The sequence below is a fragment of the Sphaerodactylus townsendi genome, linkage group LG08, assembly GCF_021028975.2.
Source record: "Sphaerodactylus townsendi isolate TG3544 linkage group LG08, MPM_Stown_v2.3, whole genome shotgun sequence".
NCBI classification, from domain to species: domain Eukaryota; kingdom Metazoa; phylum Chordata; class Lepidosauria; order Squamata; family Sphaerodactylidae; genus Sphaerodactylus; species Sphaerodactylus townsendi.
The window spans coordinates 18,601,641-18,673,566 of NC_059432.1; the positions used below are offsets into that span (position 1 = coordinate 18,601,641).

The 71,926-nt window shown below is 45.8% G+C and overlaps 2 protein-coding genes across 2 annotated transcripts; both read left to right on the top strand.

Moving 5' to 3' along the window:
• Positions 1–22,332: 22,332 nt before the first annotated feature.
• Positions 22,333–26,383, top strand: LOC125438419 (fish-egg lectin-like). The gene is made up of 4 exons (XM_048506864.1): positions 22,333–22,393; positions 22,827–23,054; positions 24,089–24,425; positions 26,239–26,383. Exons 1-4 carry the CDS (start codon positions 22,333–22,335, stop codon positions 26,381–26,383), a joined length of 771 nt encoding a protein of 256 aa, XP_048362821.1.
• A 2,253-nt stretch (positions 26,384–28,636) lies between these two features.
• On the top strand, positions 28,637–36,423 carry LOC125438420 (fish-egg lectin-like). Its single transcript, XM_048506865.1, has 4 exons — positions 28,637–28,661; positions 29,178–29,405; positions 32,106–32,445; positions 36,279–36,423. Exons 1-4 carry the CDS (start codon positions 28,637–28,639, stop codon positions 36,421–36,423), a joined length of 738 nt encoding a protein of 245 aa, XP_048362822.1.
• The last annotated feature ends 35,503 nt before the right edge of the window (positions 36,424–71,926 follow it).

Here is a 71,926-nt window from a genome sequence, read left to right on the forward strand (position 1 = left end):
GTTATTTTCCCCTCATCCATTTTAACCTCACAATAACCCTGTGAAGTAGTGTTGAAGGCTTTCATGGCCAGATTCAACTGGTTGACGTGGGTTTTCTGGGCTTTGTGGCCGTGGTCTGGTAGATCTTGTTCCTAACGTTTCGCCTGCATCTGTGGCTGGCATCTTCAGAGGTGTATCGCAGAGAGAAGTCTGTTATGCAGTGTGTAAAGAATATTAGGCTGAGACAGTGTGACTGACTCAAGGTCACTCAGCAAGCTTCCATGACATGAGTAGCGATTTGGACCCAGGTTTCCCAGGTACTAGTCTGAAACTCTTACCAACTGCACCACATTGGCTCTCAGTAAGGAATGATATTAAGATACCAAGGCAGAGAAATAAACTTTGGGTATCACTGTCAAATATTCACAAGCTTGCACATTTCTGCTCTTTGCCTACACATCGGAATTCTCCTTGATATTTGGAACACAAAGAGAATGAATATTCCTGGGTATTATACTTCTGAATAGGAATTACAAGCATGCAGTGGTGAAGCTACTAGGGGACAGGGGTTGCGCCATGCACTGGACGCACAGATTTGGGTCACATGGGGGCGCAAAATTCCCCCGCGGTGCCCCCTCCCCATGACGCCCCACCACACTTACTTTAGGAAACCAAGCTGGCTGGAGAACAGGCCTGCCTGTTCGGTGGGAACTACATTTCCTAGGAGACCCTGGGAAATATAGTTCCCACCAGAACAGGAAGTCCTGTTCTCCAGCCGGCTTGGTTTCCTAAAGTAAATAGGGGGCGCTGCGGGGGGTGATGTGGGGGGGAACGGGTGTGATTTCTACAGAAATGAAGTTCCCACCAGAACAGGCCTCCGGCCTGCTTGGTTTCCTAGAGTAAGTGGTGGGTGGTGGGGGGGCATGGGGGGAAAGCCAGAGTGTGCACCGGGCGCACTCTGGCCCAGCTACGCCTCTGTAAGCATGTCTCGTACTGCATCACATCGAAGATTCCACAAGCTGAAAAGAAGAGCCAGACAACATTTCGCAAATTGTGACAACCTATCTGTTGGCATTCTGATAATGGACTAAATAGTTCTGCTCAGCAGGGCCTTCTTTGTACCTAATCTCAGTTCTGGCATCATTTCTCCATGCTGATCCTGGAACACATGAGTAGAAATAAGAATCAAAAAGATGACTAGGTGTCAGTGTCCTATAATGGTTAGTGTGTCAGACTAGCTAGGATATAGGAGACATGGGTTTCAGTCTCCTTTCTGCTATGGAGCTCATTTTGTGACCTTTGTCATTCTATCTCAGCCTGACCTACCTCACAGGGTCACTCTGAAGATGAAACAGAGAAAGGAAAACTTTGCCATCTTGAGCCCCTTGGAGGAAGGTTGATTAATAATGCACTCTATTGGTCCAATTGGTTACGAACAGTTCCGTAGACATATCAAAAGCACAGCTCCTTTTGCTTGGGGACAACTGAGGAGGAAGGGACCAATCATCTCATTTGCATTAATAACGTCTGTACAGTTATTACAAGTGATTTTTAACAGTAACAAGAGCAAAAGCCCTTAAAACACAATGTATTCTTCTTTTGTGATTTCATGGTGGATGTATATAAGAACATAAGAACAAGCCAGCTGGATCAGAGCAGAGTCCATCTAGTCCAGCTCTCTGCTACTCGCAGTGGCTCACCAGGTGCCTTTGGGAGCTCACGTGCAGGATGTGAAAGCAATGGCCTTCTGCTGCTGCTGCTCCCGAGCACCTGGTCTGCTAAGGCATTTGCAATCTCAGATCAAAGAGGATCAGGATTGGTAGCCATAGATCGACTTATCCTCCATAAATCTGTCCAAGCCCTTTTTAACGCTATTCAGGTTAGTGGCCATCCCCACCTCCTGTGGCAGCATATTCCAAACACCAATCACACGGGCTTTTTAAAATCTTGACAAGAATCACATCCTCCATTCTGAAATCTCTCCCTCTCAGCATCAAGACTTTGCTTCTAATAATAAAAAGATGAAATTCACACTCTGTCGCTCAGTCATCGCTAGCTTGCATGGCTTCAACAAGTAAAGGGAATTATGAATGCAGCTTTTCTTGGAACAGAGTTTGTTAACTGAATTTGACCTTTTTGCAGAATTTTCACTTCATTTTCTTATTTGTCACAAAGAAGAAGAAGAGTTTTGATTTATACCCTGCCTTTCTCCCCTGTATGGAGTCTCAAAGTGGTTTATAATCATCTTCCATTCCCCTCCCCGACAGGCACCTTGTGAGGTAGGTGGGGTTGAGAGAGTTCAAAGAGAACTTTGACTAGCCCAAGGTCACCCAGAAGGCAACCAGAAGGTTTCTTATGTAGGAGCAGAGAAACAAATCCAGTTCCTCAGATTAGAGTCTGCAACTCACGTGGAGGAGTAGGGAATCAAACCCAGTTCATTAGTCTGCCACTCTTAACCACTAAACCACACATCATTGGCTTGGTTTTGATGGAACACATTTTTGGGTCTCATGGAACCTTTAGGGCATAGAGATGTGATGGAGTTTATGGCTACCTGGATATTATGTCCCCTCAACTCCCCGGCTTTCTTTAGTACTTATTTTGTATTGCAAATTGAGCTTTATTCCTCTTGTCCTTTAATCCTAATCCCATACTAGGGAGAAGGAGTGCTTAGTCACTGTAGTAACATATTCTGCACATGCCCAGAAGCATCCAATCTTTCACACTGGCAGATATCTTCAAAGTGGTTTGCAATTAATGGTTAAAACCAAATACCAGATTGAGTCAAACCTGGCTTCATTTTTATGTTTCTGCCTCCCTGCCCATAGCCCCCATATACTCCAGAGGAAAATCCTCCACTACAAAAATGACCCGAAATAGTATTAATCACATTTCAGTTTTTATGCCCTAAGTCAGTGATGGCGAACCTATGGCATGGGTGCCAGAGGTGGCACTCGGAGCCCTCTCTGTGGGCACGTGCACACAGAGTTCGTCATGTGGGGAGCGGAAAATCACCCCCCACACACACACACACACATCTAGGCTGGCCTGGGTCACTGAGCACGATGTGCGCACACTGTGGTGAGCAGGAAGGACTCAGCTGGCGGGTCTGTGCTCCAGGTGGCTGCTGCCCGAGGGGGGGCGCTGAGGAGACAGAGATGCTAGAGAGGCACAGAGCGGTGCGCGCGGGACTTGCTGGAGGCTAGAGCAGGCTGGCCCCTGCTCAAGCGAGTGGGGCGGAGGAAGAGGGAGCCAACCGTTTTTTCTAAACTACAACCTCAGCATTCAGGTTAAATTGCCAGGTTGGCACTTTGCAATAAATAAGTGGCGTTTGGGTTGTAATTTGGGCACTCGGTCTCAAAAAGGTTTGCCATCACTGCCCTAAGTTCTCACATCATGGTGGGGATTAAAAAGCACAGAAACAAGAAAGAAGCAAAAGGCCAGAGAGGAAATTTTGACAGGACAGAGGAGAAATTGGTCAGGAAGGAATGACCTAATTATAGCCTTTTTACACACACACACACACACACACACACACACACACACATATTCTCTCTCTCTCTCTTTCTCAGGACACTGAGGTGAATTCTGCATGTTTGCCCTCTTGAGCCCCTTGGAGGAAGGTTGTGAAAATGGTGCAAAATGGTTTAAAATGGTGTAAAGGGATTTATACCATTTTCGCACCCTTTTCACACCGCTGTTTTTGGCCCATGCGGAATCCGCCTGAGACTAAACTGGTTTCACATTTCCCCCTTTATCTCCACAACAAAAAAAAGTTAGAAACTTATTTTTCAAAAAAAGCTGTGCGTTCACCACTGGCGTAGTGCCCATTGGGCAGGGTGGGCAGCTGCCCAGGGCATCACCTTGTAGGGGGCATCAAAATGCTGGGTTCGTTTTGGGGTATTTTTAGTGGTTTTCAATTTGTAGCCTGCAGGGGGCGTAGTTTTTAGGCTAGCGGCACCAAAATTTCAGCGTATCATCAGGAGACTGTCCTTATGATACCCCCCAAGTTTGGTGAGGTTTGGTTCAGGGAGTCCAAAGTTATGGACTCCCAAAGGGGGTGCCCCTATCCCCCATTGTTTCCAATGGGAGTTAATAGGAGATGGGGGCTACAGTTTTGAGGGTCCATAACTTTGCCCCCCCCCTGAACCAAACTGCACCAAACCTGGGGGGTATCATTAGGGAAGTCTCCTGATGAGACCCTGAAAGTTTTGAGACTGTGCCTTCAGAAATGTGCCCCCCAGCCTGCAACCCCCCATTGACAGCAATGCAGAAAACTCAATGCAGAACAAAGATTCTTGGGCAAATTTCGGGATGTTCTTGCAGGGAGGGCATTCTTGGATGTATCAGCACCAAAATTTCAGGGTATCATCTGGAGACTGTCATGATGGCACCCCCAAGGTTTGGTGCAGTTTGGTTCAGGGGGTCCAAAGTTATGGACCCTCAAAAGGGTAGTCCCCATCTCCTTAGCAAAGAATGGGGGATGGGACACCCCTTTTGAGGGTACACAGCTGGACTAAACTAAACTATTATTACCAAACTTTGAGGGGTACCATATAGGAACAGTTCCAGATAATACTGGTACTAATTGAATATATCTCAAAATGCCCCTGCAGGCACCAATGTCCTGGTGCAAAAAAAAATTTGGTCGTGGTGGAGTGGCCGCCCATGGGGGCGGGGCATCCAACTCAGGTTTTGCCCAGGGCTACAGTTTGCCCAGGGCTGCCTCGTTACGCCCCTGGCGTTCACAGATAGGTAATGATTTATCTGGACGAGAGAATTGCCACTGAAAGCCTACCAGAGCTACAAACATGTCTTGAATATATTACCTTCTCTCAACGTAATTTGCCTCAGAGGCTAGCTAGGAAAAGAACTAATTTTTTTTACAGATTGAAGGGTGCTTTAAAGAATGCAAAAAAACACCTCACTGTCTTCCAGCACACTACCCAGTATGCTGATTTGCACAGTCCTTTCAGAATCAATTGCTTTTAATTTTAGCCCATGACAGTGATGAAACGTTCCAATGTCTTTCCTGATGTTAAAATTGAATTTTCTCTGAAACTCTCCCGTTCAGCTTGGGTAATGAAAATAACAGCTGGCTTTTATCTTCCTGATTTTTTTTTTAAAAAATATATCATGTCTTTTAGGGTATAATCAAGTTCTATATCTTTGACGCAAACTCCAGTTTCTCAGCGGCAATGACTGCTTCCCCTTCAGGAAGTCCAAGCGCACGAACAAAATCTGGATCCACGCTAACTATTTAGTCTGGAATTGACATAGTGCGTTCACTCCATGTTAATGGAGAATCCCAAGCAACGCTGTTGGCGAACATATTTGGTCACTGACGGTAAATGAAGTCGTTTTCTTCTGTTGGCAAGCCTTTGCATTCAGCTGTTTTCCCCATGGTTCTCCCATCATTCTTAGACCTGATTTGTGGTTGTTATTGTAACATAAATTGCAACTGCAGCTCCATTCTGGTTAGTGTGAACAGCTCTTCCAGCAAGCCTGGTACAAAAGGCAGTGTGGGTGTTAGACTATTATTCAGCCCCAGCTGATGTTGGACGCAAGCTGGTATGAAAGTGACCAGAGAACAAAACGGTCTGGTGGGGAATCGCCTCTTTTCCCTTCTGATGCCTTTGCTGTCTGAAAAGCACACCGGAAGCCACCTCTTTGAAGACGTCCCTCAGGTGCCGTCATTTGGGTGTGAGGAGTGAAAAGAACATCTTACAAACATCTATTTTGTGCTGTGTGGAATGGAAGAAGAAGAAGAGTTGGATGCATTTTCAAACCACTTTCACAACTGTTTGCAAGTGGATTTTGCTATTCCGCACAGCTTCAAAGAGCACTGAAAGCAGTTTGAAAGTGCATTATTCTGCATGTGCGGAATGAGCCTCTGTGAGTATGTCAGGCTGAGCAATAGGGACTGAACTAAGGCCGCCCAGTGAGCATAAGGGATTTGATCTTATGTCTTCCAGACACTAGTTCAATACTCAGATTGTTACACCATACTGCATCTCAACACCACCACCATCATCATCATCATCATCACCACCACCTTTTATTGGCATAAATAAGTACAAAAGTTAGAAAAATAAGATAAAATAAATAATAAAATATGTTTGGTCATTGTATCAAGATTGTTGATTAAAAGATAGTTGGACAGAGCCTGGATCGAATCTGCTGGACCTGCGCCAAAATTTTTGCTATGTCCAAAGACCTCTGTGGATGTTGGTCACAGAGCAAATAGAAGGTCTTTGCCTTGGCCGAGAGTAGGACACAGTTCTGGATATGGGGATCGACTTTGCTGGCCTTTGGCCGTATTAAACTATCTATCTATCTATATGGGGATCGACATACTGACTTCTGATAGAGGTATAAAGATTACAGAAGGACATGATCGACTGATTCGATGGCCTTCTGAGGGCAGGGACAGGTTCTTTTATGATACGGAATCCTTTGATACCTGCTGCTCAGAACAGCCGAAGGGAGCACATTCAGTCGAGCCAACATTAAAATACGTCTCAGATAAGAAGAAGAAGAAGAGTTTGGATTTGTTTTCCCCCTTTCTCTCCTGCAGGAGACTCAAAGGGGCTTCCAATCTCCTTGCCCTTCCCCCCTCACAACAAACACCCTGTGAGGTGGGTGGGGCTGAGAGAGCTCCGAGAAGCTGTGACAAGCCCAAGGTCACCCAGCTGGCATGTGTGGGAGTGCACAGGCTAATTTGAATTCCCCAGATAAGCCTCCACAGCTCAGGCAGCAGAGCAGGGAATCAAACCCGGTTCCTCCAGATTAGAGTACACCTGCTCTTATCCACGACGCCACTGCTGCTCCCTATAGACTCTATAGCCCCCAGGAAACAGGTGTAACCCCCATGCTCAGAATGGGTTGACCCAGTAAGGGGTGGAGACTCAAAGCAGCAAGAGGCTGCAGAGCTCATGTAGTTTGGAGGAGCCAAGGCTACCGGACTCGGACCTTGATTTGTATAAGCCCTTGTTAAGGTAACTGCAATGTTGTTGGGAACTACTGGGAAGGTAGTTGTTTGTTTTTGCTATGTTGTAAACGTTGGAGTTTATTGTTTCAGGGTTTCTTTTTGTGGTTGTAATGGGTGAGAGTTCTCCTGGAAACCTTCATCATGTTGAATCCTGTTCACCAAGCCCTTGGAGTCTTCAGGAGCCAACCCACTTGCAAGAAGAAATGGACTTGGCATTACCAGACTGTAACTAGAAGAACTTGAAATGAAACCTGAACAGGACCTTGAAGTGTGATGTTAAATGTTGATGTTTGATGTTATATGTTAAGAAAGTAAACCATTTTGGGTTTTTTTAAATTTGTTGTTGCAAACTCATTCCAAGTTCTGCCCCACAGAACCCACAGTTAGAGGTTACACAGGCATCCCTAGGCCCAAATTACTTTGTCCCATCAATCCTTTCACTATTGATCTTTGTATTTCCCACAAACCATAGTACTATACAAGAGGAACTACTGCTACAAAGATCCCAAAACAGCCTCCTATGATGCTCCAGGTGAGAAATCCAGAAATGACCATTGTTATTTACCACTGGGTGGCAAAATCCAACGAGGTTACATAGATACATAATGTGCCCTGTGGCAAGCAGCTTGGCATCAACTATATGATTCATTTTAATCTTTCCAGTATATAATCCTGTTTTCTATAATATTTGCCGTCCTTAGCAGTAGTCGAACATGATCTACCTAAGGGCATTTTCAGTAAGTTCTTTCCCTTGAAAAAAATTATGGTTGTGCATTCCCACCCCCATGCTCCCCTGAAATTTTCAAATTAAGCAGACTTGAGGTCGTGTCATTGCATAATAAGCTGGCATGCATTTCATTCCTTTAACCCACCAGCTGAGAAGCATGGAAGAGATGCCTGGCAGATGTACTTAACCGCCGAACAAAGGCATCGCTTGTTCACAATTCCTCCTCATTTGTGGCTTGTAGCAACTTCCCAACTGTTGGGTGCCACCAGGTTCAAGGAAACTGCGAACCATCTGTCACCGGTAAGGGCAGCCCTTAATGCATTAATAAGAAAACACACTTCAGCTAGCTGGGGGGACTTTCTAATGGATGTGCTTATAGGATAATTGATTAAAAGCTTTTGACAACCCGGCCTGCTTCCCTTCTCGCTCATAATGTAAAAGAAGTCCATTAGAAGTCGAGTCAATAGATTAGAATGACACTCCTTGTTCTTGAAGAACGCAAAAGGAAGATCCATTAAGTTTGGGTGCTGCTGTTGACTCATGTTGAGAATTATGGAGTTGTTGCAATATTTAGTGTGTGTGCGTGTGTGCGTGTGTGCGTGTGTGATGTACCATCAGCAAGTGCTTATGAACAAAGAAATATAGAGGCAAAGGCATCATTTTGTTTATATGTTCTGATTCTTCAAACTAATCCAATGCAGGACCAGATTAGTTGATACATTTGACATGCATTGAGCTTGGGTTCCCTCAGAGGCGTAGCTGGGCCAAACTGCGCCCAGTGTGCATTCCACATTTTCCGCCCCCCATGACCCCCTGCGGCACCCCCATGCCCCCCGCAGTGTCCCCCCCCGTGGCGCCCCCCTTTCCCCCTTTTCCCCCCTTCCCACACTTACCTTAGTTCCTTTTTCAGAACTTTTTCAGGCTGCAAAAGGCCTGTCCTCAGTAAAAAAAAAAAAGGCCTGAGGGGAACTATACTTCCCAGGAGACCTTGTGAGCCCCAAGGTCTCCTGGGAACTGTAGTTCCTCAGGCCATTTTTACTGAGAACAAGGCCTTTTGAAGCCTGAAAAAGTTCTGAAAAAGGAACTAAGGTAAATGTGGGAATGGGAATGGGGGGTGCCGTGGGGGGGGCGGGGGGCACCGTGGGGGGAGGGGGAGGGGCCTGGGGTGATTTTTGTGCCTCCCAGGTGTTCACCCGGTGCACGACGCACCCCCCTGTCCCATTGTGGCTTCACCACTGGGTTCCCTTGACCAGTCTTGCAGACACGTATGCCATCAGGGAACTAACATTGCCAAGGTTGCTGGGGCGTTATGTAGCTCAGGAGCATAGGTGTAAGAAGAGAAGCTTCCACCTTCCCTCCCTCACCCTTTCCCCATGCTGAAATAGCCACTGCAAGCGGTTTGGAACAGACAGGTCTCACTGTGGTTGCTTCAGTTCAGGAAAATGATGCGGGAGGGAAGGTTGAAGTGCCTGCTCCCCCACCCCATGCTCCTGAGCCAAATCATTCCTCAGTGATCTTGCAAATGTTAATTCCATGGCAGCACATATGACTGCAAGCCAGGTTGAGAAACTCCAAATCTGATTGATGTTACACATATTGTCAGGCTTGGCCCTTAAAATGCAAGTAGCAGTCGACAGAAGAAAACACTGGGTCATAGAGTTGCCAGCTCTGAGTTGGGAAATACCTGGAAGTTTTGGGGGTGGAGCCTGAGGATATTGTTTGGGGAGGGGAGGAACTTCAGTGGGGTATGAAACCATAGAGTCCACCCTCCCAAGCAGCCATTTCTCCAAGTGAACTGATCTCTGCTGGCTGAATATCAGTTGCAGTAGCAGATTTCCAGCCACCACTCGGAGGTTCAAAAGGAGGGTAAGCATGGTGCCACTTAGGCCCCTTGCGTTTTCAAACCACTTTCACAACTGTTTGCAAGTGGATTTTGCCATTCCGCACAGCTTCAAAGAGCACTGAAAGCAGTTTGAAAGGGCATTATGCTGCCTGTGCGGAATGAGCCTTAAACAAGAAGAAAAATGCAAAATGTTTTATTACATTAAATTTTAGAGGTATTAGAAGGTTAGCTCCAAGACATTATTCAGTACGGTCTTGTGCAAAGTCCATAAAAATTGGTGCGCAACAGTTTTCAAAACTTTTTGATAGCTGATCTATCTTTCAGGCAACATGTGTGTCCATGTTTTCCAGACATTCATGATGCGCTCATGTTGACAGGGTTCCCAGATAAGACCTGCTTCAGTGTCTTCCTCGGAGGATCCATTGCAACGTTTTCTTGCTGTACATAGAAATGGTTATAAAAGTAAGTACTTTATTTGTTACAGAAAAAAAACACATTCTTACATAAACCAACCTTCAAACTCACCAAATTAGATGCTTTAAAAGGCCTTGATTCATGAAACAACATTCTCTCTCATGCCCCCAAACGCTCTAGCGCTTACAAAGTGAAACCACCTGCATTTACCTCTAGTAACTTTGTGAAATTAACTACCGCTGTCTTTTGTGGAGACTGCACTTTATTCAAGCAATTTAAAGTTGTATTTACAAAAAATATAACAGATAGATGTTCTTACAACAGACATTTGAAGCCTTAGTCTGTGAGTCCTCATGCGTTTTTTCAAAATATTTAAAGTTGTGTTAGCAAGGACTACAATACAATACAACATCCTTTATTAAGCATGTTAAAATAGGCTCCAGAGCGTTACAGACATTTCTGAAGTACAAATCAAAAGTACATTCAAAACACAGACAGATAAACTGTATCTAGCATTGGACATTACTTAGAAAGTTCTGTCACTTGTAAAAGAAATTTTGCTACTTTTTCCAAGAGCATGGCCTCTGTATTATTTAACAAAAGCTCCTCAACAGAGTTGTCAGAGTCTCCTTCAGGTTTGTCTAAGACTCGCCCAGGAGAGAAACTCCTAATACCCACATATCTCGGACAGTCAAGTATAATGTGAGCAAGAGTCTCCACTTGGTTTTTACAGTGTGGACAGACCCGATCCTGGAGAGGGATAGATAGGTAGCGACCCTTTGTAATGGCCGATGGGAAAGTATTGCATCTGGCCCTTGTAATAATCCATCTCTGTTGGGGTTCAATTAATAGTTCAAGATATTTGGCTATGTGCCCCTGTTCTGGTACTATTCCAACAGAAAGAGGTGAGCATGATTTATTTGCTTGCCCCAACAAGATATGGTATTCCTGTTCTAAAAGTCTGCTTTTTAAGGTTTTCAGAATCTCTCTGGGTGACAGCATACAGAGATCTTCAATTATTAAACCTAGAGAGTAGATTTAAGAAATTGATACCATTCAGAGGCAAATAGGTCTGGGCGCACAATATATGTTAAACTGCACTCATCAGAGTTAAAACAGAGTTTGATCCAATACTTGAATGTATTCAGCCATGCTCTTGTTTCAAGTAGGTTCTGACCAGTTTCTAAGCATAGTACAGCAAGGACTATAATAGATATGTTTTCCTATAATAAACGTTTTAAAGCCTTGACTTGTGACATTTGCTGTAATAAAACACTTCATATTTTTCTTCTTCTTTTGAAAAAGTCTATTATTAGTTGTCATTCCCACTGCATAGCATTATGGTTTTGTTTTCTGGTTGCATAACCACCTGGAGGTTGGCAACCGTGCTGGGTAAGGAGAAGACTTTGATCCAGAACCTGGGAAAAGAGTCTGGAACAGGGGTAGGCATCCACTGGCATGCATGCCAAACTATGGAATGCCAGGTGATTTTACTCAGCTTGGCAGCTCTCTTGCTACAAAAGAAAGAACAACATAGAGATGGGATGGGCTCAAGTCAGTATATTTAACAGAGCCAGCAGTCTTGTGACTGTGTGCCTTTAAGAGTGAGTTGATGAGCAGGGTTAAAGAACCAGGAAAAGCCAGCAGCAGGCAGTGCAATGCCTCCTTGCACATAAACAGAAATGTGAGGAGACCCCATTACCACACAGCAAAGAGCCCCAGGGCAGTTTTGTAGCCCCAAGGAGCACGGGGTGCAATGCACCGGGTGAGAGCCAGTGTGGGGGCATGGCGGGGGCATTCCAGGGGCATTCCATGGTGGGGTGGGGGCATTCTCGGCAGGGAGGGGGAGTGGCAGGAACACAGGGCACATGAGTGCCCAGGGCACAGTTCCCCCTCGCTCTGGCCCTGCCCCGGGGTAAGCATTTCATGCATAATAGGCAACAGTTCTCTCAGAGGTCTCTTGGTCCATATGGAGTAGGCAATAGCAAACCACCTCTGAACATCCCCTGCCCTATGGGATTGCCATACGCCAGTTGTGTCTTGATGGCACTTTTCACTGTGCAACAATGGCCAGGTGACAAAATACAGTTCTCAAATAGTGGCTGGTTGACAACTACAACCTCCATAGACTGTATCTAATCATCCTTAACCATAGGAAAGAGGTTACTTCTGAAATACAAACATGGTGTTAATAATATGTCTGTCAGTCTCTGTTCAAAATCTTGGCCAGGCCTCCCATTCTCTTGTTGGAGCAGCAATTATCTCGGTGTCTTTCCCCTCCCCTCTACACACACACAGCTACTTCCCCTCTTATGACATTATAAAAGATACCGGGTCCCTTAATTAGTGCCACCAAAACCATGCAAATTAGCTGAAAGCAGCTTTTCTGTCACCAGTGGCTGCATCAATACCAATTATTAGGCGTGATATTTCTTTCCCGACTCTGCTCCTTTGATTAATGCATCTGCTTGGGTTTTTTTTTTTTAAAAAAAAGAAAACCCTTCATATAATACTCTTCCACGACAGGAATTGATTTTTAAATATGAGATGATGATGAGGAGAAGAGATATTCTGACAACAAAGGGGAAACTTAATGATAAGGTTTGAGGGGGCACTTGGAAAGAGCTCTCAGACTGGTGAGATAATAGACTGAATCAGTCAGCCTGGGATTACGGTTAATCATTATGATCCTTTTCAAAGAAAGAAGGGTTTTTCACACTATATCAGAGTTTCCCTAACAGCACCCTTGTTCCTATCTCACTGGTCATTAATCCCTCACAGCTCCCTAGAGAGTTGACAGTTGGGCTTGGCTGTGGGCCGAGATTCCCACCTACCTCAGCGCATTCCAAATTTTCTGCCAGTGGAGTGTTGTGAGCAGTGCCATTGGAAGGGAAAATGGTGTCCAGGGCAAAATGGCACCCCATGTCCCCCTGGGGCAAAATGGCACCCGTGTCGTCCCCCCACGTGCCCCCCCCGTACCCAAACACTTTCCTTTTACAGTTAGAAGAGCAGCCTGCTTTGGTCTGTGGAGGCTGCTCCAGACCACAGAGGCGGCCTGAGGGGAGGGGTGGGGGGAGCAATTCTCTGTCTGCCCCCCCTCACGCGGGCCTGCACCCAGGACATTTGTCCCCCCAGCACTGTGGTAGCTCCATGTATGGTTGTGAGTGGGGTTGGTGTCACTTGGCAAATGAAGCCAACATGTTGAATGAATCCTCCACACTATGTCTCTCTGAGTAAAGATACTCAGCATTTCATTTTTCCCTTCACACTATGGGCTGATATAATCTAAATGGAATGGGGTTTTCTAATGTAACTGATTCTTTGCCTAGCAGTAGCAGGCACAGATAGAAGGCCATTTTATTTACTAGCACAAGATTGATTGCCATAAACACATGAGCAATGCTTAATATACCTCTCCCCAAATGTAGCAACCCACAGCAATAAGCTGCGTAGCAACTCTCATCAGTATTTATAATGGACTTGCTAATGCATCCTCAGTTACTTACCGTACCTAGGGTTGCCAGCACAAAGCTGGAAATGAGCCACAGACTCGCATGGGTGCCCTTACCAGCAATACAGTAACACCACTATAGTTGAGCTTATGTCATTTTTTTATGCAATCAAATATGATGTTGGTGTGTTTCTGGAGACACTGTAGCATATGGGCAAAAGTGTGGTTTACCCACAGAGTTTTGCCAAAATACAGTCACATAGAAAATGATGTAAGTCTTTCAAGGCAATGGCATCAGTCCCCAATTTTTGCCTTTTATTTTTTTCTTCTGCCTCCTGTGGGAATCTGGGAAGCACAACTTTAGTTTGGAAAATTCCTGGATGACCTCACGCAGCAGCTTCTTGTAGATGCTGAAAAGCATAGGAGACAGCATGAAAGTAGTTGATTAGGTTTCCTGCCGAAGAAACCTAGGCCCCTTCCGCACATGCAGAAAAATGTGTTTTCAAACCACTTTCACAACTGTTTGCAAGTGGTTTTTGCTATTCCACACAGCTTCAAAGAGCATTGAAAGCAGTTTGAAAGTGCATTGTTCTGCATGTGTGGAAGGAGCCCTAGATGTGGAAGATGGCATAATACCACTGAATGAATTTAGGGACATTTCTCACTCACAAAACATATCACATGGCCTTGCAAAAGATGAAGGGACAGCTACCCAACCCCCTTAAATCAGCTGTTCATTACAAGGTAAGATAGTTCCAAGTTTCCCCTGAGTTCCCTACTGCCGGTAAAAGAAAATAGATGTCCAAACTGGTACACAAAAGCCATCAGCTGATTTAGTGGGAGACAGCAAGTGATACATTAAAATAGTCATCATATTAAAAAGTCGCCTGTTCAACATGCTTAGGGAAATTTAGAATAATAAAAAGTTATTATGGTAATAAAAAGTCATTATTATAATACCAAGAGAATAAAATAAATGCTTGTGTTGTTTGCTATATATGAAGCTGCACTTAAAAATCAGTTTCTCCTCTGATAATCCACATCCATTTGCTCACTTACATGATCAACATATAATCATTATCACCTAGAAGCGCCAGAAATAAATTACACCTGAACATTTTAGGTTTCGTAACAGCATTTCAAAAGAACCAAACAGGATCCAGAAAGAATAAAAAAAGAAAGTAGTGGAGATAACCACAAATGAAGCCCAAGGTACACAACTGCAGATGAAGAATCATAAGTCAATGGGAACAAACTGCAAAATAAGAAGTCCAAACTGCAGTATGAGGAAAGGGAAAGTCAGCACCCAGATGTTAAAAGAAGGAGTCTGTAAAGATGGACAGGCTTCAGTCTTGCAAATCAGCAATCAGTGGCAGAGTTGAAGCTCGCAGGTAGACCAATCTCAACCAGCTTCTGCTTTGCCAACCACTGGAACAAGGGAGGATGGAAAAGAGAGGTCGGGACTGAACTGGATTGGACGAATTAGGACTAATAAAAGGAAACACTTCTTCACACAACGTGTGAGTGGTGTTTGGAATATGCTGCCACAGGAGGTGGTGATGGCCACTCACCTGGATAGCTTTAAAAGGGGCTTGGACAGATTTATGGAGGAGAAGTCGATCTATGGCTACCAATCTTGATCCTCTTTGATCTGAGATTGGAAATGCCTTAGCAGACCAGGTGCTCAGGAGCAGCAGCAGCAGAAGGCCATTGCTTTCACATCCTGCACATGAGCTCCCAATGGCACCTGGTGGGCCACTGCGAGCAGCAGAGAGCTGGACTAGATGGACTCTGGTCTGATCCAGCTGGACAAAAAAAAGGATTCATCCACCTGCACTGAACTGACATGGTGGTGCCTCACAAATCTCCCATGTCATCGATATGCATGCCTGTGGTGGCCACCCACAACATGGATGCATGAGAAGATGAATGAATGAGTGTGCTTCTGGGTGACTGTTAAATTTTCATTTTTAATGAATGCTACATGAATACTGGATGAACCATAACTCACAAGTTTCCTTCTTGATTCTCACCTAAAAGATCCCGAATTTGCGACGCTGGTTTCGTTTAAAACCCACTTTTAGCACGGAACCTCACGGAGAATTATACTATTAAAAACAACACAATAAGAATAGTACAGTCGGCAGTGCAGTAACATTGAGTTACAATGTTAGAGAACAATGCAAACACATGACATTTTCTGCCCTCCTCATGGCCATCCAGGAGGCTAACAAATTTAAATATACCCAGAAGAGAGAGAGAGAGTTCCAGTTTTGTTGCTATGACTGAGAAGGTCTTTTTTCAGGGTCTATCTCAGATCTTTCAGCATCACTTTTGACTGGATCTTAAAACCATTAAACCCACCACCACCACCACCACCAAAAAACACCCCACATCCTTAAAACAATTAAAACCAGAGCTAAAGTGCATACAAAAACATAAGAACAGCAATTAAAACATTGGGCTGAAAGAAAGAATCATGGAAGGAAAACCAAATTAAAAAGAGTTTTGTTGCCATGACCGAGAAGGCCTTTTTTCAGGATCTATCTCACTTTTGGCTGGATCTTAAATCTGTAGCTCAAACCACTTTTCTGGGTCATCAGCTGAGATATGATCATCTCGTAGGGTTTTCAAGGCAAGAGATGTTCAGAGGTGGTTTGCCATTGCTTGCCTCCATGTCATGCTCCTGTATTTCTTGAAGGTCTTCCACTAACCTAATCTCAGAAGACGGGGGCACCTGAAGCAGGTTATCCAAAGAGGATCATAGTGGTTGGACTGTCTGGGCCCTGCAGGATCTTGGAGAGTTCCACAGGGCCTGTAAGACCAAGTTGTTCTACCAGGCCTTTGGAGAGACCAGCCGCTGACAGTGCCTCTGCCCCCACCCCTCTGCTTACAGGGGTCCCTATCATCATCGGGACCCATTATTCCTTTCTAGGGAGGGTTGTATATGGGTTCCGTGGGACATTATTTTAGAACGTAACTGTTTTAAATTGTATGTATGTTTTTATATATAATATTTTATATTGTTCACCGGCCTGAGCCCTTCGGGGATAGGGTGGTATATTAAATCCAAATAACAACAACAACAACAACAACAACAACAACAACAACAACAACAACAACAACAATAATAATAATAATAATAATAATAATAATAATAATAATAATAATAATAAACAACGATGATGATGATGATGATGATGATGATGATGATGATGATGATGATGATGATGATGATGATGATGATGATGATGATGATGATGATGATGATATACTCATAAGGAAGCAGGCAATCCTTTAGGTATGGTGAATCCCAAACCATTTAAAGCTTTAGTCAGTTCCTGTACCTTGAATTGTGCCAGGAAGCATATTGGAAGTCAATGTAGATGCACCAAGTCTGGAATGATATGGTCCCTGTGATCCACTCCAGTTGATACACTGGCTGTAGCATTCTGCACCAATTGAAATTTCAGAACAGTTTTCAAGGGCCATCCCATGTACAGCATGTTCAATAAGCCATATCATATAAATGTCAAAAATACAACAAAACTGGATTACAAAATTAGAGAAACAAGCAAACATGACCTTAAATTGGCAGAAATTTCCACTGTCTCCAGTTAAAAGCAGAACTTTGATAGAAATCTGGCAATCCCCGTACTACAGGGCTTTAATCCGTGGATGCAAGAGTTTTGCAAAGCTGCCTCGGATAATCTGACAGTTACCTATTAACCGAAAGGCAAGATTTAACAAACATCCTTGTTTGTTTTCTTTCATACAAGCCAACCTATCCCAAATCCAAATGTGAAAATGTGGTTAGTTGTGGGTCAGGAGAGAGCCGCATGTTCAGGAAGAGGACATAAATAGCCTTGTCTTCAACTGCACATTGCAGACAGAAACTCTACACAGTGGCCTGGTCTTTCAGGAGACTAAGGTAAGGCAAATTATTCTCAAAATCAGTGTGGTTGATTGCTGCTATTTTAAAAGAGTACTCTGACACAACACAGAAGAAGAAGAGTTTGGATTTATATCCCCCCCTTTCTCTCCTATAGGAGACTCAAAGGGGCTTACAATCTCCTTGCCCTTCCCTCCTCACAACAAACACGCTGTGAGGTGAGTGGGGTTGAGAGAGTTCAGTAGAACTGTGACTAGCCCAAGGTCACCCAGCTGGCGTGTGTGGGAGTACACAGGCTAATCTGAATTCCCCAGATAAGCCTGCACAACTCAAGCGGCAGAGCTGGGAATCAAACCCGGTTCCTCCAGATCAGAGTGCACCTGCTCTTAACCACTACGCCACTGGTGTCCTCAAGAAGTCAAGGGAGCTATCAGTGCACATTCCTCATGCAAGGAGAAGCTTAAAAATGGACGTTCTGCTGCTGCCATTTAAAGCTATGTTTGAGAAGGCACCATGACACCCCTGTTGCGTCTGGCAAGCCTTATTGCATCTGCCAGCTGGAGGGTGATCAAGAGGGTGATCCTGTCTGGACCCAATATCAAGCAGGTATGGGGATTCTCTGGTCTACTCAGCCCATTCTGCTAGTAGACGAAGAAGAAGAAGAGTTTGGATTTATATTCCCCCTTTCTCTCCTGCAGGAGACTCAAAGGGGCTTACAATCTCCTTGCCCTTCCCCCCTCACAACAAACACCCTGTGAGGTAGGTGGGACTGAGAGAGCTCCGAGAAGCTGTGACTAGCCTAAGGTCACCCAGCTGGCGTGTGTGGGAGTGTACAGGCTAATCTGAATTCCCCAGATAAGCCTCCACAGCTCAGGCGGCAGAGCGGGGAATCAAACCCAGTTCCTCCAGATTAGATACATGAGCTCTTAACCTCCTACACCGCTGCTGCTCCTTAACCTCCTACGCCACTGCTGCATAGTAGGGCTAAGCATCACCCCAGATTCTGCCCCATGAATAGAAAAATGTTTGGAGGTGCTGCAGAATGTTACCCTGGTGTTCCCTGTTACCATATCATGTGCCCATACAGGCCTGCCAGTTTGGGGGCACAATGTTAAACAAAGCCCAGTGTTGGTGGGTTCCACACAGCATACGTATAATGGGTTGCGATTGTCATAAAGCTGCTCCTGGTGCTGTGTGAACAGCTGCTGGTCCACGTGCAGCAGAACATTCTGTTGTGCCAGCAGCACCACCAGCAAATGGAGGAACGCCTGTGGAGCAGCTGAGCTGGACCACCCCCTCCAAGGCTGCCCGGTTCCATCCAGCTGCCAGGAACAGCACCCACCCCCACCACAGAGCTACACAAGGTTGGTTCACCCTGGGAAGCCCCCCAAGCTGTACCCCGGTACTGGGTGTACCCCAGGAGCTGGGACTGGTGGAACAACTGTGTCCTGGCTTTCTGAGGAAACAAGCAACTCCTGGATGGCCAACTTTCAGATGATCAGGAGGACACATTTGTGTGGCTTGCAGAAACCCTAAGACCCTGTCTGCAGCACCAGGACACCAACATGTGCTGCCAGTTGAGAAGTGGGTGGGCATTGCCCTGTGGCACCTGGCAAGCGTGAACAGTTGCCACAAGGTAAAGGTGCAATTTAGGGCCAGCCTGGTCACAGTGGCAGCATGTGTGCTTCAGTTTTGTCTGGTGGTGGTGATCGTGCCGTTTAAGAGGGTGATCCTGTCTGGAACCAATATCAAGCAGGTAGGTGGATTCTCTGGTCTGCTCAGCCCATTCTGCTGGTAGGGCTAAGCATCACCCCAGTTTCTGCCCCATCAATAGAAAAATGGTTGGAGGTGCTGCAGAATGTTACCCCGGTGTTCCCTGTTACCATATCATGTGCTGCAGAATGTTACCCCGGTGTTCCCTGTTACCATATCATGTGCCCATACAGGCCTACCAGTATGGGGGCACAATGCCAGAGCAGTGCATGGGGCATTACCCCTTCCCTGGCCATGCTGTGCTAACTGTTGTTGTTTCCTGTGAAGAGGGAAGAAGGGTTGGGTAGAGGAAGCAACCCTGAGAACTCTTGGGGGGCCCAAGTCATCCCCTGCCCATGGCACATCTCAAACATTCACAGGACCATGAAGTACATGTCACCCTGTGCCCAGGTACAAAGAGCTGGTTCCCCCAGAACACAGACAAGGTGCCCAGAAGCCCCATGATGGGGCCAGTGGCCAGTGGCCAGTCTGTGAACACCACAGGACTCTACCTGCAATACCACCTGACAGAGCACACTGGCCCCTGGCAATCTGGAGCACGTATTGAGAGGTGCCACCTGAACACCCTGCATACTAACCACATCTGTGTTTCCCTCCCACAGGTCATTACCAGATTTGCACAGCTGGGTTTCCCCCACTATGTAGGACACCCACCCAACACCCAAGACAGGTACAACACCAGAGATGACACCAACCTCAGGGAGGGCAGGACTATCAGGGACACCCTGTCAAGGTTTCTAAACAAAAGCTGAACAAGAAAACATACGGTTCATGCAAATCCACTCTGAAGAGGTACAATGTGGGGGTTGGGACATGTGCAAGGTCTGGGAGGCACCTGGTGTGGCCCTGGCATGCAGCTAACAGTCAAAATGTGCCAATATCTGTCTGCCTTGGCTCCCATGGGTCATGTGCCTATGATCTGCCTCTGACATAGTCCAAGTGGCCACTGCAGGTGGACGGCATCATGTTGTTCACGGCAACAGTGAAATAAAGTATATTTTTGCAGGCAGGTGGTGGTGCTTACTGTTTCCTGAGGCGGGCCATTGGGGATGGGATGAAGTGGGGCTGGTGCAGCGATCAGTAGTCTGCAGACTACTGACAAAGTGCTTCGCCAGACCACAGGTGTTTTCAGGCACACATCACTCTGCTGTCTGTGCTATCTATATACAATAGTGGTACCAATCAGGTGCCCTTACCTTATCAGGTTTTGCACACGATACAAGCTGTGCACTCAGTCCTAATCTGCACATGGCACCTGCTAAAAGGAGGGTCCAGCTGTCATTTAGATTTTGCTCATCTAAACACATGTTCTGACACCATTCCAGATACATAAGCATGCCCCTGGGGTCTTGGGGAGGGTTGGGGGATGTATGATCAATGAATGACCAGAAGGAAGTCATGGGAATGGGAACAGTTCACTCTGGGGCCCCTGCCCCATGGCTGCTAAACCCCACCCTGGGGTAGTCCAGGTGTTAGAGGCAGCCCATCTGGACTGGTGCAGTGACCAGCATCTAGTATTTCCTCAAGTGGGTGGAAAGGAGAACCAGGGTCCAGGGGAGAGGGTGGGTTTTTCAGCAGTAGGTCTGGCACCAGGCCTGCGCAGGAGTCCCAGTCCCACGACAGCCAACTCCAGGAAAACAGAAGGCCAGGAGGAGGGGGTGTCCTGATGATCCTGGGGATATTGGCCACAGGAACCTGTGAGTAGAGCCCGATGGCCAATAGCAGGGCAGCTGAGGATGCCCTGGAACCCTTCAAAGACCCATAGTGCAGGTCCCTTGCTGTAGTAACCAGGGATCTCCACATGGGAACCTGGTGTTTCCTGCACAACTGCACAGCTGATCAGGCATGTGTCTGTCCAGGAGTGTTTTTTCCAAAGGCCAATTACTGTCTTCTGCCAGGATTCCCAGCCTGCCATCCCCTGGGCATTTATTGCCTCTATGCCAATAGGACAGAAGGGGGTGTTCTGGCAGACAGAGGAGGTCAACCACCTGCTGGAGGCAGTCCAAAAGAACAACTTTGCCAGGTTGCTCATGGGGAGGACCTACAGGGTCATCATGTCAGTTTCGTTTCTGCTGAGCTGCTGACCAGCGTGGCAGCCCACCATTTCAGAAATTTCCCCCAAGCACATTTTCTCCCCTTGGCAGTGAATGTGCTTGTACACATTTCAGCCAAATGTGTATAGCAATGGTCCCATTGTGAACAATGGCCCCATTTCCTTTCCTTTTTATTTTTTAGGTGCTCAAAGCACGTAGCTAGGGAGATGCACACCTTTGGATGTGGATGGGACCTATTGCTTTGCTGCTTTTTTGGACAGATTTTATTATTTTGTATATCACAATGTTAAGGGGGGGGAGAGGGTGTTGCATGCTTCATGTTTACATGTGTTGTGGTTTCAAAGCCCAAAACTTATTTTTTTTTCCCACACTGGAGAAATGGGAGGGTTAGATACTACTTAGGCTCCTGGGGTTGCTGTAAATTCTCCACCAATTGGAAACGTTCCCTTAGAAAGGGCGGAAGGGGGGCTGTGGTGGTGGAACAGCCAATCAGAACACAGGGAAAATGGGAAGTTTGTGCCTGCGCTTTGCATTGTAAAAAAAAAGTGGGTTTGTGCAAAGGGACAGAAAGAAAATGGACGATTTCCTTCACCGAAAACGGGCATCTGGGTGAAGGACAAAAAACTGAATAAAATAATCCCGGATTCTAAAATACCGAATGTAACCCATTATTATTATTATGCCGTGCAGAATCGTCCATACTCTCACACTGGAATTTATCCTTATTTTCAAATCAAGCAAGTTCCTAAGAAATTTCTTAAACTAGCAACTTAAAATGGAGTGTCTTGCTCTTAGTATCACTAACACGTTACTTCCCAAAGTGTATGGCGTTTTGCATCTTATTATTTAAACGGGAATTTTGCTCATGCTTCAATTACTTTCTACCTTTCCCTTTTCTTCGTTGTCACATCTCAATTGTGCAGTATTGCCTCAGAACCTTGTTTATTTGCCTGTTCTAAGCTTCCAAGATTTATCATCTCGTAGTCTAAGATTCCATCTGGCAGCTACAACCTTTCACTAAAGCCAACTGTATCTGCACTGACTTTTGAGCAAAGGGTGAAATGTTAGGAAAAGGACTTTTTTTTTTTTTGCAGAGTTTAGCTGATGGAGGCAATCTGCTTCGGCCAACGTTTCTGAGGGAAGAGATGTTCTGTGCTGTTATCTAAATTGGTTTCTCTCCTAGCCAGGAGCCACGGCTTCTCTTGAACATGATGAGGGCGCTTTGTGAGAGCCTGCTCCTTCTGTTGCCCATGTGTGGAATCACCTCAGGTAAGCACAAATTTGAACAGATCTCTGTAGGCCATCTCTAGAAGGCCTTGAAGGGCAAAAGCACAAGGCAGAATTGCAACCATTTGCAGAGGGATTAATTGTCACAGCACACTACATGCAGGTGGAAGGTACTGATGGCAGGCATTCGGTTCAGTCTTGAGAGGGGAGAATGGTCAAACGTTGGTTTTGTTTGTTTTTAATTTAACAGCTTCTCAGTATTGAGGAATTGCTAAACTGGGAACCACTTTGACAGACTGTGAAGAAAAATGCAAGGAGTAGGAAGCACAGGGTAGAGGGTATGCTCATAGATAGCTGTGGTGTCCCACTAGCATGGTGGCCTCCAGATTCTGGTGTCCACTCAGTCCCTTCCCACATTCCCCCATTTGTTCATAAATCCATGCTCGTGACATTTTTCCTTCCATTTCTTCCCTAGCTCTGAGTTGTAATGTGGCACCAGAAATGCTGACACAGATCGATGCTAGCAACGGACAGGTCTTTGGTGTAAACGTTACAGGCAACATTTATACCTTGTATGGAACCACGTGGGTACAGTTGCCAGGGGCATTGGCCCATGTCACAGTCGGTCTTGGTGGCGTCTGGGGCGTGGATTCAAAACACAACATCTTTAAACTGGTGGGTGGCAACTGGAGACTTGTTCCAGGTATTTTAAGACAACTCGCTTTGTGTTAAGTTTGTCCATGTCTCTGTGTGTGTTTGGGTGTAAAGGAGGAAAAATATAGAGATGGATGTATAAAATGAATTAGTTTTAAACCCAAACTATGTTTTACAAAGTAAGCACAACTATCCACATAAGTCATGCACTTATCTCTGCTTCTGTGACAGTGAAGTTAGCTCAAAAGAATCACAACCCCATATTTCCCCTGCAAGCAAACCAAAAAAAATGTGCATATGGAGAGAACTGGCAAGCTGATGGAGAAGTATAAGCCTTTTCCTGTTTATACTCTGTTGAAAATGCTCTTCCATTATTTCTGCCAGATGGACTCTTGACCAGGAAATATTCCTGTCTACGGAAAAAAACAAGAACATTTTCTGGTTGTACAATTTGCCAGTATATTAGATTCTTCCACCCTTCCCCAAGGTTGGTGAAATTGGTTTATATGATTGGCTGCTCAAGGCATGCTTATACACCAGGTTTAAACTACATGGGGTGAAACTACTTAGAGTGTGCCAATCTAAATGCACTCATTACCCCAATTTCTACTTGATTTCTTTTACATATTATGGCATTTTGTTGTGTCTTTGTGGGAGAAATGAACAAACAAGCATTCAGTGTGCTAGAATTCGCAGTGTCAGACTGAAAAATTCAAATCATGGTGCATCTTGAATTCCAAAATGAAACCGATTTAAATTCAGTAAACAAATACATTTGCACACATGAACTAACAAATACTGTTATATACTGAAAACAAATATGATTAAATGTCAAACAGATAACTTCAATATTTAACAAATGTTCAAGTAGTCAGAGGCTTATCTGGAGAATATTCATCATTTATTTATTTATTTATTTATTGTTTGGACTTTTATACCGCCCCATCCCCGAAGGGCTCTGGGTGGTGTCATCAAACTACATGTGGTGGAGAAACATACGTTGGGAACAAAATGAATTCTGCTCTATTTGGTTGGCTTCTAGTCTCATCTCCTGTAGATTTAGACCTTCCTATTATGTTGCAGGTTTACTCAAACAGATAGATGCAGGTGGAAGCCAGTTGGTTGTTGGAGTCAACATGTATGATGACATCTACTGCATACCCAAGTCTTCAGCATTCTCTGCTCATCGCTCAGACCTACGCTGGGTCCATATTGCAGGAAAACTCAAATACTACTCCTGTGGGCTCTTGGGTTGTTGGGGAGTAAACTCAGCAGATGAGATCTATTACCGGCACAGCGTCACTCCAGATTCCTGTGCTGGATCCCGATGGGAGCATGTGCCTGGCTCACTTTCCATGATTGAGGTCGGGACTGAAGGAAATGTGTATGGAGTGAACAGAGATGGAAACATTTTTTGCAGGTACAGAATGAAACATTCAGAGATTGGGAAAGGTTTTCCTCTCCATATAGCTGACCATCTTACACATGAATCTATTATTCTGATACTAATTTAGCTACATGTGACAGAAGTGGACCCATCACTTTAAATGTGGTCTTCCCCATATACAATGCAGGGGGTGGGGAGGCTAAGAGCTAAAAGGATGGTTGCAAGATGGTGAACTTTGGCCGTTCCTGATTAGTGAAGGTGTTGTTCTCCTGGCCAAGTTCACTTCCGTATCGGAAACCAGCTGAGAGAAGAAGAAGAAGAAGAACAGAAGAGTTTGTATTTATATCCCCCCTTTCTCTCCTTGTAGGAGACTCAAAGGGGCTTACAATCTCCTTGCCCTTCCCCCCTCACAACAAACACCCTGTGAGGTAGGTGGGGCTGAGAGAGCTCCGAAGAGCTGTGACTAGCCCAAGGTCACCCAGCTGGCATGTGTGGGAGTGTACAGGCTAATCTGAATTCCCCAGATAAGCCTCCACAGCTCAGGCTGCAGAGCTGGGAATCAAACCTAGTTCCTCCAGATTAGATATACGACCTCTTAACCTCCTACGCCACTGCTGAGAGAAAAGTGACAGTAGAGGACAGGCAAGTTGCAGGGAAATAAACACCTGGTGGTGAAACAGTTCAGTGTTTCCCACCCACCAGCACATTTTGCTCTTCAAATGAGATTCCGCGCTCCCTCTCCTTCTCTTTCACATATGATAGGTGTAGCCTCTTATTTAAAGAGCCTCGTCTGCCACACTCTCATCAAGATTTTTTTCCTCTAAACATTTAAGGGACAGACTACACAAGTCTCGGGAAATCTGAGGTGACTGGGGAGATGATAGGTGAACATACCTTTCTTAAGTGCCATAGCTCTATTCTGATTTAAGGGCCTTTTATTTCCTCTTAAAATAATGAATGTTACAGCATCTGATCTATTGTTAACCACCTAATTAGTGAGAGGGCCCCTTCTAGTCTGAGCTCATCACATCCCAGAAACTTGGATAAGAGACCACTGAGGAAGTCCAAAGGTAGGCAGTGACAAACAACCTCTGTTAGGCCCCTTCCGCACACACAAAATAATGCGTTTTCAAACCAATTTCACAACTGTTAGCAAGTGGATTTTGCTATTCCACACAGCTTTAAAGAGCACTGAAAGCAGTTTGAAAGTGCATTATTCTGCGTGTGCGGAATGAGCCTTAGTTTGTTTCTTGCCTTGGAAACCCTACAGGGTTGCCATAAATCATCTGTGATGATAGCACTTCCCCCCACCGATGACTGAGAACATAAAGAGTTAATTCAATGGAGAATGTTGGGACTGATGCTCACCTTCATGGGTCTTTTGTACAGAGGACAAAAAAAGGATGATAATAGAGAAGGAAGGAGGAAGACCAAGTAGTAGGACTGGGTGGGTAGCATTTAGAGCAACTACCTCAAAAAGGGAGTGCAGAAGAAGCCCAGGCAATGTAATATTTTTGTTGGCATTCCAATTTACTCTTTATAGCCAGCTTATGAATTAGCCACAGCTGCCCATCTCCTTAATACTTGAATTTCCAATGAATATTCTAATACCATTTTTTCCAGACATCCTTAAAGTCCAAGCTATAAAAGCAATGAATGTATGATCTAGCAAGGTCTTCGCGTCCTAGATGACTGTAGCATCTCAGAATTCATGTCTATCAGTTTTTGTGTAACTCCATGGTCAATAATGCTTATACATATTTAAGGCACATTTCAAAAATTTCATCCCACAGCTACAAAGCAGAGATGCTAACCCTTAGAATATTCTTAATAAATCTTTTTGTAGGGGTGGAATCACCGCCGCCAATCCCATTGGAACCATGTGGGCACCTTTGAGCAATGACCTCAGAGAGATCAAACACGTATCCTATGACCTGGGCCAGCTATGGATTTTGACTAAAGAAGGAAAGACTTTGAACTGCAAAGGTTGAATCAGTCATTAATAATTTATTTGCTCACAATGCTTGCTTTGTTTATTATCGCCAGTGATGTCAGGACAGTAAACATGACCTCGTGGTCCAGGCAAATGCCTTCACTGTGTTATCCTGTCTCTTTCACTTTCTGCGTTTTCTGCAACACAATCCCCTTCCCTGCAATGAGACTTCTCCTTTAAAGGAAGTAAAACATCTGAGCCAGTTTGATATTACTTGCCAGCCTTCATCCCTTTTAGAAACTAGACCCAAAATAGCTGATTCTTAATATATATTTAATTTGAATTATTTGTGTAAATTTGTGTAAATTTGAATAGCCCTCTGGCAAATGTTTTCCACCATTGCCAGCACGGCCTGCTTGTAACTAATTTGAAAATGGCTAAATAAATATGGTAAGAGGCATTCAGAAGAACACCATGACATAACATGTTAGCTTGCAAATCTGGCCCCAAATTTGAATTTGCAGTGCAGATTCACCTGCTGAATTCCAGCTTCCTACTCCCTGTCATATTGCTTCACAGAACCCACCTCTTTCCTCCTTGTTGCCAGTTAAGGGATTGAATTGCCCTGACCTTGATTCACAACAATGACAATCGCTGGCGTGAGCACAGAAACTTTGTTCATGATGAGGAGTTATGGGACAGGTTCTGAGCTATGCTGAAATGGCAGGCCTGGAAGTTGCTGAAAACCCAAAGAAGACCCCAATGTGAAGGATATGAAAGGTGCAGACTAAATAAAAGTCAAGAGATACCTTTGTGTGATTAAAGGGTTTTCCCCCATAATAATAAAATACCTTGCAATTATATAGAGCTAATCTCAAGGCAAATATTTGTACCAAACTCAAGGCAAATATTTTACGCAATATTTGCACATGAACCCAGCTTTGGTGTATGTGGGGGAATGGTTCCTACCTTTCCTTCCTACCTCTAGATATTTAATGTTGGGTATGGCCAGAGGTGGGTCCTTTGGTGTGAGCCAAAGAGCAAGGTTTTTCTCTCTTGGCCCATAGCCCACCATTCAAAGCAGTGGTGTACCGGGTCCAAATGGCACCCGAGGGCATGACCACCTCCCTGAGACCGCCCTCCCTGCCCCCTGCCCCCCCTACACAGTATAGAAGCATGATATTTGGCAAGATAGGGACCACAGTAGGTAGAATATGGGGGCAGATACCAGGACTTCTGGGGCAAGCCAAGCTGTAGAACTAAGAACATAAGAACAAGCCAGCTGGATCAGACCAAAGTCCATCTAGTCCAGCTCTCTGCTACTCGCAGTGACCCACCAGGTGCCTTTGGGAGCTCACATGCAGGATGTGAAAGCAATGGCCTTCTGCGGCTGTTGCTCCCGAGCACCTGGTCTGCTAAGGCATATGCAATCTCAGATCAAAGAAGATCAAGATTGGTAGCCATGCATCGACTTCTCCTCCATAAATCTGTCCAAGCCCCTTTTAAAGCTATCCAGGTTAGTGGCCATCACCACCTCCTGTGGCAGCATATTCCAAACACCAATTACACGTTGCATGAGGAAGTGTTTCCTTTTATTAGTCCTAATTCTCCCCCCCAGCATTTTCAATGAATGCCCCCTGGTTCTAGTATTGTGAGAAAGAGAGAAAAATTTCTCTCTGTCAACATTTTCTACTCCATGCCTAATTTTATAGACTTCAATCATATCCCCCCTCAGACGTCTCCTCTCCAAACTAAAGAGTCCCAAACGCTGCAGCCTCTCCTCATAGGGAAGGTGCTCCAGTCCCTCAATCATCCTTGTTGCCCTTCTCTGCACTTTTTCTATCTCCTCAATATCCTTTTTGAGATGAGGAATAAGCAAGTTCTATTATGAATAAGCAAGTTCTATTATGCAACCAATACAAGAGGGATTGTAAGAGCAGAAGTCAAGACTGTGGCTGTTGCAAGTAAAGAAAGCCAAGAGCGACAACCAAAGAGAGTCAAGGAATGAGAAGGAAGGAATCAAGGAAACACAAGCAGAGGCCACTAAGCATAATCTTGAACCCAAGGCCAGGGGGGCTTTTGCTCAGGACATATTTTTAGCCAGGCCAGATCAGGAGGAACACACCAGTGAAATGCTGGAGGTTTGCAGCCACATTGATGCCTAGAAAAGTAATAGTGCTTCATTCGGTGCCCATTCCATCCAACAAGCAGGAGACCACTAGCAGATGTCTAATCGAGCAGTGCCTTTATCAAGCTTCAAGGCCATTCATACCTGGCTGAGCAGGTGAAAATGTTCATGTTCAAGACGGGCATGAGTATTGGTTCCTCAGTAAGTGGTGAGGTCTGTGTTATTCTACCCACCTCAGGCCAATCTTTGTTCTCCTTGTGATATATCTAGATTTATAACTGCTGGAAATGTCTGAACCTACTTATTTTAACTTGATTCTCCTCAACCTCTCTGTTATATTTTAAACTCATGCCAATAAAAGGTTGATGATGATGATACCTAGATTTACTGATGAGTGTATAAACATGACACTGGGCATTTCCCCACTCACCCTGATCCCCCCTATGCCACGCTGCTGTTTCCCAGCGTGCGGTGGCATCCCTGGTGCGCATCCGAAGTTCTTCAATGACCCCACGCTTCTGCGCTGGTCATCAGGCACCCTTTGCAAGAGCACCTGGGATGCCGTGCGCTGAGGGGGCGTGACAGCGGCAGCATCGGGGCGGCTGCGCTGTCGACGCCCCTGTCGTGGGGAGTGCCGGGGGACCCCGCGCTACTCTCCTTAAGTAGCACGGGGCTTAAGGTAAGTGGGGAAAGGCCCACTATTTATTTATTTATTTTGCTCTAGTTCCAGATTGTGACCAGGTGCCTGGAGCACTGACACAGATTGATGCTAGCAACGGACAAGTCTTTGGTGTGAACAGTGCTGGCAATGTTTATACCTCATATGGAAGCCCATGGACCCAGTTACCAGGAATACTGACCCACGTCACAACTGGTCTTTCTGGCGTCTGGGGCGTGGACTCAAACTACAGCGTCTACAAGCTCGTGGGGGGCAGCTTGAGGCTGGTTACAGGTATTCTAAGGCAACTGCTCCAGGGTTGCATGGACATGTAAGAAACAGAAACACAAGGAGAAAGGCACGCACAAAAAGGAAAGCTTATTAGCATTTTTCAGTCCATTAACCAGACAGAAGATCAGTAGAACCTTTTATCTTTTATTGAGAAAAAAAGGCCTCTTTTTATTAAGCAGGACAGAAAAAAAATTACAGGCATGAAAAACTAACCATACAATTACTGTGAAGATAAATGCCAACATTATCAAAGTCCGTAGCATTCTTACTCATAATATAGCAAGTAATAGCTTTTAAAAGCAACTCAGTTTTTAGCTTTTGTCTTACTGCTTTTAGGGATTATTAAAAAAAAAAGAACCAAATTATCACACCTAGTATTCTTGTGAGACTTCCAGAGAAATCAGATTTGCTCATCACAGGAGTGCATATTTATAACAAAATATCCATCTTATCATTTGCCAAATCTGATCTTTTATAAGTGGAAATAAGTGGAAATAAGTGGAAATAAGCCAATCGGCATGTACATGTGAGTAATATCTGATGGGCAGCCCCATCACGATGGTGCGTCAAGACTTTTTCTGCAAAAAAGCTCGCAAAAGCCTCACGCCGAATGGTTGAATTGCTGATATTTTTGATTCCATAAGAATTAAGTTAAGGACTTAAGGACTTAAACAATTGTGCCAGGTGAGATGCAATAAGAACATAAGAACATAAGAACAAGCCAGCTGGATCAGACCAGAGTCCATCTAGTCCAGCTCTCTGCTACTCGCAGTGGCCCACCAGGTACCTTTGGGATCTCACATGCAGGATGTGAAAGCAATGGCCTTCTGCTGCTGCTGCTGCTGAGCACCTGGTCTGTTAAGGCATTTGCAATCTCAGATCAAGGAGGATCAAGATTGGTAGCCATAAATCAACTTCTCCTCCATAAATCTGTCCAAGCCCCTTTTAAAGCTATCCAGGTTAGTGGCCATCACCACCTCCTGTGGCAGCATATTCCAAACTATTCCAATGGAGGCTGTGTGGAATTGTTTCCTATAAGGTGTTTTTGTAGCTTCATCACAAGTATGCTGCCAAACTTGCTCCAGAAGTCTCTGTTCCTGTTTTGTCACCCAGGGGGCTACGGTGGCCGGGGAATGGAAATGACTTCAGGGAGCAATAATCTCAATGGCTTTGGAGATCAGGGCATTCCAGTCCTCCACCAGCTCATCAAGGGAACCATCAGCGGGTCTAGGGTCTTGCAGAACATTCTGGAAGCCAAGTGAATCTATAAATCTCCGTAGGTGGACATAAATAAGTCTGTCACCTAAGCAGGACGGGCAGCAGGATCCACCCGGGCTTTCAGGACAAAGTTGTCAGACCACGGCACCTCCTCAGAGGAAATTAAGTCCCACAATCAGGAGGGTGCCAATGAGCCATAGGGATGTGACTGATTGCCAGCCATCAGTGCCACAGGAGGTGGCCCACGTCAAAGATCAGCTCCAGTGTTTGTTCTACTTGGTGTGTGGGATGTGTATTAACCAGGGAGAGTCCCAGTGTTGCCGCTGCTTGAGTAGATGAGGCTGCGTTAACTTGAATTTTGAAATCCCCCAAGACAATAAACTTGGAGAACCCCAAGGCCCACTCTGCCACAATCTCTCGTGGTTTTGGCAGGACATCTGTCAGTGCACTTTGCAGCCAGGACACCAGTAAAATGCCCAAACTCTCCACTGCATCCCACACCAGCCAGCACAATCAATACCAGAGATTGTTGGGATGGGGGCTGACCCAAAGGAGAAAGCCTCCTGAATATTACAGTTATACTTATTGCAGTGTTCTGTGAAATGTGTGCACCCACGAAACTCAATGCATGAAAGATTTTGCTTTGCTTATTCTCTTACATTAGGACAGCGATAGCGAATCTTTTCGAAACCGAGTGCCCAAATTGCAACCCAAAACACACTTACTTATCGCAAAGTGCCAACACGGCAATTTAACCAGAATACTGAGGCTTTAGTTTAGAAAAAATGGCTGGCTCCGAGGCGTGCATTACTCGGGAGTAAGCTGGGTGGTAGTCAGTGGCTTTGCTTTGAAGCAACCGTGCAACTCTTCCAATGGGTGAATCACGACCCTAGGAGAGCTTACTCAGAAGCAAGCCCCATTGCCAGCAACCAAGCTTACTCCCAGGTAAAGGATCGCGCTTTAGTTCTTCGCATGAAAATCAGTGGCATTTAACAGTACTTAACAGGGTTACCTACACTGCTTCCCCAACACTAGGTCTTAGGTTTAATGCTAATAATCGAGCCCAGCGGCCCAGCCAGCCTAGATGTGTGGGGGGGGGGGCGACTATGTTTGCACGTGCCCACAGAAAGGGCTCTGAGTGCCACCTCTGGCACCCATGCTATAGGTTCGCCACCACTGCATTAGGAGGTTTCCAAAATGTGCAACAGATGGCAATTCCAACCACTGTGTGATAGAAAGTATATGCCCCAGTACTTACTATATACGCTCCAGCATTCCTGACCGTTCAGTGAAGCTGAATCCCAGTTGGAGTTTGTGTCTCTAATGTATGGTTGCCTGGGCATATAACAAACCCACTCAGGGCTTTCTTTACATCAGCTGAAACCAAATCTCTTTGTGTGTATTGTGCTAAATGTGATTTAATCCTTAATTCATGCATTTTGATATAAGACTCCCTAAGACCTAGATCGTTTTGCTACTTTTCAGGTTTGTTCAAACAGATAGATGCAGGTGGAAACCAGTTTGTTGTCGGAGTCAACGTGAATGATGACATCTATTGCCTGCCCAAGCCATCAGCCGTCACTGCTGATGGTAGCTCACCACTGCCCTGGATCCACATTGAAGGAAAACTCAATTACTACTCTTGTGGGCCTCTGGGATGTTGGGGGGTTAACTCCACAGACGCCATCTATTTCCGGCATGGTGTCACCCCAGATTCCTGCGCTGGAACCAGGTGGCAGAGTGTGCCTGGCTCACTTTCCATGATCGAGGTTGGCACAGAAGGAGATGTGTTCGGAGTAAACAGTGCTGGAAACATTTATCGCAGGTACCACTCAGAGGACTCTTGCCTTGAAAAGTATCTTTCCTTTGAAAGTTTCGTGCCATTCACAAGAGGCTGTAGCATGTACCGTATATATTCATGTATAAGTCGACCCGCATATAAGTCAAGGCATCTAATTTTACCACATAAAACTGGGAAAACTTATTGACTCGCGTATAAGTCGAGGGTGGGAAATGCAGAAGCTACTGGTAAGTCCTGATTCTCCCTTTAAATCCACTCAGAAGGGGTGGGGGTGATTTAAAGGGAGAATCTGGGGAAAATTTGAGGGTGCCTGTCAGGGGAGGAATGTCTATGTTAGCAGTACCAACATTTCAGAGTATCTTTAGGAGACCCCCTGATGATACCACCCAGGTTTAATAAAGGTTGGTTCAAGGGGTCCAAAGTTATGGACCCTCAAAATGTAGCCCCATCTACTATTAGTTCCCATTGGAACAATGGAGGCATCCCCTTTGGGGGTCCATAACTTTGGACCCCCTGAACCAAACTTTACCAAACCTGGCTGGTATCATCAGGAGTATCACCTGATGATAGCCTGAAATTTTGGTGCTGGTAGCCTTAAAACTGCACTCCCTGGAAGCCAACAAAATAAAAACCCTAAAATATTTTTTAAAATACACCTCACTCACGTATAAGTCGAGGGGGGCTCTTTCAGCACAAAAAAATGTGCTGAAAAAGTCGACTTATATGCAAGTATATATGATATTGAACCACGGTAACAAAGCAATGACTTGGGATTTCAGTTCCTTAGTAACCGAGCACCTGTGTTTCAAGTGGTGTTTGAGTACAAGCCATTCTCAGCAAGTCGTTGGGTTGGGTTTCAATCTCAACCATGATCATCTCAGAGCCAATCAACACATTATACATATTCGTGATATCTTTCTAAATGAAAACACCTCCTGTGGCAGAAACCTTGAGAGGAGGTCCATCAGGGAAGGAAGAACCAGTATGGGATACCAGTTAGAGGGCTGGACTAGGATCTGAGAGACACAGCTTCGAGTTTCTACGCTGCCATGAAAGTTCAGTAGATTCCTTTTGTTTCCACCTGATATTCCCAGCTTCCAGATAGCTCAGGGACTACAATTCCCATCAGCCTCTGTCAGCATGGCCAATTGGCCATGCTGGTAGGGGCTGATGGGAATTGTAGTTCCTGAACATCTGGAGAGCCGCAGGTTCCCTACCCCTGGCCTAACCTAACCTATGCCTTCTTTCAACCTAACCCAGCTCACAGGGCTGCTGTTGCAAGGATAAAATGGAGGATTGGAAAATGATGTTGTGAACCACTTAGTGGTGGCGAATCTTTGGCACTCCAGATGTTATGGACTACAATTCCCATCAGGCCATGCTGGCAGGGGCTGATGGGGATTGTAGTCCATAACATCTGGAGTGCCAAAGGTTCGCCACCATGGACTTAGGATCGCCACTGCGGAGAAAAGCAGGGTATAATAAATAAGGCTACAAAATCATTTTCCCACCCAGAATAACAAACTGAAGGTCAAAAACATGGTGACTTACTATATTTATACCTGAAGATTCTTTGAGAGGGCAAAAGCACTGGGAGGGAGGACGAGAGACTTTGAGCAGAAAAACAGCAAGCAGGGGAAAGCGCCTCTTGACCCCTTCTTCCTCCAATTATTTGTATTTTTAAACAAATAAATCAATGGAGGAAAATTGCCTGCAATTAAATGCAATGTGGCTTTGGAACACTGAAAACACCTTTCTTAGGGGGCCACTTCAAACACTCACTCAACCACGCCGGGGGCACTTTTGCATCAGAATGAAGATTTTTAATCTCTCATAATTTTTATTTTCTCCTGGCTTCTGTTCTTTTGTCTTTAACAAACAAAGAAAGAAACATTGGTGGATTCCACACAGCACATTTATAACGCGTCGTAGTCGTTATAAGTGAACCCGTTTTTTCTTTTTTTTCCATTTGCATGTGAGCTGTCCAGGAAGTGATTTGAGCCCATTGAAACAATTCGGGTTGTTTTCGTGCCTTCGCACAAAAACACTTCTCTTTTTTAAAAAAAAATTTGTGCACATTGCATGCAGAGTTGTGAAGGCTTACAAAAATGAACCCCCATAGACATGCCAATTGTTCTGCAATCTGATTGGCTGTACCTGTGTAGGTTCAGATGTTCAACACACAAAAGAAAAGAAAAAGGGGCTTTCCTGCAATGAACATAAGAACATAAGAACTTGCCTGCTGGATCAGACCAGAGTCCATCTAGTCCAGCACTCTGCTACTTGCAGTGGCCCACCAGGTGCCTTTGGAAGCTCATGTGCAGGAGGTGAAAGCAATGGCTCTTCGTTGCCGTTACTGCTGCTCCCTCGAAGCACCTGAGTCTGAGTTAAGCAGCATTTGCACTCTGAGATCAAGGAGGATCAAGATTGGTACCCATAGATCGACTTTTCCTCCATAAATCTGTCCAAGCCCTTTTTAACGCTATCCAGGTTAGTGGCCATCACCACATCCTGTAGCAGCATATTATCCAAACACCAATCACACGCTAAGCCAGTGAAGAAGTGTTCTCCTTTTCTATTAGTCCCACTTCTTCCCCAGCATTTTCAATGAAGGCCCCCCCTGGTTCTGCATAATGTGGCTAGACAACAATGAATGCAAGTTAAGAGTAGATCAAGCAGCGGCTTTTGAATTTATAGATACTTCCAGATGTTCATGGACTACAATTTCCATCAGCCCCTGCCAGAATGGCCAATTGGCCATGCTGGCAAGGGCTGATGGGAATTGTTGTTCATGAACATCTGGAGTGCCATAGGTTCGCCACCACGGCTACAGATCAATGAGTGAAATGGCAGTCATACCATACCTCGCTGCCATGAGGGCAAAAATCAGATTCTCCTTGAAATGGCAGATGCTGGCGAAAGTTGAAGAGAAAGGGTGGAAGGGAGGAAAATAAAGCATCTCCTGCCTGTTGTACTTGCTCAGGTGCACCTTCAAAAAGATAAACCTGGGTTGAGAGAAATATGCTGGGTCTGAGTCATTTTGGGGAAGCAGACCTGTGTGAAGCTCTTCCCAACAATGCTATGTACAACATCCTGAAGACACCATACTTGTGCCGTGTGGAATCTACCACTGTTAGGCCCATTCCTCAAAATGAACTTCAAGGATAGAATGTTGTGGGTTTTCTAGGCTGTATGGCTGTGTTCCAGTAGTATTTTCTCCAGATGTCTTGCAAAACCTCCTAGTGATTCCGGCCATGAAAGCCTTCGACAATACAACTTCAAGAATGAGGAGAGGCTGCAGCGTTTGGGACTCTTTAGTTTGGAGAGGAGACATCTGAGGGGGGATATGATTGAAGTCTATAAAATTATGCATGGGGTAGAAAATGTTGACACAATACTTTCTCACAATACTAGAACCAGGGGGCATACATTGAAAATGCTGGGGGGAAGAATTAGGACTAATAAAAGGAAACACTTCTTCACACAACATGTGATTGGTGTTTGGAATATGCTGCCACAGGAGGTGGTGATGGCCACTAACCTGGATAGCTTTAAAAAGGGCTTGGACAGATTTATGGAGGAGAAGTCGATCTCTGGCTACCAATCTTGATCCTCCTTGATCTCAGATTGCAAATGCCTTAGCAGGTCAGGTGCTCAGGAGCAGAAGCAGAAGGCCATTGCTTTCACCTCCTGCATGTGAGCTCCCAAAGGCACCTGGTGGGCCACTGCGAGTAGCAGAATGCTGGACTAGATGGACTCTGGTCTGATCCAGCAGGCTAGTTCTTATGTTCTTATGTTCTTATGCTCATTTTCATGCAGAGCTACATAAACAGCTGCTTTATTGCCTTTCTTCCTAGGGGTGGAATCACCAAAAACAATCCCACTGGAACTTCTTGGGCACACGTAGACAAACAAGCTGGAAAGGCCAAACATGTGTCCTATGACCTGGGCCAGCTATGGATTGTCACTTCAGAAGGGGACATCTTCAGATACAAAGTGTGAATTGACCTTTAATGTCTAACTGCATGTTGAGAAGGATGTCAAGAAATTTAAAGCAGCAGCAAATTGATTCAGCCAATGTTTTCTTTAAAACTGTCGCCTTCATGGCTTTTTAATGGGTTGTTTTGAACTAAAATTAAATCCATCCACCTGAGTCTTTGGTTATGTAAATATATCTTCCTTTGTTTCAGAAAGGACACTTCTCTCTAAAGAGCAAACCCAGGTTTGTTATCAAATGTGCATGACTCAACCAGGACAGGAAGCAACATGGCACCTCTGAATGCCCCCCTCTGACAGCTGTATTTCTCATTATTTATTTTATTCACACTTTGCATTAAATATATACTTATAGCATCTATACCAGGGGTAGGGAACCTGCGGCTCGAGAGCCGCATGCGGCTCTTCTGTCCTGCACCAGCTCCACTTGTTGCCACCGGGCGCCATCCTTGCCCGCCTCTACAGGGGAGCAGGGTGGGCGCATCTCAATTGCCCATTGCCAGTTGGGTCAAGCACTCATCGGTTTTCTCCCCTCTTGCCCGGCCTTTGTTCGAGCTGGGCGATGCGTTCCTCGGCGGCAAGGCCAAGCCGCTGCCTGGTCTCTTATCATTCTGCCCAATTCCTGTATGGCAGCAGGCTGTGCATCCATGCACTTCTCAGAATGAGTGGAGTAAAAGGTTAAAAAAACCCAATATATACAGTGTTATCTTTATTTTAAATGTCAAAAATTATTTGCGGCTCCAAGTGTTTTCTTTTCCCGTGGAAAACGGGTCCAAATGGCTCTTTGAGTGTTAAAGGTTCCCTACCCCTGATCTATACAAACTTACTTAACACAATGCATAAAGGAGGCTTAAGGTTCTACATACATTTACAAAAATCTGTGGCCTTGAAGACTGCAAGGCTCAGATGGGAAAGGAAGAATTCATGGGCATAAATTGGGCATCTTTTTAAAAAGGATATATGGTACCCTTGCACATTTCTGTCTGCTGCCACGTGGGCCAGTGTTACGCTTAGGGTTGCCAGCTTTTCAACTGGTCCCTCTAGCTGTCCCTTTAATGTCAGTTTGATCTGCAGCAATTATCCAGTAATGTTATTTTGTTCCACATCATGAACTGTGTCAACGGCCCATTTCTGCATATTAAATCTCTACTTAAAGGGACGGTTCATTTTCTCCCCCATCCTTGTGGCCTCTCCTAGCTTTGATATGGACTGATGCATTTGTATGTGGCAGAATGAAATCCTACAGGTCAGCTCAGCTGCCCATGACAGGTATTTGAAACAGCACCAATCTGCAAAAGACGGTCCCACCACAAAGACAACTTCAGCCCTCATTTCAAAGCAGTCTCCTGCCAAGTCACCATTTTTTCTCCAGGAAGGACTCGTCTGCTGCCAGTTGAAATGAATGGAACCCCACTTTGACAGCGATCTTTTCGAAAAGATCATATCAAATAATCAAACCCGGATTTGCAAGATTGAACCATAATCGGGGAAGACACAGAAATGCATGGAACAAATGACAACATCACACGGATGTGCCTGACATATTTGTCTGGAATATTCATTTGGTAATAAACCTAGATGAACCAGTAATCCAATGCAGTATTAATTCAGCTACATGAGATTAATTTACTCTCCATGACAGAAGCTGGGCTGGGGGAGATGTGTTCGGGGTGAACAATGTGGGAAATCAGAGGCGTAGCTAGGGAAAATGGTGCCCGGTGCAAAATCTGAGTTTTGCGGGGGCCCCCAATGGGCAGCCACTGTGATGCTGGAATCCACCCCCGAACAGCATCACTTTCAATGGTGTTTAAACTAGACAACCCAAATTCTCCTTTTAAATCCACCTTAAAGGGAGAATCTGGGGTCCACAGTTAAAACAGCATTGAAAGTGATGCTGTTTTGGGGTGGAGTCTCCCCCATCCTGAAACAGCATCACTTTCAATGTTTAAACTGGGGACCTCACATTCTCCCTTTAAATCCATGCCGAACGGGGGGGGGGGGGGGTTAAAAGGAGAACCTGGGGAAATTTGCGGGGTGCCTGCTGTCAGGCATGCAATTGTTAAGCTAGCAGCACCAAAATTTCATGGTATCTTTAGGAGACTCTCCTGATGATATCACTCAGGTTTGGTGAAGTTTCGTTCAGGGGGTCCAAAGTTATGGACCCTCAAAGGTGTAGCCCCCATCTCCTATTAGCTCCCATTGGAAGCAATGGGGGTGGGGGCGCCCAGAGACGATTTGTCTCTGGGTGCCATTTATCCCCGGTACACCTCTGATTTAAGGTGATCATCATCCCCAAGCAAAGCACAACTGTTACCTGCTGGCCCTATGTCACAGGGACATGGCTTGGACCTTGATGATAATGATGTATGCCCTGGAGGCAGGGCCAGTCACCTCCTGTGGCACTGATGGCTGGCAGTCAGCCTCATCCCTATGGTTCACTGGCACCCTCCTCATTGTGCAGACCTCATCAATTGGTTAGGAGGCCTGGCAAGATGTAGATGACACCCAGCTCTGTTTCTCCTTAACAGCTAAGCCAGGTGGGTCTGTGGAAGTTCTGAATAGGTGTCTAGAGGAGGTCATGGAATGCAAGAGGATTGATGAACTGAAGCTCAGTTCAGACAAAGCCAAGATGTTGATGCTCAATGGAGAAACTGCCAAGGGACTCTGGAACCAGCCTGTCCTAGGAGGGATTGTACTCTCACTGACAGAGCAAGTTTACAGCTTGGGGGTGTTACTGGATCCTGACCATGTGGTTGAATGCTCAGGTCTCCTTCATGGTACACAGCACCTTTTATCAGCTCCAGCTAGTTCACCAGTGCAGACATCCTCAGAAAGAATGACCTGGCCACAGCAACTCATGTGCTCTTACCACATCCAAATTATATTACTGCCATGCACTTGATATGGGGCTGTCTTTGAAAACTGTTCAAAAGCTTCCACTGGTCCAAAATACAGTGACTAGACTACTACCATGTTTCCCCGAATATAAGACAGTGTCTTATATTAATTTTTGCTCCCAAAGATGCGCTATGTCTTATTTTCAGGGGATGTCTTATTTTTCTGTGTTCTGTTCGTCGGCCATGCTTCCAAACAAAAACTTTGCTATGTCTTACTTTCGGGGAATGCCTTATATTTCACACTTCAGCAAAACCTCTACTATGTCTTATTTTTAGGGGATGTCTTATATTCGGGGAAACAGGGTATCAAGGATTGGTTATAGGGATCCTATCACTTCTGTGCTGAAAGATTTGACCTGATCACCCATCTATTTCTGGGCACAATTGAAGTGCTGGCTCTTACCTTTAAATCCCTAAATGGCTTTGGGCTCCCATACAACCAGTTAAGATCTGCCTCTGCCTCTCAAACCCTGCCCCTGCCTTTAAAGGTGACTATGGGGGCATGGGAGGTGACAAGAGACAAGGCATTTCCTGTGGTGGCACCTTGACTTTGGAGCGTCCTTCTCCTCCTCAAAGCTTGCCAGGTGCCTACTTTACTCTCCTTTGGGCATCAGGCTAAAACACAACTTTTTACCCAGACTTTTAATTATGGGTTTTGTCTTATCAGCTTCTTAATATTCTACTTTTGTTTTATGGACAGTTTTGCTGCTGCTTAAATCTAACGGCTTATTTTTTTTATTGGCTATTTTTTTTAATTGAGCATTTTTAATTGTAAGCTGCCTTGAGCAGAACTCTAAAGAGGCAACATATAAATATTCTAAAGAAACAAATTAAATGAGACTGCGCTTTTGGATGGCACTGTTTCATGTCTTATCAGAACTCCAAGTGGGAGGAGGAATGACCAGAGGCTAAAAGCCATAGCTGTGATTCTAAAGGAGATTATGAAAAACACAGTTTTGCCCAGAGGTGGCATCAGTCACTGCTCTGGATTCTGCCAGCTGCCCAAAGTCCCCCACAGCACAAGCTGTTGCCCAACACTCTATCCAACACACCTCCATCCCCCTACACATACACTCACCCAGGAGGTTGGAGCAGCCCCAAGAGGCAGTGTTGGATCAGGAGAGTCTGCCAAGGCCATCTCAGCTCCTGAAGAGATTGTTGATTACACACAGGTTTTCCCCCATCCCAAACTCATAGGCGGTTTCCACACAGCCAAGGGAGAGACCCTGCATTGGCATTAATCATGCCGATGCAGGTTCTGGAGCTGTTCACACAAACGGCCCCATGGGATGCGCAGCTGTGGGAGCAAACGCCATTGTCATTTTTTCCTGCTCCGCTAAACAGCCGCCGCTATTCAACTTCTGCTGGCATCGCTCCTGTCGCTGTTCCAGAGGAGTGGAAGGGACACGCCTCTGGCTGGCCACAGCGACGGCTGAAGCAACCGAGACCAGGGGGGCATGTCCCCTTCCCTCCTCAGAGCAACGATCCAGAGCCAAACACAGCTGCCAGCAGAAGGTAACGCAGGGCGCTTGGGGCCGGGAGGGTAGGGAACTGCCGGCTTCCACCTCCCGCCATTCGCGATGGCAGCAGATGGAAGCTCGGCGTTATGCAGGAAAACTCTCAAGCTCCCCAAGCGAGTTTTGAATACACCGTTTTGGCGGGGACAGAGCGCTGCTGCATCGATTTGGCAGCGGCGCCTGTGCAAAGGGTCCCTGCCAAAACAGTGTTTTACCGGGCTGAAGCCGTTGCTTTCAGCCCGTGCAGAAACCGCCATAGTGATGCAGATCAGAGAAGCCTTACAGCTTCTAAAACCTTCAAAAACTCTTCAGGTCAGCAGGCAAAACCCAAAAAAAAGGCAGCAGGCAAAACAGAGGAAGCAGTGGGAAGTGGCTGGCTCAGCTGGGGATGCCTTACATGGGGAGGATCCTGCATTTAGACAGAAAACCATGAGAAAACACCACTGAGGTGGAAAAGAGCCATGGGGTAAACACCGCATGCATTATAGGCCTACATTACCTTAACAAGCCACACCAATCTGCAGCGTAATATTGCTGATCTGTAGCTGCATTAGTCTAAAACCTGGTAGCTTAATAGTTCGCACCAATCTGCAGCTGCATTAGTTACTTTACATAGGCTGACAAGATGTAGTGATTAGGACTGTAAGAAAGTTGTACTCTGAATATTTTAAAGGGTTGTCTAAGTGCCAAATCTATTGTGATTTTTAAAATTGTTTATCACTTACGTAAGCTGCCTAGAGACACTAATAGCAGCAGTGGCGTAGTGGCTAAGAACAGTGGCTAAGAGCAGGTGCACTCTGATCTGGAGGAACCGGGTTTGATTCCCAGCTCTGCCACTTGAGTTGTGGAGGCTTGTCTGGGGAATTCAGATTAGCCTGTGCACTCCCACACACACCAGCTGGGTGACCTTGGGCTAGTCACAGCTTTTCGGAGCTCTCTCAGCCCCACCCACCTCACAGGGTGTTTGTTGTGAGGGGGTAAGGGCAAGGAGATTGTAAGCCCCTTTGAGTCTCCTGCAGGAGAGAAAGGGGGGATATAAATCCAAACTCTTCTTCTTCTTCTAATATGAGGTGGGGTATAAATACTTACAAATAAAAATAAACCAATACTGTGGTGGTATTCAAACATAGGTGCATCATCTGGGTTGAGCCATTAGTCCGTCAGCTCAAAGTTTTTATCAAAGGACTTTTAGCCTATAGTGCTAAGTGAAAACATCCACAGGGTTCTACTGATAAAGGACGGAATCCACCAGAAGGCAGGATTTCCACTTTGCAGAGTGCGACATTCTCGCCTCCCTCTTCCTGCTGCATCTCCAAATGTCCCCTTGGAAGGCTGATCCTGTCTGCAGAAAGGATCAAGTGGATTCAATTAGATCTGTTAGCAGGTGGAGGTCATGGAGTGGCATTTTCTCTCTCTCTCTCTCTGCAACCCACCCAGGTTCCAGCTATAAGTCACAACATCCTTATGGTTGCTGATCCTTTGAATCTCATGTACAGTCAGAGTATTGTGTCTCGCAGACACACAACAGCTCTTTTCAGTTTGTGATCACTGCATATGCAGAAAATCACACACAGACAGCTTACTTGTCCACAAATCACCCCACAGAGGTGCCAGTGGCTCTCCTAGGAAACTTACAAGCAGCCATGTAAGTAATGTGATTTTTTTACAACCAAACAAATAGTTCAGTTTGCAGACACGATAATGGTATGGAGGTGAGCATTGTAAAATCACCTGTCTCTGAATGCTGTGGTCTCAAACACAAAAGAGACAGTCAGCCATTGGGAGGCACAAAACTCCCCAACAAACACAAGAGTCGATTCCCCACTTACCATCTGCTGCGGCTTCTCTCGCCAAGTAGCGTGGGGTCCCGCGGCACTCCCCACTACAGGGGCAGCAACAACGCAGCCACCCCGACGCTGCCACTCTCACGCCCCCTCAGCACGCATCATTCCTGGCTCCCTGCATGGAAGGGCTTTTGAAAACTCCCCGCCAAGCCTTTCCCCTGCTGGCTCCCATGGATCGCCTCGTCCCTCCTTGGTTTGAGTCGCCATGCCAGGGCTGGAGAGCGGGTGAGGGAAGAATGGTTGCGGGAGGGAGGGAGGGAAGGTGAAGGCTGACTGGGGTGGGGAGGCATTAACCCATGCTCAAGAACACCCGTTTCTTATGAGCACAGTCTGCCTCCGCTTTCAATTGAAGTGGGAAAACAGCCAAACACAAGGACTTGTTAATGTGTCAGTGGAATTGAAGTCTTCCAAAATGTTGTTCCTGAGGGGGGCGGGGGTGTTAAGGCACTCTCATTAACAGCATGGGGGGCAAAGTGGGGGGAGTCTGGTTCAGGAGGAGGTGAAATTGGCCAAAATTAACCCACCCTTCTCTGATGAAAAAGAGATACTCATCCCTCCTTGAAAACAAGTGAAGGGACACAAGCCCAGCAGCACCGTTGCATGCTGAGTTACAGCTGTCTGGCATGTAAGAGAATGAATAAAATCAGTTCTGCCCTATCTTACGATACACTCACAGAGACTTAAAAAATCTTTTGTAAGATTAATAATCTTGAAGCAAGGAGCCAGTACCAGGGTCAGACCCTGACACTCCAATCAACACCAGGGCTCGCATGCGAGTGCATCCCACCCGCCAAGCGACTGAGGTGGCTTTATTTGATAAGCTCTTAAGGAGGTGGTGGTGTTGACCTCCTCTGGATGGATAATAAGAAGGTATCGTCTCCCATCGTCTGTCAGGTGGCTGTTAGTGCAGAAAGAAATGACACCTTCGCAGACATTATAATTAGACACATGGAAGTTGTTGGAAGGGTGGATTTCCACTGCAGCTAGTTAAATGAAATCACACCGGATTGGAAAGAGCATTTGGTTCTCCAATCAAGATATGTTAGCAGTCCTCTTAGTCAATGGGAGAAACTAAAAAGCACAAAAAAGCAGCCCATTTTTAAATTAGTGTTCACTTTTTCACAATTTCATTTATAATGGTCCAAATGAAGCTTTGAAGTGGGATGGGAAACATGAAGTATTACAGGAAATCTTAGACCAGCTTCTCACTTTGCACATAGTTACCAATGCTTTTAAAACTATTTTTTTTATTATTTTTCAACACTTATTAAACATACAAAAGAAAGAAAAGGAAAGGGAATAATAGAACGTAATAGAAAGTAAAGGAAATAATAGAAAATAGACATAATTGCATCAAATAGACACAATTAAATCAAAAAAGAAAGATGTATATTAAGTACATATTACATAAAGTACATTAAGTACATATTACATAATATTAAGTATATTAAGTCCACATTACATAATGGATTCCAATATAACATTTTCTAATTGTTAGGGAGACTTTATAAAGTTTTAAAATCTTTATCATTTATATACTTCTAAACATTTTTGCTACTCCTTTAATTATATCTTAAACATTGTTAAATTTCAAACTTTTAGATATTTTATTATTACATGGTCAAGAGGTTGATATGAAAAATAAAGACTCAATTTCTCCTCAAATTCGTCTTTTGGATGTCAGTTCACAAGATTAGTTCGTTTGGCCACGATGGCATATTCTCTGATTTTATCCTCCCAGCATTCTATTGTGAGGCTGTTATCAGATTTTCAGTTTGTTGAGATTATAACTCTTGCAGCAGTTATTAAGTGCCAACACAGTTTATTCAGTTTCTTAGGCTGTTTTTGCATGGTCAAAATATCCTGGGGTGAGCACAGAAAATATCCCTGTGCAGCCTTGAATTCCGCACGGTTCCTGAAGCTGCACAGGGTCTGCCCCAGAGTTGCCCTGCAATATTTACCTTAGCCCAACATTTTCAAAAATCGCCCATTTGGAGGTTCTGTTAAAAAGTCGCGGTGTGACCCTGCTTATGCCTGTACCGTGCAAAAACCAATCAGGAGCAGGACCAGTTTATTTTCCCACCCAGTTGCCTGATCTCCCCACCTGACGTTCATTCAAACTGCCACTCAAAAACAACAGCTAATCAGAATGTGGGACACTGGGCAAGCTTGCAGGTGCTTTCAGCTGCCACTCAAAAGCAACAGCCAATCAGAACAACCACTTGATCTATTTTCTTCAGTACAAGCTTTATTTTTAATTAGCAGACCTATTCACTTGTTTTCTCCCTCTGAAAGCAAAATCTTATTTTAAACCATTAAAGATACAGATCAATTTCTTTCATTCCCACAGCATATACACAAAAACACCAATTGCACATATACAAAAACACCAATCAGGAGCAGACCAAGTTCATTTTTCCTCCCAGGCTGCCTGATCTTTCGGCCTGACATCCATTCAAGTTGCCACTCAAAAACAACAGCCAGTCAGAACGCGGTACACTGAGCATGCTCAGACATGCTTCCAAAGTAAATACAGAAGTCCAGCTCATGCAGAGTAAACTGGAGCATTTCTTACTGATCCTAACTTTGCTCCTGGGCAGAAGCTGGGAGCCATGCGTCGGCAGAAACTGGGATAAAATAGCGCCAATATATATGATCCCGGTTCAACCCCAGTGTAATTGTGCTGTGCAATAAAGCTTTTCTGGCAGTAAACCCAACAGCACTGTTTTTGCCATAAGAGGAAATTTAAATTTGATTATTGATGAGGAAGGGAATTTTAAATCCAATCGCAAAGGGCTATACCTGGACTATTCCACAATCACAAATAGAGTCATGAGGGCAGGCAGAAAGACAGGCCCTCTGGTGCTGCTGGGTTATAAGTCCAACTGGAAGCTGCTCATGGCTGGCAAACCAGATCTGGGTAAGGAACACCTGCAGCCCACTACTCTTGGACAGCTGGCACTGGCAGGGAAAGCAGGCTCACTGCAGGTGGACATTCAAGCACCATTGCTGTAGCAAACGAGGGAGGCCAGCCAGGAGTTAAGAGAAGAAGAGAAGAGAAAGTTTTGGATTTATATCCCCCCTTTCTCTCCTGCAGGGGACTCAAAGGGGCTTACAATCTCCTTGCCCTTCCCCCCTCACAACAAACACCCTGTGAGGTAGGTGGGGCTGAGAGAGCTCTGAGAAGCAGTGACTAGCCCAAGGTCACCCAGCTGGCGTGCGTGGGAGTGTACAACCTAATCTGAATTCCCCAGAGAAGCCTCCACAGCTCAGGCGGCAGAGCTGGGAATCAACCCCGGTTCCTCCAGATTAGATACACGAGCTCTTAACCACCTACGCCACTACTTCTAAGGTGTGTGACTGTGGCCCCTTCTGCACATGCAGAATAATGCACTTTCAATCCACTTTCACAGTAGATTTTGGGACAGGAAACATAAGCCAAGCACTGGGAGCGTATCATAGTGAGGAAAAAGCCAAGGGTTAGAGCAGTGTAGAAATCCTCTCTGCTCATGAGTCACTCACCATTCTGCTACACGTGTGCAAAGAAAGGCAAGGGATGTAGCACTCTTGCTGTCCGCAGATGTACACCAGCAGCCGGTCCTTCCAAAAGCCACTAAAAAATAGCCGCTCTATATGGGCTGGGGCTATTCAGGCTACAGTCAGCTCATTAAGCATCTCTTAAGACCCAGCTTGATCTGCTGAAACGTTGAAGATTCTGCTGTATCTTCCCACTCAAGAAGCCACTAGCCATGATAGGTCAACATTCAAGTCTAGCTATCAATGCACAGCTTGATTAGCTATCTGAACTGAGCCTTGGATGGGTCCGGACAGCGTGGAGAACGATAATGATTTGCAGTCAACCTAATTTTTCACTTTTAATTAGATATTAATTAAATTTAAAATAATTGCTCACTATTAATCCTGATTCTTTCACTTTGCTTTGGGATATGTCCAGTACGTAAATATATATATTGATTTACAATAATAGTAATCTGGATCCTGTCATTGGTCAGAAGTTTGGCAAATATTTGAAATGTTTTAAGTAAAACTATGCAGGGGCAGAGGAAATGGGGGATGTGTATGGCTGTCACACAGATTATGGGTTTAAGCATTTGTGAGAATTGTGTTATAGGCAAAATATTGTAAATTAGATCAGCTGGCTAGGTTAAGACAGTATTTACACAGCATGAGAAGTACAGCTCTTAGCTGGTTGGTTGTTTCTTCCTAGTCCATGGAAATAGAGAGCCAGCATTGTGTTGCATTTAAGAGTGTTGGGTTCTAATCTGGGGAACTGGGTTTGATTCCCCACTTCTCACGAATCCTGCTGGGTGACTTTGGGCCAGTCACTGTTCCCTCAGAATTCTCTCAGCCCACCCAGAGGCAGGCAATGGCAACTCACCTCTGAACATTCCTTGCCTGGAAAACCCAGTGGAATCACCATATGTCAGAGCCAGGGGCAGAGTGAGGAAGAACTGTGCCTGGGGTACGTGCACGCCCTGCACCCCTGCCGTGGTGCTGCCCACCCCTGCCCCACTTCAGAACACCCCCAGAATGCCCCCACCACATCCCCTCCATGGCCTGGCCACACCCCCACCGCAGTGCCGCCCAAGGCATTGCACCCCCTGTCCAGTTGGTGCTACGCCACTGGTCAGAGGTAACTAAATGGTGTTTTCCACCACCACCAGAAATGTAGGTTTTGATTTAGAGCCAGTGTTTTTTAGGGGCTATACTGTCAGAGTAGAAATCAGAATTCACATCCCCACTCCACCATGAAGGAAAAGAGAGGAGTTTGGATTTATCCCTCGCTTTTCTCAGCTGTAAGGAGTCTCAAAGTAGCTTACAATTCCTTTCCTTCCTCTCCCCACAACACAACACCTGGTGAGGTAGGCGAGGCTAAGAGAGTTCTGAGAGAGCTGTGCCTAGCCCGAGGTCACCCAGCAGGCTTCATGTGAGGCGCAGGGAAACAAATCCAGTTCACCAGATGAGTCCGCTGCTGATGAAGCCCACCAAGAGACTTTGGGCAAATCAGACTTTCTCAGCTTCAACTACCTTGCAAAGATGTGTAAGGACCACACAGGGAAAACTAAACTTTTCAACAAGGACAGAATAAAAATGTGCTGCGTTGATTATGGATGCTAAAGTGTATCACACACCAAATGATATTTACAGTATTCCAGTGTTTCAGAAGATCAAAAAGGATCAAAGAACGATGCAAATTTCTCTTTTTTTTCACCAAAGTCTTGATTTTTGGGGGCCTGAATGTGCCTGGGAGGGCTATAGACATCCCAAAGCAAACACAGGTGGTGGAAATTGCTGTCTTAGTCTTTGCAGGCTGTCAACGGCCTTCCAGAGGGAAAGAAGATAACTGAGAAGTACCACAGAAAGGGCAGTGATAGATGGCAGGAGTTTTTAAAAAAGAACCAAACACACACCTCCACATCTGATTGAAGGCCTCTTTCTCTGACAAGGCAAATTTGGAGATTTCATTCAGGAAGTCCTCAACCTGGAGAACTTCAGCATATAGTCCTGAGGGCGAGAGGAGACCAGAAAACACGCTGAAAACAGGATTTTGCCCCTCTCCATGATCGCTGCAGCTCTGTGATCATTTATGTTCCCATCTGCTGTCTTGCCCTTCCTCTCACAGAGCCTTTTGATCAACGATAAATAGCTGGGAAACTTTTCTTCCCGCTCCCATGGCATGACATTTCTTCCCTTCGCAATGTGCGGCCCCTCTGTTTTAATTACTTAGCGTGTCTCTCTCAACATCCTAACTAATTTGTCTAGTTTAAGAAGAAACCCACACAGCAAATTTCACATTAGCCAGCCTGGCTACAGGAAGAGGAAAGAATAGTTTTCCACCCTCCCCCGTAATACTGATGCCATTTTTGGTGCAAGAAAGATGCACATTCCAGACACTGCTCGGAGAAATATAAGATACATACCCTTGTCCTTCTCATGTGGCATGTGGTATTCTCTGAGGCACAGCATCTAGGACAGTGGTGGCGAACCTTTGGCACTCCAGATGTTATGGACTACAATTCCCAGCAGCCCCTGCCAGCATGGTCAATTGGCCATGCTAGCAGGCTGAACTTGGTAAGTATTGATTATATTTATCTAGGTCTGGCGTCTAAAGATGGAATGTTCCTACATAGTATCCAATTTTAGTTTATCCTTCAGTCCTGCTCTGTAGGTGCTACACAGAAGATTCTGGTAGCTTCACACGGGTCTGTGGTGTTTCCAACTGGGAGGGAACAACACTGAGCAACCAACACCAAACAGAAGACCTAAGAAACAGCCTTCCTTTACAGACCTTGATAGGGAAACAGGAAGCAGATATTACATAATTCTGCAGGCTTCCAGTAACACATCACTCTAAGTCAGTGATGGCGAACCTATGGCACGGGTGCCAGAGGTGGCACTCGGAGCCCTCTCTGTGGGCACTCGCACACACATCTACAGGCTGACCTGGGCCACTGAGCTACGCGACATTTCGCGCCTGCGGTGAAGCAGGAAGGACTCAGCTGGCAGGCCTGAATGCCTTGTGCTCTGGGTGGCTGCTGCCGAGGGGCACAGAGGAGGCAGAAGATGCTAGAAATGGCCCAGAACGGTAATGAGACTTACTGGAGACTTGCAACGGAAGCTGGCCTGCTTGGCCCGGGTGGGGGGCCGGAGGAGGAAGGAGGAGACAGCGGTTTTTTTCTAAACTAAGACCTCAGCATTCAGGTTAAATTGCTGGAGTTGGCACTTTGCGATAAATAAGTGGGGTTTGGGTTGCAATTTGGGCACTCGGTCTCAAAAAGGTTCGCCAACACTGCTCTAAGTAAACTGACCATTGTCTTTACATTACTGGTTTGGTTGCAAAGTTCTTTTTAATCGCTAGGAGGTTACTAAATCACCAGTCGCCTCATTTTTAGTTTTGATTTTGTTTATTTTACTGTATGGTGTCATAGTGCCACTGTAAGTTTGATTGATGGACTGAACTGACTTTCTAATAGACTCTCCTTCCTGCTACATGAAGAGTGGCCTGTGAAAAAAAAAATAATGTGATGAACAATGGCAAATGAACAAAAGCAAAGAGCATCAGCATGAGATATAAGCAGAACTAAATAATTCTTCAGATTTGCCATGGTGTAGAACGTCCTCTTTTAAGATTCAAATCCTTTTCCCAAGTGTCACCATTTTTATTCAAAACAATCTTGCAGAAAACTAATAACTGCAAGAGTCTGCATTTCAATGATTTAAGTCTATTGCGCAAATGATCCTACGAATGGGATCAAATATAATTCCTACTTGTAAATCACATAAAAAAAGAAAAAAAGAAAATCCCTGAACAATTTTATTCTACAAACTGCTGAAGCAATCGGGCGCAAAAAGTAACAAAAGAGTTTAGGTTCTCTGGTGGGAGAATACAAACAAGTTTACGTACCAGCTATAGCTGAAAGGACAAACTCTTTCGAATGAACTGCAGGGGTAATAACAGGAATTAAATACAGTTTTATTAAACAAGATTGTAATTAGAGGGTAGGTATCATGGGGTCAGGAACTGACATTTTATATTGTTTGTTTTATTATTTTAGTTATTTAGTGTTTTGATTAACTTAAAGTGTCATGAGAAGTGATCGATACATGAAACCTGAGTCTTGACAGCTTTCTAAAAATGCCACTCCCCTAAGCAAGTTGAAGAGCTAGCGTGGTGTAATGGTTAAGAGCAGTGGGCTCTGATCTGAAGAATTGAGTTCAATTCACCACTCCTCCACATGAAGCCTGCTGAATGACCTTGGACAAGTTACAGTTCTGTTAGAACTCTCTTAGGCTCATTCCGCACATGCGGAATAATGCACTTTCAAACTGCTTTCAGTGCTCTTTGAAGCTGTGCGGAATGGCAAAATCCACTTGCAAACAGTTGTGAAAGTGGTTTGAAAATGCATTATTTTGCATGTGCGGAAGGGGCCTTAGCTCATGCAGAGTTGTTTACTTCCCTTACAGCCAGTTTGCTCTCCTCTGGGCCCGTTAGTCATCTCAGTCTCTCGCCTCAACTACCACACCACATGCTGAGGAGTGAGCAAGCTATTTGGAGGGGAAAATAAAAAGCTGTATGGAACTCTCACAGGAAACATTGGCTGATTCCGCATGGGCCGAAAACCAGCAGTGTGAAAATGGTGTGAAAAGGGTGTAAAAGGGTTTAAAACAGCATTAAAGGGTTTATACTGTTTTCACACCGTTTTCACACCGCTGTTTTTTGGCCCATGCGGAATCAGCCATTGTGTTTACCTTCCTGAGAATGTTTCAACTGTGTTGTGCGGAAGGATCAGAGATCAGTTACACCAGAGAAAATGGCTGCATAGTGGTGCGCTCCAAAGCATTACACCCTGCTGAAGTTTCCCTCCAAACCAGCTTTCCTCAGGTCCCGCCTTTGAATCTCCCAGAAATTCCCAACCCAGACCTGGCAACACTGGAGGAGAGAAAAGTTCTACCTATGAGCCAACCAACTATTTGTCCTCTTGCTTTTTAGAGTGTTTAAGCTCCCCGTTCTGAGAAACAGCACAGAGGTTTAATTGCTCCTGCCTCACTGAATCTTACCTGCCATCTCTGCAACAGGAGTGCTGACTAGGAAATGCTATTTTGCTCAAGTAGTCCAGGCACATTTCTTTCAAGAACCATAACAATTTTAATGTTCCTGGCAAACAAAGAGACAATTACCCTTGCAGTCACTGAAAGCGTTGATGTGCACCAAGGGGAAAAATAATACTAAGGCAAAGCATCAGCTGAACATTTCTGCTTAAGACATTATCTTAACATGCAGACAGCCGGAGCGAGCAAACTAATCAATCCCGCACGTAACTGTCTGATTTCTTATTTTTAGCTAAAAAACAGCATATAACTTCATTTGAAGAAAAAGCCTGCTGTTAGCAAGCGTATTCATCTATATTTATTACATATCCTGCCCTTCCTTAGGATAAGCATAGGTTGTTCTTTATTTCATCCTCACAACAACCCTGTGGCCAATTACCCACTGCCAGCATTCCCCGGCCTCGTTATACGAAAAGTTGCACCCTCACTTTCCCCAGGGAAAGGGAAAAGCACACGCAGGGCAAGAGGGAGTGCATCAGGACAAGAAATCTTGCCCCGGCACCCCTCCTCTCTTGGTGCACCCCAAATCGGAAGCACATCGAGACAAGATTTCTTGCTTGATGTGCTTCCTGTCCCACCACACACCAGAGCACCAGTGGGTAATCGGCTTTTGAGGGTTCTTTACGCATGCACAAGTTTATCTACTTATATGCTCCATTATGTGTGCATCAAGTGCTGTCAAGTCACAGCTGACTTATGGCAAGCCAGAAGACTTTTCAAGGCAGAGGTGGTTTGCCATTGCCTTCCTCTGCAAAGTGACCCTGATATTCATTAGTGCCTCCCAGTGGTGGGATCCAAAAATTTTAGTAACAGATTCCCATGGTGGTGGGATTCAAACAGTGGCGTAGCGCCAATGGGGATGGGCGGGGCACGACAGGGGCGTGGCCGGGCATTACGGGGGCGGGGCGTTAATAATTTCTCTGTTACTGTAAAAAACTCTTACTGTAAAAAAAAAGTTCCTAATTTCCAGCTGGTATCTTTCTGTCCATAATTTAAACTCATTATACTGCCAATCGTCTACTGCCAACAGAAACAACTACTTCTCCTCTAATTGACTGCCTGTCAAATACTTAATACTTTCAAATACTTAATTTTGTTTCTAGAAATCAAAAGAAGGATACTTTCCTTAAACAAGGAACTTGACCATATTTCTAAAACATGTTTTTAAAACAGCCCAACAGGGAGAATTATCCCGTTTTCTACCTTCGCTAACCAGCCACATAGGAAACAACAGGACTTTATGCCAACTGTGAAATCATGCCCAAGAATCTTTGTTCTGCATTGAGTTTTCTGTATTGCTGTCCATGGGGGTTGCAGGCTGGGGGGGGGACATTTCTGAAGGCACAGTCTCATAACTTTCAGGGTCTCATCATGAGACTGCCCTGATGAAACCCCCCAGGTTTGGTGCAGTTTGGTTCAGGGGGGCCAAAGTAATGAACCCTCAAAACTGTAGCCCCCATCTCCTATTAGCTCCCATTTGAAACAATGGGGGATGGGGCACCCCCTTTGGGAATCCATAACTTTGGACTCCTTGAACCAAACCTCACCAAACTTGGGGAGTAGCATAAGGACAGTCTCCTGATGATATACTGAAATTATGGTGCTGATATGTCGAAAAAGGCACCCCCTGCAGGCACCAATGTCCTGGTGCAAAAAAAATTTGGTCATGGTGGAGTGGCCACCCATGGGGGGGGCATCCAACTCAGGTTTTGCCCAGGGCTACAGTTTGCCCAGGGCTGCCTCGTTACGCCCCTGACCTTTCCTCAGGGGGCAGCTACTCACCTCAGCTGACCAACGTGATTCTCTCTGCAAACTCTATGCTGGGGATCATTAGGAAAGGAATTGATAATAAAACTGCAAAGATTGTCATGCCCTTATATAAAGCAGTGGTGCGACCACACTTGGAGTACTGTGTCCAGTTCTGGTCGCCGCAACTCAAAAAGGATATTGAGGAGATAGAAAAAGTGCAGAGAACGGCAACAAGGATGATTGAGGGACTAGAGCACCTTCCCTATGAGGAGAGACTGCAGCGTTTGGGACTCTTTAGTTTGGAGACGGCTGAGGGGGGATATGATTGAAGTCTATAAAATTATGCATGGGGTAGAGAATGTTGACAGAGAGAAATTTTTCTCTCTTTCTCACAATACTAGAACCAGGGGGCATTCATTGAAAATGCTGGGGGGAAGAATTAGGACTAATAAAAGGAAACACTTCTTCACGCAACGTGTGATTGGTGTTTGGAATATGCTGCCACAGGAGGTGGTGATGGCCACTAACCTGGATAGCTTTAAAAGGGGCTTGGGCAGATTTATGGAGGAGAAGTCGATTTATGGCTACCAATCTTGATCCTCTTTGATTTGAGATTGCAAATGCCTTAACAGTCCAGGTGCTCGGGAGCAACAGCCGCAGAAGGCCATTGCTTTCACATCCTGCACGTGAGCTCCCAAAGGCACCTGGTGGGCCACTGCGAGTAGCAGAGAGCTGGACTAGATGGACTCTGGTCTGATCCAGCTGGCTTGTTCTTGTGTTCTTATGTTCTTATGTTCCTGGCCTGTACCTCAAATCTCCTGGCAGGACTCCAGGTTTCCCCTGAACTAATGTGTGCCACCCCTTCGTTTCATAGGAGATCTGCCTAGGGGTGTGATTTTTATCATGCTAATAAGGTAAAGGGCATTCTTTGTTCCCTCTGAGACCAGCCACCAGCCCCTGTGCTTACAAGATACAGAACATCTCCTCTTATCTCCAAAGAATGTTTTGAGATCCAGGGAGTCAGGGGGTCTGGTTAATCTTAGGCCTGCTTATCTACTACAGCTTGGTACATAAACATTCTGGTGGATTGTAAGCCCTGCAGTACAGAACAGCTTGTTTTAAGATAAAAGGGAGGACAATACTGTGGGGCCAGGATCGCGTTTCTGGTCCTACACAGCTGAGTTAGTTTTAAGAAAAACTTAAAATTTGAAATAAAGCAAAAGACATCTGTCATTAGAAACAAACAGACAGTTTTTACTTAGCAGAATATAGATAAGATTACAGAAGGTGACCTCTCCCGAGGGAGAGACACACCCCAGGTGCCCTCGAGTGATAGACACAGAATTTAGATCTTTACAGGAGGTTACCCCTCCCGGGTGGCTCTCAAAGGAGGCACGGCCAGTAGAGGAAGAGCCTTAATTTTTATAGTTGCAAAGACGTCACACAATCCATCCCCTTACGTTCCACGTATTATAATCCATACCTCTCACGTGCTACAAGCATGTATGGTCAAATCCCATTGGTCAGAATCTGTCTCCTTGTCACATGAAGATTCTGTTACTCAAACGCTACATGCTGTTAGCTTATGCCCTCTACGCATATGCAAAGGACAGTAATAAAACTAGCTTGCTGTCTTCAAGAAAAACCCGTTTTGCTAAGTTTCTCCCAGAGAGAGCTATACCTCCAGGGCATGCAGGATTCCTTTGGCTCATAAAACTTACTTTTCCCAGCATGAAATGTTTCTAACAGTTCCCCAGTTTGAAATGTTAAAACATGATTTACAAGAGTTATACATACACTGATTCTAACAATTATACAATGATTCTAACACCATAGAATTATAGTGAAATACAAATGCATGTGAATTTCTCATTATCATTTATGTGTTCATTTAACTATATAGAAAAACACTTTGTAATTTAACTAATCACATTCATTTAGCTAGTTCTAACCCACAAAAACCAAAGTAATAAAATGCATCTGTCTGCTGTCACGTAGGCCCTCAGTGCCAAGATGTCAAAGATGTTATCTTGCTTGCCAGCATAGCTTTGACCTACTGCAAAAATGCAGGCTTTGGGTCACTTACACAGAAGCTCCCATTTTGATTCTTTGCTTCTTTGGTTCATTTTGATTTTCCATATTTCTTGATTAAATACAAATTTTTATACACATTCTGATCCGTTCCCACAATACCTTCCATTCTTTACACCCTTCATCTATAGCAGAGGTCGGGAACCCGCGGCTCCGGCATAGCGGCTCTTTACGCAGTGCTGACTCGGCGTAACTGCCCTTTCTGCAGGAGAGAAATGACCGGGCGAATTACGCGCTGCGCTCCTTTCGTCTCGCGAGGGCTATTCCCTCCTGCGGGAGAAACAGCTCTGGCGAATTACGCTGCGCTCCCGTCTCGAGAGCTTGTGGAATCCCCTCCCCTGCAGTCTGCGGGGAGCTTGTACCCTGCACCCGGCTCCGGCCGGGTCGCCGCCTGCTGCGCTCCGTCTCTGCCGGGAGCTTGTGCAATCCACCTCCTGCAGAGGCGCCCGGCTCGGCGAGGTCGCTGCTCCGTCTCTGCGGGGAGCTTGTGCAATCCCTCTGCAGGAGGAAGCGCCCGGCTCCGGCGGGTCGCCTTCCGTCTCTCCTGCAGGAGAAGCGCCAGCTCCGGGTAAATTATAGGATTGGGGGAGAGAAAAGTGGTGCTGGCTCATGGATTCTTCAAGCAACACACTATAGCTGTTTTGTACAAAGCGTAAAGGTAAAAAAACAAAATAAGCACTGTTATCTTCATTTTAAATGTCAAAAAGTATTTGCGGCTCCATGTGTTTTCTTTCCCGTGGAAAATGGGTCCAAATGGCTCTTTGAATGTCAAAGGTTCCCGACCCCTGATCTATAGGGAAGAGAAGAAGTTTAACTCACTGGTCGCTCTCCCAGTGCTTGTTATGTTGTTAGCTCTGTTCCCTTTACAGAAATGCCCTCCCAGACGTTTCCATTTCCACATCTTGAACAATGACAAAAGCATCGGCATCTCCTTGACTTCATTCGTGCCAGTCATTCCACCAGATGAAAGCCACAGCAGAGAGTGCTCAGGTATGGGCAGCGGTTGATCTTACCTATGTGCAGGGTGGCACAGGCTGGAGGCCTTGCCCAGATGAGCAAGGTCGCTGAGGGGAGCATATCAAGACAAGTGCATGGGCTTCTTGGAAATATAGAACTTGCAACTAAACTAATCGGTAACCACTGGAGTGAATGCAATATAGATACAATGCTCTGCCTGGTGTATTCTGTGTACACTCATAGGTTTCCCTACTGAACTAAGTAGCACCCCCAAAGACAATTGCGTATTGGGAAAACAACACAGTGGAAAAGACTAACAGTCTCATCCAAAGGGGGAGGTTAATCCATCTGTGGAGGCAGCGTGAGCCTACAGCAGTGGATTTTCCCTTCCTGGCCAGTGGATTTGCCCTCCCCGGCACACTTCCCCAGTAGAGGGGTGGATCCAGAGGTGGGATCCAGCAAGTTCTCACAGGTTCCCGAGAGTAGGTTACTAATTATTTGTGTGTGCTGAGAGGGGGTTACTAATTGGTGATTTTGCCACGTGATTTTTGCCTTAGTTACACCCCTCCTCTCAGCAGTAGTGCGCAGAACTTGAAGCAGTCTAGCAGGAGGTGCACCGGCGTGCGTGGCAGCCTGCGCCTGCGTGCATTCGTTTCCCGCCCAAGGACTGGTGCAGCGGCTGCGTCCTTGCCACAGCCCCACCCAGGAATGCCCCGCCCCCCGGAATGCCCAGCCACCCCCCCGGAATGCCCCGCCCAACCCCATTGGTGCTACGCCACAGTTTGAATCCCACCACCATGGGAACCTGTTACTAAAATTTTTGGATCCCACCACTGGGTGGATCTGTAAGTGGGCGGCATCTGCAGCTAGCCAAAATGGCCAGATGCGGTGGCGTGCACCACACCAGTGCTCCTACACCATCACTGCCTGCAGGGGTGTGACTGGGGCAGAGCCAGTGGTGGGATTCAAATAATTTAACAACCGGTTCCAGTGGTGGGATTCAAATAATTTAACAACTGGTTGTACACAAGCACCATTTAAACAACCGGTTCTGCCGAAGTGGTGCGAACCTGCTGAATCCCACCACTGGGCAGAGCCGACATTAGTCAGGTCCCAGCTCTACTTCACCGCCAGAAATGCCGGTGCCTGGCTTCTGGAGTTATGGGAGACCTAAGGAGGGCTTCCTAGTGGTGGTGTGTGGGGGGGGGTTGCCTTGTTGGCTCCCCACACCTCCGAAAAGCCCTCTGGGGAACAGCAGGGTGGTGTGGCTGTGGTGCCATGTCCAGTCATCCAGTTGTTTGGATAAAACCACGAAGTTCCTTATCCCCGTGTGCTGCAGCTGCAGTCTGAATCAGGCCCCATGAACACAGGAATAGAGGAGAAGTCTCAATTCCCATCTGATGGTTTGACAGGGAATAGGGTCGATTGGGCTGTGCCAGGTTTTGGCAGCCCATGTCATGTATCACAACACAGAATGACTGACTCAAAGATGCCCAGTGAACTTCGCGGCTTCTCCCTGAACAGAAAAAAGACAGGCTTCGCAGAGACCTTAAACTGTTTAAACCTGAGTCTCTCGAGCTAATCCCCACATTACGATCAGCTTTGGGAGAGAAGCAACAATTTGGCTTCTCCCAGAACACTCCTGTGTGGAGCGCGTCCCTATCTTTATCGATTGTCACAGCTTGGAAGATGAACTGTGCTCCGATTTCATATAACAAGAGTGTGACAGCCCTGGCCCCTGTGGAGACACAAGTGAAGTCTAGACTCATGTAGCGTTTGGTATTTGAACCAATCCATTAAAACAAAACCAACAAGAATCTGCTACTCTCACGCCATATTACCTGTGGAGATTCCTCCGACCCCTTCTGGTCATGAGGAGGAAACATCTGAGGGATTTCAAGGGAAACAAAAAGGTTTCACAAGACCTGTGAAAAGCCCACTGACTGTATTGAAGACTCCACTTTCAAAGAATCTCATACCGTACTGTAATAAGATGTCTGAGAGTGGCAGGCAGGCTGACTAGACCTGTGTTTCCAAATATCGTGGCACAGACTTTTCTGGTTTAAAACCAGAGGCACATTTTTAGTCTTACACTTTAAAAAAACCTGATCTTCCCGATCAGGCATGACCACGTATGAAGCTGCCACTAAATCAGACCATTGACCCATCGTGGTCAGCAGTGACCTTAGAAAACCAGGCCGTTAGTCTGGCTCAGAGTGCATTTGCCCAACTCTACCGGGTGTGCCACTGTGTCCGTTCCTGGTGCAATCAGATCTAGCCTCCGTGATCCATGCCTTAGTTATATCTAGCCAGCACAGTGTTGGACTAAGATCTGAGGTCCTTCCCCTCCCCATTCCAAGTCCTGCCGGCCCCAAGCTCCACCTCCAAATCTCCAGGGATTGCTCAACTCAGAGCTGGCATCCCTAAAATGCAAACACAATTTGGGTGCCTTTGTCTGTGGAGGCCAGGGCATCCCTTGTCAAGGTAGTCAGGAGAAAGAGCCCCCAGTTGTAACCACATTCCTAACTGTAATGTTTAACTAGCAAGTGGTCATTTAAAGGGAGGGGAATAAAGGAATACACTCAAGAGTCACCAGTGAAGGAGGAGGAGGAGGAGTTGGATTTATATCCTCCCTTTCTCTCCTGCAAGGAGACTCAAAGGGACTTACAAACTCCTTTCCCTTCCCACTCACAACAAACACCCTGTGAAGTAGGTGAGGCTGAGAGAGCTCGGAAGAACTGTGACTAGCCCAAGGTCACCCAGCTGACGTGTGCTGGAGTGCACAAGCTAATCTGAATTCCCCAGATAAGTCTCCACACCTCAAGCAGCAGAGCGGGGAATCAAACCCGCTTCCTCCAGATCAGAGTACACCTGCTCTTAACCACTACGCCACTGCTGAAGAAGGAACCGAATTGGCTGCCTGACCCTGCTGACCCCCCGCTAATGAGCATTGATCTAGCACCCATCTGCATAGCTGTACTTTTTCATCTCATAACTCTACTTTTTGTTCTGTTTCTTGGCCTTGCTATAGTGTGTGGGATCTTGGAAGCTGCTTTTGCAGAGGCAACAGAGTTCACAGAGTCCTTTTGCTCATTACTGGATGCTCAGACGAGGGAAATAATAATGCTCTTACGCTTCTTTCTTTTCCTATCCCGCTACATCCATTGAAGTCTCTTAAAGCCTTACCGTTCATTTCAAAGGCCAAAAGCCCAGCCCCTTGATGTGCTGATTGCTGGGGTTTGGTTTGTGATTCTTCTTCAGAGAACCGGATTGTCAGTGCAATTAAAACAAAAAAAGATGGAAAGGAGAATACGAAAGCGTTTTCCTTTCGGTACGGCCAAGAGTGGACTGACAAGTAATTACATTGTCTTTGCAAATAAGATATCAAAGGGAGAGGTAACATCAATTATTTTGTCTCTTCTGATCCCAGTTTCAACCCAGTCCCAATTTGTGGAAGACACACAAGCACAAATTAAGCTTGGCGGGCCTTTGATCGTAGGTGAAATGAGAACGAGTCGCAGCTCTGACTGCCTACAGGATCCCATTTGACTGGCTCATAATTGCCACCAAGATGCTTTCAGCCATCTCTTATTATGGAGATGGAATCAAAATCAGAGAGAAATTAAGGTGTGCTCTCTCATGCAAACATCTCCTATGTTCTAAGGGAAAGGGGGAAATAATCATTAGAAGGACACCTAGAATGTACTCCTAAAACCCCACGGTTGCTGAAATGCGTAACTGGCTTTTATTTATCAAGCAGAGTAACATTCCAATGAATCTTTAATGAGTTTCCAGTGCAAATGCATACATAATTCATGGCAAAACATATTTAGCATTAACAACAAATTTATCTAGGATTGACGCACCAGTTCATTGATCAAACATTGCCTGCCTACAACTCTTTAACATGGCCAGACATTAGCAAATATTCCAGTACGGCTGGAGCCCTGCTAGACAAGACGTTAAAAACCTTTGATGGAATCTGCCATCTCTATAAATGTTTGAGGGGGGGAGGGATCAGATCAAGAGAAACGTTTAACCTTGCCCTGGTCAGCCATCCTGAATAAATTTTACCCAACATCCAACTACTCTTTGCGCCTTTGGGGAACGTGTACAAATCTTAGTTTTAAAAGCATGGCTCTCTAATGTATTACCCAATCTGGCCCTAATGGTGTGTTCTTTGCATAGGTTAGAGCCCTACGTTTCCATCAAACTAAAGCTAACTGATAGAAGACGGGGTCTGACCAACTGTAGATGTCTGTGCAGTTCAGAGAGCAAAGTCCCGAGCTTTAAATCAGGATGTCTATGGCTAAAAATTGGGCCACCACTGTGAATTTGGAAGGTGGTGAGTGGACGGTGCCTCAGTCTCCTACCTCTGCTATAAAAATAACCAGAGGGGGGATCTGTGAGAATGTGTGGGGGTGGGAAAATCCTTTCTCTCCTTTGATTCCCCCTGCCTGTACTGTTTTATTCCTGCTTCCCCTTCTACATTTCTCCAGTTTCTTTCCTGCCTCCCCCCTTACTGTCTTTCATTTTTTCTCAACCAGCTTCCTTCTGTCCCGCCCTCAATTCTACCTCAATGACCATTTAATCTGCCCCACGGGGCCATACTTTGTAATTAGCTACAGATAGGGTTGCCAGGTCGCTCCTCACAACTGGCAGGAGGTTTAGAGGCAACAATTATGACACCTACATCATGACATCACTTCCATTTTATGCAAAAGAGCAGGGATCACACCAGGGTGACATTATAGCACTCACACAAAAAATCTCTATGATTTCCATAGAGTTTTTGGGGAGAGTGCTAGAGCCTCCCTAATGCAATGCCAGTGCTGTCATAAGAACAGGAAATGACATCATCATGTATGGGATGCCCATTGCAGTCCCTCCCTTCCCTTGGCGTGCTTCCTGTTAAGGGGTGGCAGGCAGGAGAGTCAATCATCAGAGGATTGCCCTCCATTACCAGGCAATTGGGAACCCTTGCTATAGAACAGGGGTCTGCAACCTGTGGCTCTCCAGATGTTCATGGCCATGCTGGCAGGGGCTGATGGGAATTGTAGTCCATGAACCTCTGGAGAGCCACAGGTTGCAGAGCCCTGCTATAGAAGGTGGTTGCCTTGAAAAGAAACACAAAGTCTGTAATCCTACAAGAACTTTCCTGGGTGTAAGTCCATTGAATACAATGGGAGACATCTGAGCAGACCTGCTTGGTATTGCTCTCACAGCCACGCATCATTTAACAACAGCCATTGCTGTAACAGAGCCCCCAGGGGATGGGGCGGTTTATAAATCGAAACAATAAATAAATAAATAAATAAATAAATAAAACATAATGGCATCTATGAAACTGAATTTTGTCTCTTAGTGTTGCCGCACATATGACATTTGTTTAATTTTCATTGTTCCTTCATGTTCAGAGATAAAAAACCAAGAACAATTGCTCCATCTCTTAAATAACATTCAACTGCATATCACTTCACTTGCATTACATAGGTAGTTGTGATTACAGTTGTTTAGAATATCAGTGTTTAACAACAATGAACTAACCTTTTCATAATAAGCATAATTCTATCTCTCTCCCTCTCAATTTCCCCATTCAAATTATACTAATTTAACATCTTGAAATACAGGAATGGGTAATGCCCATCATTGTGATAGGCAAGGTAAATGTACAGGGAGAATGTGAACATTGGAAAGTCCTCTCAGGAGGGAGGCTAGCCCAGGCCATGTCAGAGATATAAGGGAGGTTTTGCTCTAACTATAACAGAGCCTCCACACCCAACACGCTACTTATCCCTGTGGGAGACAATCATTACCATTCAGTTACACTGGACAAAGTATAGGAGTACACTGAAAAATACCATGCAGGTAGTCCCTACCCCTGGCACTTTCTATCATTCAAAATCGAGCTCATCTCTGTGGTCCTGCTCCTTGACCTGTAATCTGCATATCTGAATCCTTACATTTTCTCTCAGTTCATGAACAGGGGCATACTGCCCTAGGGACATGGGGACAGCCATGTCCCTGGAAGCACGCATTTCAGTCATGTGGGGGGCACCAGACGTGTGCCACAGACCAAATGGCATGCACTACATCCACAGGTCACCAACCCCCTGCCTCCCTGCAGGTTGGCTTTTGAAAGCCGTAGCTTTTGAAAGCTGGTTTTTGAAAGCATGGAGGCTGTGGCAGAGCTTGGGTGTGGCCCTGCCCCTGAGCTCTTACAGTCTCCATGCTTTCAAAGTCGTCCCGCACTGAGGCACCAGGCGGCGGCCACAGACCAAATTCATGGACTACATCCACAGGTCACCAATGCCTAGCCTCCTTATCGAAGAGTGGACTTCTGAAAGCCGGTGAGCTTTGAGTTGGTTTTGAAAGCATGGAGGCTGTGGCAGAGCTTGGGTGTGGCCCTGCCCCTGAGCCCCGCCCCATAGCCTCCATGCTTTCAAAAGCCGGCCTGCACTGAGGCGGGGGGGCAGGGCTTGGTGGCCTGTGGTGCATGCCTGGCGCCCCCACGTGACCGAAAGGCGTGCGCCTGGGGACATGGGTGTCCCCATGTCCCTAGGGCAGTACGCCCCTGTTCATGAACTGAGAGAAAACTGAGAGAAAGAACTGAATTGGAGTCACTCAGTGCAACATGGTAAATCACTAAAGCCAGAACCTGACCTTGTGTTTAATTTTGCACAAATATTAGCAGTCACAAGTTCATCTGTACACAAATCAGTTCCATTTTCTCCATTATGGAAATCAAGATAGTATACATAGTGTAATATTCAGAAGCCCACTCTTCAGCATGGGAAAAATCCAGAATTTGGAGCCGTTCCAACTTCAGTTTAACTCAATGCAACCTCTTGCTCTCCCTTTTTATAGACAAAATCTAGGAAAACTGCTGTGAAGACTATCTTCTAGATCAGGAGTTCCGAACCTAGTGCCCATGGGCACCATGGTGCCCATTAGCACCTTTCCAGGCGCCTGCCAGGTGTTTCTAGAACAAGGGCAGAGTCAGGCTCAACAATGCTTCTGATTGGACATTAGAAATTTGATTGGCTGTATAGATTTTTAAAAAATGTTGTTGTGATAGACTGCACTGTAAAAGAGTGCAGCTCTGTCTCAAACCAGGAAGTTAAGAAGGCGAGGGGGTCCATTTTAGTTGCTTTGGTAGCAGCTGCCACAACAGCACAATGATCTTCAGCACTGTGTGACTGAAGGTAAGCTGTGGCAGCTGTTTTGTGGCTGCCTCCACCTCCTGCAGCTGCCATTTTGTGGCAGCCATTTTGTGGCTGTGCCAACCATTCCATGTCAGATTTCTAAAGGTGCCCTCAGACTCAAAAAGACTGGGGAACCCATGCTAGATTTTTATACAATCTTTCCTCCCAGGAGCTCAGAGCAGCAGCATACAGGATTCTCCTTCCCTGATTTTATTCTAACAGCAACCATATGATAGAGGTTAGGCTGAGAGACAGCGACTGGCCCATAGTCACCAAGCAAGACGAAGATTTGAACCTGGGACTCCACCCAGAGGTGGGATGAAACCTATTCGCACCTATGCAGCCTATTCGCACCTAAGAGCAGCAGTGGCGTAGGAGGTTAAGAGCTCGTGTATCTAATCTGGAGGAACCGGGTTTGATTCCCAGCTCTGCCACCTGAGCTGTGGAGGCTTATCTGGGGAATTCAGATTAGCCTGGACACTCCCACACACGCCAGCTGGGTGACCTTGGGCTAGTCACACCCTTGAGCTGATCTCCAAGGCCCCACTCTACCACAGGGTTTCAGGGTGTCACATGGGGGGAAGGGCACCGGAGGAGGAGAATGGGGCCCCTTTGAGTCCCTGCAGGAGAGAAAGGGGATATAACCAAACCTTTTTTTTCTTCTTCTTCATTTGGTAGTAAGCTCCCTTGAGTCTCCTGCAGGAGAGAAAGGGGGGATATAAATCCAAACCTTTTTTCTTCTTCTTCTATTTGGTAGAACCAATTACTAAATTTTCTCAGTTCGGAGAACTGGTTATTAATGATTAACTCCACTAGGACCAAATTCTTTCAGTTGGAGAACTGGTTATTAATGATTAACTCCACTAGGGACAAGGGGGTAATCTCTGTCCCTGGGTACAACAAATCTCGTCAAGTGGGGGATGCAAAATCGCCCCCCAGGGCCCCCCCTGTGGGCCCCCTGCCCTCCATGGCACCCCCCTCCATGTGTGTATGAACTGTATGAAATAATACAATATATAGTAATTATTTTGTTGTTGTTGTTCATTGGTATAAAGGTTGGGAAAGTATTATAGGTAAAGATTTTTCATTTTCTTTTTTCCCCTTGAAATTTACATTGGAAAGAGAGGAGTTTAAACTACTCTTTTAGATGAAGGATTTTGGATCTCTCCCTCTGTTAGTTTTCTTTCAAGTGGAATAGATAAAGTAGTTCTAGGAATCTGAAGGGGAAGTAGAAAGTAGGGAGGGAGGGAAATATGGGAAGGAGGGAGGCAATATAGGATGTTTTAGTTGCGGGGGTTGAGAGAGATAGACAATTAGATATGTTTGTAATATGTTAACACTTGTAAATAGTTTTTGGTTTCTCTCATTTATGTGATTATTTAAAATCAATCAATATAATTATATAAAAAAGAAATAATACACTACCATACGGTATATTGCTTTTTTAATACTTTGAACAGTCATTATTTGAATCTAGAGGCGGGGAAAAGGGGAACTGCACCTGGGCGGGCACACCCTGCATCCTTGCCACAGCCTCGCCCAGGAATGCCCTGCCCCTGGAATGCCTGGCCACGCCCCCGTCATGCCCTGCCCAGCCCCATTGGCGCTACGCCACTGTTTCAATCCCATCGGAACCTGTTACTAAAATGTTTGAATCCCACCACTCAGAATATCCCCAAGTAAACGCAGCATTTTCAGGTTTCCTGGGAAGTATGCCATTCAGGGAGTAAGCAAACTCATGCATGCAAGAAGATTTTCCTTCTAACCATACCTGTTCCGGGCACAGCTAGCATGTGGAACTATTCGCTTAAAAGTCAAATAAAAGAAGATGACAGTACTCCTGATCCAGTCTCTTAATATAAATATTAAACTGTGCCTTTTCCAGATCTATGTAACAGATGAACATTTTACTCCCCACTTGGAAGATGAGTGCCTTTTCATTGTGTGAACGTACATCCGTCCAATTATGCCTCAAAGACTGCATTACGGAGAGTGTCTGGGTTTCGGCTTAAATGCTGTCATTTCTTTAAAGCATCTCTTGTTTGACGATAACATTCCTTTGCAGCCTATTCTTTCCTGAGTGCTCACTGCAATCTTTAAAAGTTATCATTCAGCACACACTGAACACAAGACACGAACCACCCTGTCGTAACAAAAGCACAAAATGCTGCGCATTGTTCCTGAAGGAACAGCCACTGGAAAGGAAATTAAAAATGTTGCTTTCTTGGCTGAGAGATGCTGGTGGCAACTAAATGCATGACACACTACCGAGGTAATTGTTCTTGTGTGAGTACTTGAGCGTGTGCTTACTTCAGATAAGTCCTGAACCACGTGCCAAAATATATTAGCAGGCTGTAGTGTTAATGCTCTGTGCTAAGGACCTTAACTGGAAATATAAAACAGTATAGCATAGCCCAATCTCATCATATCTCAGAAGTTAATCAGGGTTGGTCCTTGGATGGAAAGCTACCTAGAAAGACCTTGCAGAAGAAGGCAATGGCAAACCACCTGTGCTTAATCACTCACCTTGAAAATCCTATGTCAATGATGGCGAACCTATGGCACGGGTGCCAGAGGTGGCACTCGGAGCCCTCTCTGTGGGCACGCGCACATAGAGTTTGTCATGTGGAGGTGGAAAATCACCTATACACACACATCTAGGCTGGCCTGGGCCACTGAGCATGACATGCGTGCACTGTGGTGAGCAGGGCGGTCTCGGGCAGGCCTGGTGCCTGTGCTCCGGGTGGCTGCTGCCCGAGGGGGTATTCAGAGGACACAGAGATGCCAGAGAGGCACAGAGCGGTGCACGCGGGACTTGCTGGAGGCTAGAGCAGGCTGGCCCCTACTCAAGCGGGAGGGGCGCAGGAAGAGGGAGCCAACTGGTTTTTTAAAACTAAAACCTCAGCATTCAGGTTAAATTGCCGGGTTGGCACTTTGCGATAAATAAGTGGGGTTTGGGTTGCAATTTGGGCACTCGGTCTCAAAAAGGTTCGCCATCACTGTCCTATGTGGTCACCATTGGTCAGTTATGACTTGACAGCACTTTGTGAACGAAAAAAGTCATTGAATAAATATTAGAAGGCTCCTCAGGATGAGTCCAAACTGTGGTGAAAAGAAAGGGAAGAAGGAGGTTCACAAAGTCCAAACAGGAGGGTGGAAAATAAGTCCACCAAATGGTAGTCCTGGAACATCCTGAATGGTGGAATGTATGGATTACCTCACTTCCATTCATGTACTTTACTGTGCAGCATCTTACCACTCGTTTTCAATTTGATTAAGAGAACGTCCAAAATCAGTTAGGGCAGGGGTAGGGAACCTTTAACACACAAGGAGCCATTTGGACCCGTTTTCCACAGGAAAAGAAAACACTTGGAGCCGCAAATAATTTTTGACATTTAAAATAAAGATAACAGGGTTTTTAAAACTTTTTACTCTGCTCATTCTAAGAAGCGCATGGATGCGCCCGCCCTGCTACCTGCAGGGCAGGCAAGGATGAAGCCGGCGGCTCGACCTTGCCAGCCACTGGGAAAGCGCCCGCCCCGCTCCAACAGGGCGGGCGAGAGGGGAAACCCGCAGCGCAGCCCAGCCGACCGTGAGTAGTTGGTACGCCCGCCCTGCTGCCTGCAGGGCTGGCAAGGATGGGGCCGGCGGCTCGGCTCGTGGAGCCATAGTGCAAGGCCAGAAGAGCCGCATGTGGCTCTCGAGCCGCAGGTTCCCTACCCCTGAGTTAGGGAATGATAACACGCAGAGCGTGCCACAACTTTTAGCGTCTTCACTTGTCTCATCCTTCACTTCTCAGTTGCCAGTGAGTATCAATGACAAAAGGGAGGAGGAGGAAGTATTGAAACAACCGTACATGTAACTTCATCAAGATTATTTTCTGTGAGATGTGGTGTGTTACTCAAGCCTGGCTCTACAGTGAAGGACAGTGGCCTCATGAGGTGGATTTTGGGAGCCAACAGCCACCCTCGCTGCCACCATTTTGCCCTTGCCTCCATCTCCACTTTACTATCCCAGCCGGAAAACAAAGCAACCCACTTTCCTCCTTGTGTTCCAGGTGACTTTAAACACAGTGTAGCGAGCCACACATAGCCAGGGGTTGGCAAAAAGGGAAAATAAAACCACTAGAACTAGGATGTCAGCCAGTGATGTGGGTGGGTAATAGTCAGAGGTGGGATCCAGCAGGTTCTCACAGATTCCTGAGAGTAGGTTACTAATTATTTGTGTGTGCCGAGAGGGGGTTACTAATTGGTGATTTTGCCAAGTGATTTTTGCCTTAGTTATGCCCCTCCTCTCAGCAGTAGGGTGCAGAACTTGAAGCAGTCTAGCAGGAGGTGCACCGGCGTGCGTGGCAGCCTGCACCTACATGCATTCGTTTCCCGCCCAAGGACCGGCGCAGTGGCTGCGTCCTTGCCACAGCCCTGCCCAGGAATGCCCTGCCCCTGGAATGCCTGGCCATGCCCCCGTTGTGCCCTGCCCAGCCCCACTGGCACTATGCCACAGTTTGAATCCCACTACCATGGGAACCTGTTACTAAAATTTTTGGATCTCACCACTGGTAATAGTAGACACCGAATATTCTGCTTAGTTCAGCGCTTAACTTCTAGAACTTACTGCCACGCTAACTTGTGTGTTTTAAGTGTCATAACTAACTCATATAAGGGAATTAGACCAATTTGACAGTCCAGGTCCAACAGGGATGGCTAAATGGGGCCTCTGTGTTCAAAGCCAGCATACTTATGCTGCCTGTTTCTGAGAAGCCTTTGATCTCTCTGACCTTCAGGGACAATTGGGTGGCTGCTATGAGAAACAGGACTGTGGACTATTGGTCTTATCCAGAAGACCTCCTCTCATATTTACCCTATCAATTCCTTTCTTCCTTCTTACTCGTCAGTTATGTGTATGTGTTTGTGTGTGTGTGTGTGCCATTAAGTCACAGATGATTTATGGCAGCGCTGGCAGGATTTTCAAGGCAAGAGACAGTGCACAGGTAGTTTGCCATTGCCTGACTCCACATGGGCTGAGAGAGCTCTGAGAGAAATGTGACTGGCCCAAGATCACCCAGCAGGCTCCACGTGGAGGAGTGGCAAATCAAACTCCATTCTCCAAATTAGAGTCCGGTGCTTTTAACCACTACCCCATGCCGGCTCTCCCACTTGTCGACTACTATTGATGGCTACTCATCCTCAAACAAGAAGAACCTTTGTATGCGGAAGACCTCCATCTTGACCAAAATATTATGGCGTGCGGATGGTGTAGACCAGGGGTAGGGAACCTGCGGCTCTCCAGATGTTCAGGAACTACAATTCCCATCAGCCCCTACCAGCATGGCCAATTGGCCATGCTGACAGAGGCTGATGGGAATTGTAGTTCCTGAACATCTGGAGAGCTGCAGGTTCCCTACCCCTGGTGTAGACCCTTCCCTGGCAAATAAAACACAACAAGGACTTGGAAATAGATTGGGCCGCAGCCCAATTTATTAATTAACAAACATGACACTCAAGAAGCTGGGAGACAAACAGATCACAACATCAGCATGTCAGCACCGTTGCTGACCCGACCATGCTGTCCCCAATCCCTATTGGGGCATTGGCAGGAAGCCAGGAGCCACCAGGGTGGATACCCTTGGTGTCAACCCTTCCTGCTGGGGTGGTGGGTACCAGCTAAGCCTACCGGCTTGCTTACCGCCCCGCCCCACCCCCAGGCCCTTCCTTAAGGGCACAAACCATGGAGAAGACCGCCCGCCCAGCTCGGCTTCTCCCCACAGATGTTGCGATTCCGTTGCCAACCCGCCAGGCTGCAACAAAAGTACAAGTATACCAATAACCATTTATAACATGTCAACCATTAACAATTGCAACTAGGGAGGGTGGGTGGGTCATGTCGCTCTTGAGCCTCGGCTAGCCAAGAAGGCCGAGGCTCGGGGTGTGGCGCTTATAAGAGCTCTGCTGTTCCCGCCTTTGCAGCTCGGGCCAATCGTTGCAGCTCCCTGCAACTGCGCCCTCAGCGCTGGCTGCCCCATCCCTTTTGCCTCGTGCTGCTCACCTCTGCCACAGTGGCTGCCACCGGTGACTCGATGGCTGCTATTTATTACAATGCTTTCTATATCCCTGCACTTAGGTGCCATTACTTTTGTTACTCCCTAAAATGAGAACTTTTCAAGAGCTCTGATTCAGGTGCTTTGACAGTGAGTGATGAAAACTTGCCTGCAGGTTGATTCTGTTTGAGAACACCATTCCCTATAATAATGAACTCTCTTATTATCTTCTTGCCTGTAGAGTAATTTGTGTTCAGCCCACATTATTCGCTCCCTGGGCTCAAAGCAATAATACAGGCCTAAATCCTGGGAGATTTTGTTAAGAGGCAGTTTACTAGTTAGGTCTACCTCTGTCTATTTTAAGAGCAAATTCTCCTTCAAAAACAGGAGTTCACGCCTTTCTCTCTCTTCCCCTCCCTCCCCCCTTTCCCCGTTCCCCGAGCTGATTTCGTGGGTTGCCTGCTTGGAAGTATTCAGAGGGAGGCTTTCCTGTTAAGCCGCTGCTGCAGTAAACAATCTCTTGGCTTCTGTCTGATAATACTTGAAGACCTTGGCTCCAGTGAGCATGCTTATCTTTCCATTGCATGTAATCGGGTGTGTTTGTGTGCCTAATGCATCTGTAATAACCGCAATTACCTAGACTGTTAAATGTTATCTCCAGGACTTTAGGCCAACAGTTCAGCACTCTTCTTGGTTTTCAATGAATTAGTAGCTGCCAAACCATTCTAGAGCTTATGAGAATCCACACCGAAATGCAGCAAAGCCAAAAGCTTGAATTGGACTGGTGGCAGAGAACTGTTCTTAAAATGAACCTGTACAAATTTCTTCAGTTGGCAGACTCTTGTACTGCTTTCCAGCCATCATGTTGAATCTTCCTCTCGACATTGAAAAGTGTAAGAATATAGAAGAGCCCTTCTAGATGCGACCAGTGGTGGGATCCAAAATTTTTAGTAACAGGTTCCCTCGCCAGCCCCCACTCAGCAAAGGGGGCAGAGGCATACCTAGTCAAACCTGAGCCCTGGGCAAAACCTGAGTTGGATGCCCCCCCCATTGGCAGCCACCCCACCATGACCCCCCAAATTTTTTTGCACCAGGTCATTTCTAAATCATCATCACGTTATAGAAAATGCCCCAACTCACAAATCTGAACACAGCAATGGTGAAACACACAGGTTCTTTGATAGAGACTGGTGAGATAAAAGGTACAAAAGGCTGAGAATCAATGAATTGCAGAACCTGAAAGGGATTAACCCAGTTCAGGGAGTTACATTACTAGTCGCAATTGCTATATGGAACCTTCACGTTCAAAGGCAGTATGCCTCTCGGGAAGGCGAGGGCGTGGAGATGGAAAAGCGGACCCAATTAGTAGCCCCCTCTCGGCACACACAAATAATTAGAAACCCACTCTCGGGAACTGATGAGAACCTGCTGAACCTGCTGAACCTACATCTGGATGCGACCAAGGTTCCATTGAGTCCAACGTTCGGTTTCATGCAGCAACCAACCAAATGACCTGGAGAGCCAAGAAGCCGTCCACAAAGACCAAACCCTCTCCCTGATGTTATCTGTCACTACTGGTTTTGGAGGTTTACCGCCTCTAGATGTGGAGGCTCCATTTAGTCTTCATGGGTTGTAGCTACCAATGAACTTCCCCCCCTTCTTAACCTGCCCAATCACTTCTTAAAGCCATTTGTGCTCTTATTCATCACTATGTGGGAACTGGCAGTGAATTTCACAATGTAATTGCTGGTATAGCAACCAGTGTTATTTCTGCTTTTGGAATACTATATATCACATTTTTCTGTCTATATAACTTGTCTATCTTCATAACCAGGTGATCAAATCCATTTGTTTAGTGGTATAATTTCCCCTCGTCCTTGAATAGGTAGAGCTTGTTGTGACAGACCTAAGGAAAATAGCATATAAAACTCCATTCCGTATAATGCTACTTCAAATCTGAGAGCTTGCAGAACCAGGGGGGAAAACTGACTGTAAAGGGTTAATTCTTCATAGACCCTATATATGTGTGTGAGAGAGAGACACTTGTGTACACACAGAGGTGGGATCCAGCAGGTTCTCACAGGTTCCCGAGAGTAGGTTACTAATTATTTGTGTGTGCTGAGAGGGGGTTACTAATGGGTGATTTTGCCACGTGATTTTTGCCTTGGTTACGCCCCTCCTCTCAGCAGTAGCGCGCAGAACTTGAAGCACTCTAGCAGGAGGTGCACCGCCGTGCGTGGCAGCCTTTGCCTGCGTGCATTCATTTCCCACCCAAGGACCGGCGCAGCGGCTGCGTCCTTGCCACAGCCCCTCCCAGGAATGCCCCTTCACTGTATATATGTGTGTGTGTGTGAGCGACACTTGTGTACACATTGCTGTTTCCATGCCACCAAATCTTTCCTCAGGGTAAGTTTTCACCCATCTGATATTAAAAACGTGAACATAGATAGCAATATCAACATTACCCTGCTCAAAAAAGGTGGTGTCATCACTGCAGGAAAGCTCCAGGTTGAATGGTAGGATCCAGCCCCATGTAAAAGTCATCCTGGGCCAGGAAAATTCATGATTATGATGATATCGC

What these genes read in the sequence shown, in the direction of transcription:
- LOC125438419 (XM_048506864.1), top strand. Translation starts at nt 22,333, where the DNA reads ATGATGAGGGCGCTTTGTGAGAGCCTGCTCCTTCTGTTGCCCATGTGT. An exon ending in CATGTGTGGAATCACCTCAG is followed by an intron (nt 22,394 to 22,826) that starts GTAAGCACAAAT and finishes TTTCTTCCCTAG; the next exon opens with CTCTGAGTTGTAATGTGGCA. An exon ending in GATGGAAACATTTTTTGCAG is followed by an intron (nt 24,426 to 26,238) that starts GTACAGAATGAA and finishes ATCTTTTTGTAG; the next exon opens with GGGTGGAATCACCGCCGCCA.
- LOC125438420 (XM_048506865.1), top strand. Translation starts at nt 28,637, where the DNA reads ATGAGTATTGGTTCCTCAGTAAGTG. An exon ending in CAGCTTGAGGCTGGTTACAG is followed by an intron (nt 29,406 to 32,105) that starts GTATTCTAAGGC and finishes GCTACTTTTCAG; the next exon opens with GTTTGTTCAAACAGATAGAT. An exon ending in GCTGGAAACATTTATCGCAG is followed by an intron (nt 32,446 to 36,278) that starts GTACCACTCAGA and finishes CTTTCTTCCTAG; the next exon opens with GGGTGGAATCACCAAAAACA.